This window comes from Embiotoca jacksoni, unplaced genomic scaffold, assembly GCF_022577435.1.
Source record: "Embiotoca jacksoni isolate LCO1_2020_lvr unplaced genomic scaffold, fEmbJac1.0.p SCAF_4, whole genome shotgun sequence".
NCBI classification, from domain to species: Eukaryota; Metazoa; Chordata; class Actinopteri; family Embiotocidae; genus Embiotoca; species Embiotoca jacksoni.
The window spans coordinates 14,412,706-14,484,794 of NW_027185392.1; positions in this window are offsets into that span (position 1 = coordinate 14,412,706).

Sequence of the window (72,089 nt, forward strand, 5' to 3'; positions counted from 1 at the left end):
CGAGAGTTTGTGCAGCATGCAGGTTGTTTACCTGAGTATCGCGTCTGGAGGCCTAACCACCATTTATCCCTCTCTCAAATGTGGGATTTGAGCTTTATGTAAAATAAAAAAGAAGAAAAAGAAAGAAAACGTGCCTTCAGCCTTTCTACTGTAGCAATTTAACGTTTAACAAAAAGACACACGGGTTAGGTGTGAGATGATTTACATTAAGCAGTAAAATAAACAAAGATTAAATCTAGTTTCTTTTAGAGCGGTTCAGTAGCTGCCTGCTATATGGATGGGAGATTAAACAAGTGGACGTGATGGTGGAACAGAATAAAGACAGAAACAGGGAGACACACATACAGTAACAAGCTGCATGTTTGAGCTAATGTTAAGTACAACTGTCCTAAACAACCGTAATATACAGGACAGCATTGTGCAAACGTTTTAGGCACTTTTGATGTTTACCAGCAGGGACATATTTGATCTGTCCCAAATCTATTCTGCAGCAGGACAATAATGCCAGTCATAAAGAACCATCTTCAGTGTCAAGAACAACAAGAAATCCTGCTACAGATGGTACGGCCTCCAGAGCCCTGATCGCAGCATCATGGAGTCAGTCAGAAGATACTGAGATGGATAAAGTCCACAGAAGAACTGTGGCAGGTTATCTAAGAAGCTGAACAGCCTTCCTGCTGTGTGAAAATGTACCTGGGACTGGAATTGGGGCTTTTTTTTTTTTAATTTTTTTTTTTTATATATATAAAAGCAGACAACAGGGAATTTTAACTCAAAATCAAAACACAAATTATTTCAGGGCACTTAACATGGTAAAGTCATAACAACAGAACTTTACAACAACATAATACAAAGGAGCCCAACAATTCAACAATTCCCACATCAGCGGCTAGGAGGAAAAACCTCTAATAGTGAGAAGGAGAAACTCCCTTTTAACAGGAAGAAACCTCTGACAGAACCAGACTCAGAGGGGGGCGTCCGGCCTCAACCGGTTGGGTGAAGGCAGAGCAGCACATATTTACATTTTTTCTGATAACCACAATTTGGTAATTGATGAATTAAAAACAATTATGACATTATTTTTAAACACATCTTCACATTACTTTTAGTGCCTTTACATCGTACTGTACAGTGACATGATGCTAACTACCAGTGTATTCCTGTGTCAGATTGTCTTGAGCTGCACACATAAAAGATCTCATGCAGATGGAAGGTTCACAAAATAGTGAGTGCATTTAGAGTGAAATTTAATTTGTTAAAACATGCGTAGCATTTCAGCAAAAAGGTGTCATGTGTTATTCTGGATTAAATAAAAGGTTCATTTAGCGCTATTTGTACTTTTGTTTTAATAAAGGCACATCAGTAATGTTCATATATCTTCACAGGGACCGTCATGACAGAGTGCTGTGTTGTTTGTGCAAACATGTAATGTCCATAATGTCCATTGTATTCTAATCAATTGCATTTTTTTGAATAATAATTTATAATCATATAAAAAGATGATAGATGGATTGAGCTTAGTTTCATTCAAGCTTTCTTGTGATCAAACTGCACACAAATACACACACACACACACACACACACACACACACACACACACACACACACACACACACACACACACACACACACACACACACACACACAGAGCACATGCATCAGCTGAATTGTTTTCAGACATGTAATAACAGCATGTGTACAGTACCCAATTAAAATAAAACTCCACACAAACAGATAAATGTTACCACACACAACAAACCGGCGTATTGCTTTCTGTTCAAATGTACATACTGAATAAGATATGGGGGAAAATGAACCCATTTCCCCTCGTGTTACTTTTAAATGCAAATTGGGTCCTTCATTAAAATGTGTGGCTAAACTTCATTAGCAGCAGATATTGATTTTCAGGCTGCGACGATCTGATAGGCCCTATAGGCAAGTGAAGGTACAAAGGTTTGTCTAAATGCTAACTGGTAGTATGTGGCTCGGGGCTCGTTGGAGTTCTGGCTCTGAGAGCTATAGAACATCTGGAGAGGTAACATTTACATAAGCTTCTCTTTGTACATGGGAACCTTCATTAACATCACGCTGCTTTGAACTCAGGATGAGATGGTAATACAGATGAAACTGAAGTTAGGGATGGAGGCACTGTATTGGATGTGCTGTTTTCTCTGACGGCATTTCCTTTTTCCTATTTATTTTTTTCGCTATTTCTAGAAATCTGATCTAATTATCAGGATTGTAAATATCAAACTGTTGGGGCCAGCCAAAATAACTGAAATGTAAAACTATATTGAGTGCAGTCTTTGGAGGGAGATTTTGTTAAAGATTCTGCAGGTGACTGGTAACATACAGTATGAAAATGACTGAAAACTGAATGACAAAAACAGACTTATTTAACTTATTTAATATTGTAAAAATAGTTTTGTTTTGAAACGTGTTCCAGTATGATAAAACATTTGTTGACCCAGTGTAATATCTGAGGTTTGTCAAAATTGTGTCTCTTGTATTGCCTCTTGTTTGTGTTGGTGAAATGAGTGATGACAGTAAATGCAAAGCTGGCATCATGAGAAAAAAAGTCATAAGCTGCATGCTGTACCTACTACCAGAATAATGACGATCAGTACAGTTTAATAAAACTTCACTGAGATCCTTCTGACTCCAGATACCCAAATTGTTAGCAGAGGTAATCTAAGGAAGGGGTCTCAACTGGTGGGTCGTATCCCAAAAGTGAGTTGCAGGGCCATTTTTTGTGGCATGCGGACGTGTGCAAGAAAAAAAAAGTTGAGGTGTGAAGAAAAGTCACTTTCATTTTTAACTCTACTGCTGCACTTTTTTTTTTTCGTTTTTCAAAGGACACACATTTCCCATGAAGCAGCGCAAGTTTCCGTTTCCAACCGGCGTTGTTGTGAAAAACTAATGTTGTTACACCAGTACTTAGCTCTTAGCTGAGCATACAGGTTTAGGATTAGAGAAGTTTGCCTTTTTTAGTTCAAGAATAGTCTGCCTGTTTTTATTTCATACTTAATTAAGATTCCTAAAACTTCATGAGCATCACCACTTTAAATTTGTTTGAAAAGCAGATGTGCCTGTGGTTCAAGGTGAGTCTGCTTTTTTATTTCTTGAGATTTTTGTCTATAATTCTTTAAAAAAAAAAAGAAAAATTGTTTTTGTTTTCAACATTGCATAAAGGCATTTTACATTACTGATACAATATTTATGAAATAAATTTCAGTGGCTGAAAAATTTGGGTTGTGACTCAATGACTAATGAAAAATGTGGGTCCTGAGGCTGGACCAGTTGAGAACCACTGAACCACAGTATACTAACAATGCTAACTTAATTGACAATAAGCATGTTATTAAAACGTATCCCATTCTTGAACAGGATTTTCATGAATCTTTTATGTATAACTATTTGCATGGGGCAAATATTTCAACAACAGCTCAGCATGATGAGAGGTTCCCACTGCTTTCACTCAGCACCTCTGACCACCTCTCACTATCCAATTTCTGCCGCTTACCCTCTCTTTAATTTTTCCACCACTCCTCCTCCTCTTTCTGATACCCAGGTCTCCACCATAGACTCTCTGTTAATTCAATCTCATTATTTTTCCAAACATAGCCATACCGTGTGGCTCCCCCTCAATCAGTGGCCGGCCTAACCCCCTGATCTCTGGCAAATGGGGGCCGGGTCGTGTGCCACTCCTCTCACCGTGAGGAGCACACAAAAGGCCACGACCCAAATTGCGGAGGATTTAGGCCCTAATCTGTCTTTACTCTGCAGAAAAATGGATGGCTTGGATAGAGACCCGAGGAAAAATAGGAGAAGGAGGGTGGGGGTGGTTTTATAGGATGAAGGGAGGGGGGGGGTGTATATAGAAGCATTAGGAGCTTTCCCAGTTGGGAAAACATCTGCTCTTCATCATCTGGGTGCTCGTCTGGTCCAGAGCCATGTTATGCTTGTGTGTGTGTGTGTGTGTCTCTCTGTGTGTGTACTTGTGCTTGGAGGTGGTGGTCGGTAGGCAGGGACTAACATGGCCTGCTTTACATTTTTAAAAAGCAACACATGAGGCATCTCCGACAATCACATCGAGTGTAAATTATTGAAATGATCCCCAGTGTCAGTGGTCTAAGACAGCACAACATCATGCACAGAGACATGTGGCTCTACCTGCCAGGCCCCTCAACACTCTTGTAAACAACTATAATTCTCTGCAAAGCAAGCTCAAGTACAGTATGTCTGTGGGTAATTTATTTATCATTTATTTATTTGCGTCCCAACAGGCGGTTGGAGGTGAGATACTCCATGTTTACCCCCCCGTGAACATACACACCCAGGCCACATGTGTGCATAGACAAACACACACACACACACACACACACACACACACACACACACACACACACACACACACACACACACACACACATACTCTCTCCAACACAACTGTTACAGATCACTCTAAATTGTTCTCTGACGAAGAGGAAAAAAGTAAAGGCAAGAGCATGGTCCTGTTTTTTCTGATAACGCCGTAACTTATATGAGGTATGGTCACATTGTGTTCGCCAAAGCCATTGCTGAGATCTGGGAACACAAAATCCAGCAGGGCATGAATCATGAGCAATCAGATGATCAGACAGTTGTAAACATGACAACATTTAATCCTCACAATTGAGCCTTCATTTAGAAGAAAGTTAGCGCACACAAAACAAGCAATAGTTCGTCTTTACACAACAACTGTGTGCACAACAGCAGTAGGTACAGTAAGTCAAAGTTTAACCCGACGGTCTGTAAACAGTGATTGTTCCAATAAACTGTTTGAGCCAGATTTGAGTAGCTTGCCTCTTTTCTTCCTTTCAAATATTTGGTCAAAATTCCTGTCAAACAAATGTTCAGGCAAAAACAAATAATTTCACTGACATTGCTGCACTCAGTGGATTTGCTGAAATCCGGACAAATCGTTTCCATCAAATTCAGCTTTACCGACAAACGAGGTGTCTTCAAAGTTGTGACCTCTGAGGAAACAGAGAACGGGAGAGCCTCAAAAGGAAGGAGCTATCTCGTGAGCACTCTCCTATCAGGTGGCCTTTTATGAGCAACATTGCACCATCCACTTTTGTTAAACTTCCCCCCCTTCCTGTTAAAAGACAAGACACTACAGTAAAAAACCCATTGTTTTTTGTTCTGTTATTGACTGAGCTAACAATTTTCCTAAAAGACAGTAAGTAAGCTAGCTAGTGCTGGGAGCTTCTCCACATCTTTGGTACCTCCACTGAATTATGTACAATCTCAAGAAGAAAATGTCAGAGGGAGTCAACAACCCAGAACAATGAAAACAGAAAGAAACTGAGAGCTATTGGGACTCATCAGCATTTGTGTGCTCCGGCTCTCCGGTTACACTGGTTCACCAACCAACTCTAGTCGACCCTCGAGCCAAACATCTAGAACCGTCTATTGTACAAGGATTCATGGACACACTTTCCTGTGATACCTTCCTGTGTGACGTCACCCTGATCAGGGGGGCTGTTTAAAGTCACGCAAACTGTTTTTATTACTGAGACTCGACTGATGTCCGAAACTACATCAATTAGATCCAAGTCGAGAAAAAAAGCTAATTCCCCTTAAATAGATGGTCTATTTCTATTTGATATTCTCCAGTTTACTTGACCTCCATCTGATCAAGTTGGATTTAGCGCAGCGTTGCTCTCAGATGAACAGTGTGTTTAAGTGTCTGAATATGAAGTATTTTTTAAGAAAAGACGGAAGTGGCTCAGTGATATTTTAGATAAAGCGGCTCCTATGAGTGTGTTTTATTCCTGTAAACTCACACACTGGACACTCCACTGTCCTGAGTCGTGCTAAACCAGCCCCAGGGAGCGGGATTATGAAGAACAACTATCTGATTTCTTCTTCCTCCTCCGACCCCCTGCTTTGTCCCCAAAAACCTCCCATCTCATCACCGCCTCTCTCTCGCCCCAGCCTCCTCCTCTCACTCGTATGATTAAGGGTCAAGCGTGCCACCTCGTCTCCAGGCCATCATTAAAAAGGCCGACAGAAAAGAGAACGAGAGTGAGGCAGAAAGACACCCTGGCACACAGGGCTAATGAAAGCCATGAATCACAGTGTGGTCTTTAAAGAACATATTAGTGGCATCATTAACTCTGCACAAAGGCCAGAGCCGGGGTGAACAGACAGGTCGCTCCACCAGCCTGCTGCCCCACCCCCTGCCACCCGCCCCTGCCGCTCCGCCTTTCATATCCCCTAGAGCCGCCTCTCATTAGGGAGGCACCCATACTGCCACCTACGGCTCCCAGTCCTTCAGTATTTGAGGTGTAACATAAAATGACTTGTAGAACTAGGCATTATCAGCCAGGAAGTATCAATCAGTGGCAAACTGTGCTTTCAGAGTGTCCTCAACAAACCCCAAAACAAAAGCTCCTACTTTTGTAGAAGCAAACAGCGGACATACCTTTAATGGACATGCTTCTCTTAACCTGCCACTTCCTGTTTGAACAAAAACAACTCTCCCTCCAGACGCCCTGCAGCATGGGCCTGTGGGTACTCCTCACGGGCAGTGACCTTTTCACACAGCCTCAGGACAAAGTGGGTCTTCCAGCTCACCCTGGAGCAACACCCACCTCCACCTCCACCTCCTCCACCATCACCACTTCCCCTCCTAGCCTTCTTCAGATACCCAGGACCTGATGGTGTTTGTTGGTAGAGGCTGGAGCCCCCTCAGTACGCTCCATCAGAGGTGCGTCTGGAGCCCCCGTGCTCAGGGAATTGGCCCAGGCCTCATTAGGAGCTCCATGATGAAATGAGCTGAAAGGCCCCAGCCTCAGCCAGCATCAGCCGGCAATCACAGCAGCCTGAACTGGAAAGGCTCATCTCACGGCCCCATAGGCGTTAAATCATGGATAACCTTCTTGTTTCTCTCGTTATCTAACTATCTGCACCCCCTAACTTGCTCTGTCTCACTCAAACTATGTATGGCTCGCCTCTACTCTCTCTTACTTCTACAATGCCCCACCACCACCACAGCTCCAACCCCACAGCTCATCCCCTCTGTCTGCCTGGATAGGTCCTCACTCTATTACTGCTACTCACAGACCACACTGTACTGTACTTTTACTGCTTCACTCACTGGAGGCATCAAAGTTTAACACCTACAACTTACAGCTCTCAGTCACATCTCATCTCTCACTTTCCATGTTTCTCTCCCGGATTGGTTCTCCAAGCTTTTCATCATGTGTTGTAATTGCAATTTATTTCCCTCCTTCTTTGTCCGCTGGCTTTGACGCACTCTGATGCTTTTCTTTCATTTTTTTCATCACTATCTATCAGTGAAATACATATTCTAATCTTTTTTTAAATTTTTTTTTTATTTTTTTTTTATAGTAAAGTAATATGAGGTGTTGGTAGAAAAAAATTAAGTCCAACTTTTAAATTTTTGTATTTCTTACACGCTTTGTTGGTATGTAAACTGTATTTAATGCTGTAGTGGGACAAGATGAAAATAATTTTAATGCTGTTATGTATTTTAATCAATAACATTGCATCATAGTAACTTTTACAACTATAATGCAAGTATTGTACCTACCTAAACATCGATCTAGCGATGACAAATTTGAATTATTTTAAGTATTCTGGTACAAGTAAAAGCATAAAATGTCGTAAAAAGTATTTTTCATGCAGTCAAACTGTCTCCCGTCATTGTTCTATTACAGATTATTTAATGGTATTATGATTACTGATGCGATGTTATAACTGCTTGATGTGTTTAATATATACCACGACATTACATTCAATCTTTCTTTCTATCTGGCCTTGACACTGATTTTAAGATCCTGTTCCCCCTTTGAAATTATAATCATAATTCCCTGAGATGAACTGCACTGGTGACACGCAGGTGCCTGCAGGTATGCAGGTTTGAAGCATAGTCTGCTCTGCATGCACCCCTGAAAGAATCAAAGTAACGGCTCACCGGGAACCAGAGTGTTTGAGTACCTATCAGAGTAAAAAGGGAATGATTTTGGAGGACGACAGCGGCCAGTGAGGCGGTATTAGTGCCTCGTTTATCCGCCCGCAGATGAAAATCTAAACATTTCATTAAGCTGTGACTGAGTTGTGAGCTGAGATATTGCTTGCAATCCAAAACAGAGGAGTGGAACACCAGTGAGTATTATGCAGCTTTTCTTGAATATAGGTTTGAATAATTGAAAGCCACTTAGTCCCATTTGAATGGTTGAGTGTTGTGGATCAACTACACCTAGCAGGGACAGGCATTTACGTTACAGCTTGTAATATATTCATGATATGTGAGCATATGAATTTTTTTTGAAGTCCTCACGTATGTCACAACACACAGAGCCATGGATAATTAAGGATTGTCGCAATGCTTTATTTCTGCAGGCAAAACATCTCTCCCTGCCCTCAACTCCACACCTTGTATTAAAAGCATAATTCTATGATAAAGCTAGTTTAGGGAAACCTAATGTTATATTAAAGCAGAGTTAATCTATGCAGAGGGAGCCTTCTTACCATACATTACTATGCGCTACAGAATGCTTTAATGTGCAAAAAAGACCTTTTTTTTTTGGCCAAGAGTAGACATTATATTACTACAGGTTAATAAAACTTTGGGTTTCTTAATTTTTCATAGTGGTTAGTGCATATGTAAATATTTAATGAGGTCTTTATGCTCCAGATATTCCAACAAAAAGGTTAATAAGCTCTAAGATGGAAGATAGGGTATATAATCGCCAGGCTGTCCTACAGAGAGTGGAGGAATGGTGGAGAAGTAATAAAAGAGCCAAAAGAAGGAATTGAGAAGGAAGCAGAACGGCACTTTAACTGCTTTATGAAGAAAGAAATATAAGGAAATAATATAGAAATTGTACCCATACATTCCATCCATTCTTTAATAAAAGTGTGCTTGTCTGTGTAGGGCTGAAACTAATGTTAAAACTATTGAAAAATAGCCCATCACACTTTCTGCGAGCTCGGTGTCACGTCTTCAAAATGTCTTTGTTGACCCACAAACAGTCCAAAACAAAGATATTCAGTGATTTTTGGGCTTGCTTAACTCACTGATTATTAAAACAGCCAGTAAATCAGTTTATCTATTAAATAGTCATTTCAGCCTCATAAAAAATAGTTCTCCATTAACAGTCAAATCTATCAAGATGTCCAAATCTGAATATTTGTTGTAATAATTCTTTAATTCTTATTTTGCACACCTGGACAGAGGCAACAGATACAATGAACCTTTTAAGGCTAAAACTGGCACAGTTACAGTTTTATATTCTCTTAAGGAGTACTGTCTCTGTTCGATTAAAATTAAAATAACCAAACAATAAACCATGATACTATTCAATCAGTTTCGGATAAAATATAACACCAGTGACATGAAATTGATGTTACCAGGAGCTCTCTGTGAGCTCTTGGATGCTCTCAGTGTCGAGATTGCCATTTAATTTCTCCTTTACTAGCATACAAGCACCCTTAAAAATAAAATCTACATATTGACATCAGCCTAGAGCTGGGAAACCCAAATGCCACTTCCATTTAACTCATCTTCCACCATTATGGTGCGCTGAAAGCCCCGTCCCATCTAAAGCATATAGCTCTTTCCTTAATTAACACACACCGTGGTGTGTTGCAATATCAAATTAATATTTCAGTGCCTGCTTCGTTTTATGGCTACCATTTGAATGGGCCTTAATAGAGTGACAAGACATTCCTAGCGACCACTGTCCCATGAAAAATGCACAAGCCACTTAAAACCAATGGCCAGTCACAAGGAGACACTTGGCCCCTCAAGACAAACCACGACTTCTTTCCTGATGAGGGGAAAGCAGGCATATTTTCAGCGCCCACTGTGGAAAGTAATGCCCTCTCTGCACACACATCTGTTATGAAGATTGGATGAAATGGTTTGATAGTGAAACATTAGCTTCTTTTAAATCTCACGCCTGGTGAGCATTCTTCAAATGTAACGCACAGTTAATAATTAAAGTGCCCTACTCGCCATTGTATTAATCGTCAAGGCCATCTGATAGTCGTCCTGGCAAAAAAAAAAGAAGAAAAAAAAGACATCTGAGCATGTGGCTGAAGATGAACTCACTCTCAATGGAAATACAATACAGAACAGTCAGGGCTGAAAAGGACTGCTCAGCGCAGTGTTTTCATAGAGATGTTAGAAGCTTCAAATAATCAATAGAACTGAAAGAATGCAGGATTAGAAGGTCAAAAGGCTTCATCGGGGGCGGCTCAGGGTCAGCCTATCACTCACTTATGTATGCTGAAAGCTATGTATGCTGTTGACCTCATTTGAGTCAAATGGGTCTCAAAGTGTCTTTTCATGATATTTCAAAAAACCCAAGACACACATGTAGGCTGCATTCAGAAAACATGTTTCCGACTTTGCACCTTTCCGACCACTTCTCTCTCCACACCTTTGTGTATCAGGCAGTGTGAACATCCGAGTAAATTCTCTCTTTCATTCTTTGATTATCCAGCATCACCCCTGTGTGATTATGAGATGTCAGTAAATAGGACTGTGTTTACAGGGACGTAACATTATTAAGGCGTGCAGAGAATCCAGCTCTTCTAACTGTGCAAGCTGCTGAAATATTAAAGCCAATAAGAGTCAATTAACATCTGGGGAGGTGTAGAGAGGAGAGAGAGAGAGTCAGAGGGAGCTAAGTTATTGACTGTACTGTACTGATCCGACAACAAAGCACCTGCAAGTGTCTTCCCTTTGGACATTGGTCTCAAAATAGACCAAAATATAGAAATATGTTTCACTTAATTATACCAATTTTATGTTAACAGCAGAGTAAAGAATTGCTACACAGTGACATGGTAAGTACAGTCAATAATTACACTCATGATCCTTTAGCCTGAGATCACACAAACTATCCACATACTTACGCAGACTATCAGGACATATCTCCTCCCTCAAACTATCATAACCTTTGTTTATTATCATTGAGTCAAGTAAATGTACAGATGAAATAAGTACAGGCTTGACTCTGGTCTATCTTTGTATCTCCTGATAACTTCTATATAAAACAAGACAATGTTCAAACACACAGTATTGTTTGGATTACTTATGACATTTCATCTTGGTTTCTTACTTAAAAACAAGGTTTTCCAGTTCCGTGTAAAATTCACGAAACTAAAGTCACTTTTAATTTACTGGCAAATGGAAATGAAACACGTGGAGATAACACTGTTATGAATGAACAAGTGCTCGAAAGAAATCATGGTTGAGTGATGAAGTCAAAGATTTTCTTAAACTGGAAATGTATTTAATGAAAAATCTGCTCTACTGTCTTGAGAACCAAATGCCAACATATTTCCTGCACCTTTAACTGCAGCTTTCTAAGATAGCATATCAAGGAAAAACTTGACAGAAAAGCAAACAAGTACCTTTCAGCCAATCCATCAGCAGTCAGCTACATCATATACTGTACCTTTTTATATTGCTCACGTGAACTGTTAGGTTAATATTAGAAATCAAATTGGTGGAATCTGTTGTTGATCTCTTTTTCTAGGAGTGACAGAAATTGAATTTTTTTTTTGTGAGTTTAGAATATATAGTGCATCTAAGATTATTAAGAAACATACATTTATGAAATTAAAATGTAAATAATGATAATAAACAGGTTCTAAACATTTCCATTCAAGGACTGGTTGTATTTATGTAGCACTGTATCAGTGTCTGGCATTCACTAGTTGACTATATACACTGTACATTGTGAATAAAAATAAATATTCTATATGTATATTATAATGAATTAATTCACAGGCAATACCTGAGGCACAAATATGTCTAGACACTATTTAATTGAACTAATTGTTCTTTATTTATGTTATTTATGACCAGGAGTGCATTAATATGTAACATGATTAAAATTAAAAAGAAAAAGAAAAAAACAGAAGCTTCATAGAAACATTTGAAATTTGTCATTTTAGCCGCAACATTTAACTTTTTGTCCACACAAATTCATCACAACGGTTTTATGCCAGTATGCAGATTTTAAGAGGATTCCATCACTAATGTCGTCGGATTGTGCAGCAGATGCCTGATATGAAGGAGAAATTGAGTGAGAAATGTTTCTCTGAGAATAACTGATGGTGATGATTGAAGGGTTGCGGGAGGAACAGAGGAAGAGATGAAAGGAATCTGGGATGACAGGACGAGACAGGAGAAGAACAGGACCCCACACGATGGGGGGCCTGAGAGGCCGTCTGCAGCGCTGCCTGATTGACACTCAATTGCAGCGCTGCTGCCAGGGCCCCACCCCAGAGTTTGGAGAACCAGAGCACCATAGGCACCCACTGTGAACAGACAAATACACCTGTTCATACGCCCAAAATGACAGGTAGAAATACACAGAAAGACATAAACACACAGGCATATGGTGAGGAAGAGAGGTGAGGTATTCTGTGGCTGTCATGTGAGAGCTATTTCTGAATCAAAGGCAGGTGGTATGTATCTATCGACCTGCAGCAGGAAAGAGGAGCTAAAGCCAACAGAAAAACAACATTAGTGCATAAAGGAATAATAAAAAAAAAATAATTCTGGAGCAGAAGATTAAAGTAGATGCTGGTATATAATTAGCCGCCTGGCCCTCAGCTAGGAATCACTAGTACATCTTTGCCACCGGTGATAGAGTGCGTGTGTCACTGGGCTGACTGGGTGGAAGGATCGAGCAAGCTGTCAGCCATAATTCACACATAAACTGCAGAGTGAAGCCGTGCGCAGGCTGCTGCAGTGATACACATATGCTATTGATTTCTCTCTTTCACACACATATTTTGGGGCAGACACAGATAACAGCAGTCTAAGCACTTTTTTTTGAACACATACTGTACATTGCACACACACTCGTGTGCTGAGAGGTGGTCTTAGTGTAACTTTTGTTTCTGAGTTACCTTCTGTAACTCGATCGAGTTTCTCATGCAGCATTGATTAAATTGGTCTATGTCCTAAAAAAAGTGAAATTTGTTCTCACCTTTACACTCTACAGTCTGATATAAATGAGTGTATCATGACCAGAATGAAGGATCCACCCAACAGGTATTTATGTGTTGTCTATGTCTATTGTCTGTGGCACACATGCATAACCAATCTTTGTCTAAATAGTCAAGCTTGATTATGCATCTGTGGCTGAGACTACTGATCTATTCCAAAAACTATGAATTCCAAACACATTACGTTACTATTTGCTTTCGGTTTCATATGTAAGGTTTGCTAAAAACTACAACTCCTACAAATTACTTAACTTGTTTTTAATTTTAAATGAAAAATATTTGTAACTGTTTTTTTTTTTTTTTAAAGATTTATTGCTTTAGTAGAAATGAACAAACTTGGGGCTTGGTCACATACAGGGTGGGGAATATAGAAAGTACTGAGAAACAGACTAACACATTGTTATCTTATTGTTCAATCAATGATTTATCTGTTTGCGTTAAACATTTTTTGCATAAAAGCTACTTTAAAGATTTAAAGCTACGGCAAAATGTGTACCTTAAGTGTATGTTTCAGTTTCTCTCTTATTCATGATTCATTCATGCTTAAATGCCATCATTCCACCTTTTTAAATCTAAATCCTGCTGTCTGAAAGTGCCTGCATTTCTGCACATTAATGCCCACTGACTGAGGGTTTTGTGTTGTACACACCCTTTTACTTTGCCTATTTGCATCTGTACATGCCGAACTAATTTGAGTTTTTCTTTGCTTTGTCGTCTTTGTATTGCTGTCTGGTCTGTTTCTTGTGCTGCTGTAACCCGATATTTCCACCCTGGAGGTCAACTATGTGCTGTTGTATTACTTTGTTCAAACAGCAATATTAAAAAACAAAACAATATCGCATTGTTTTTAAGCATTTTCTATCCTTCTGTCCTATATAAGAAAACTGCATAACATATTGTAGTTTATTGTATGATGATTAAGTGAGGTTTTTTTTACTTTCGAAAAAACAAATTGGATTCTCTGGTTTCATCTTTCCAGCTGAGATTTACGCAAACACAAACACAGTGACTCAAACACACCACACAACAAGTCAACAGGTTGCATCCTTTACATTAACAAGACAAAAGGTGGTGGAAAACAGTACCCGACATGGCAGCAGGAAGTCAGTGTCACACCCCAACTGCCACCCCTTGTTTTACTACTGTCAAGGGAGAAGCCCAATGTAATTATCTCTTAATTCAGACCTGATTATGAGCAGAACCTCTCGCTTTTCATTCATATCAGGTTGGCTACGTGTTCACACACACACACCGGCCTCCATTAAAATTCCCAAAGGTCCGCCACGACCTCTTTGTCTCCAATGGTAGGAGTCAACAAACAATCTATGAGCGCGGGAGTTCAGAAAATGCTGATGGAAATGCAAGAAAGCGGCGAGAGTGAGAAGAGGTAGAGAGAGGGAGATAGAAAGACAACAACTGACATCTCAGGGAATTTCACAGGGATGGCTAATCCAATGTGATCAGCGGAAGATTTTAATATTTAAATAGCCAGCAACGCACCAGAAGTTTCTAATTAAATTATAACTCATGCTTGAAAAGCAAAAGTGCATGTGTTGTGGGAGCCTAAATAATTCAGCCCGCCCTATATCTCGTCTTTCTGTTAACCCGGAGACAAATGGCACTTGCTAGGGCTTTTAGACAGGGGGCTGGCACTGTCAGAAACATGAACAACATCAGCTTGTAAAGGGCCTCACCCATCAGGGCCCAAATCCAAACTGACTGGCCTCACTACAGAACAATGTCTCTAACCTCCGAATTAATTTGGTTAATTAATTCATTATTAATTACATTAAAGGCCACACAACATTGGCACATTGTAAAAAGATGACAGGAAAAAGCCTCTTCCTAATGAACTGGGGGATGTTAATGAGGCACCAGACAACTATGTTCTGGCTCATCTCACTATATCATCCTACCTGCTTGCTCTTATTAGAAGTTTCCAGCAAAAAAAAAAAAAAAAAAAAAAAAAAAGTATCAGAAAAGAGTTTATTAATTAATACACTCTTGAAGGATATATGAGACGCTCACAATATCCATGAGAAGCGTAAAATATTTAGGGTGCTAACATTCATATTAATGGCAAAATTACACATACATCTCAGAAATTAAATTAGAATTCGACCCAACATTGATGGCAGAGTCATGTCAAGCATATAAATGTACTTATGGCTCGAGGTTAGAATATCTCTTTTCATTCATTATTTTTTTTTTTTTTCCACCACCAGGTATCTTCGCTTTTGGCTACTCTGCCCTTGCGGCGTAATTCCAGAAAAGAATTACATTTTTGATGGGAACTAATTAGACAGGCCTTTACCTGAAATTCTTCCAGACTGTTGCGTGTTCCTGAGTTGGGATGATGGTGGTATAACTTATTGAGGGGCACCAACTGTTCTAACTTCTGCTCGGGAACAGGCAGAGCTCAGAGGTCTGTTTCGCCGAGATTGTACTTTGCAGACGAGAACAGAGGAGAGTCTGAAAAACAAACTCCAAAAGAGACAAAAAGTCTATCAGTCTGCAAAGGCCTCACTCTTTTGACAAGACCTAAATCCTGGTGTCACGCTCTTCTGCTCTGCCCTGAGAGGGAGAACCGGCGTTCACAAGCACATGAGGCTGTCGCAGAATTACAACACAGATAGTGGTGAAAACGTCAAACAGAATAACACTTCCTTCTGTGATTACGGTGAGTACATCTCAGACATTTTGCTGAATACCCGCTATTTTTTTTTTACTTTACCTGGTCCTTTTTTTTTTTTTTTATCTTCTATTCCCATGTCAGCGTGTGCACACACACACAACTGGCAGAGGGTGGTAGAGTGGTGAAGAGACTGTCGGTGAAGTATCATGATCTGAGATGAAATAAAAAAAACCCTGGCTGCTCCCATCTCCTCTCTTACTGCCAGTTGTAGCAAAGCCGCAGAGGATTTCAGGTAGGAGGCAGACGCAGATGTGAGATTTATGTCAGCTCCGATACAGTTCAGCACCAAGGAGACCAGACACCGCAAACTACCGACACAAATTTGTGTCTTGTCCTCAACAACAAGAGCAGCAGTGATTCCAGACATGGCTGTGCGAAGGAGGGGTGGAGGGGTGAGCTAAACTTGGGGATGTTTATTTTACAACTTGCCGAGCACTTTGAGTTCATGGAACAAAGACATGTAGTTCTGTTCTTTTGTGCTCGCAGTTCACACAGCCTTTGGCCTCAGTCTTCTCAAGTTCCCAGTCATGACTGATGAGATCCAGTCAAGACATATAATTCACATGGCAACTACAAGAAAGACGTCCACCCCAAGGGCCGCTCGCTGTCTCTGACACACACATATAACTGTATATATATGAGTGCAGGACTTTGTGAGCGGCCCTTCATGATTGCTGCTAAGTTTCTAATTGTTCTGATCATAAAGAAATACCTTTCAAGAAGCTTCAGTTTTAGACCCGGAGCCTGATTAAAGAATGCATGATACTTCAGTGACAAGACTGTATTATTAATTCATTGCAAACAGTGGAATTTGGGTGTTACTTTGAAAAATGTTCAAAACTGGCGGCCTGTAATAAAAGCACTGCGAGAAATTCCAACTCATTAACATTTAATCACAAAATTCTCTCTCGTATGAAATACCCAATATAGGCTGTCAGAATCAATCAGGTGTCCAGAAAAAGGGAGATGACATGCCAAAAGGATGGGGAATATGTCAATTGTGGCACTTGCTGTTTCTTCTGGCTGTCATATTGCCAGTGCTGCCTTTAAGCCGACACTGTTCGGAAGTGTGGCTCCGTAGAGCTGTTTTTAAACACTCGGGGAGATATGGAAGAAAAAAAAAGTGGCTTGTGTTGCAGAACCTTTGCCTGACAGGAGTCAGCAACGCAGGCTGTGTCATCTTTTGGTGTGGGAGAAGTGTTCAAAGCCAAGGCTGCTGGGTAATGGGGTTCTTTGGGGCGATAAGGGATCGAGAGGAACTCTTCACTCATAATTTTATAATCGGCCTGCTGTCCCGGGGATCCATGCCAGCGATCTTGTCTACACCTTCAACTCAACTCTTTGAAAGCCCAATGTTGGCCCTCATGTAAAGACTGCTTGTAAAGATGCAGAACAGGCATCAGTGATGAGGATGATCCAGATTTCCCATGATGCTTTAGGAGCAGAGTGATACAGAGCAGGGAAAAAGGCACAAAGCTAAGCTCAAAGAACTAAGTTTAAAGTTGAGGACACAATGTTTAATTATGACAGTTATGTCAAAAGTTAATGAAAATAAAGTCACCCAGAGATGAACAAGCTTACTGTGCTACAGGGCAACGACCAAAAAAAAAAAAAAAAAAAAAAAAAAAAAAAAATCCCTTTTACAGTCGTATTTTAGCTCTTTATTTTAGATCTTTGGTTTTTCTGGTCAGTGTCGCACCAAATATTTGGTCCATCAAATGTATGGTAGACACTTTTGGATGTCAAATATCAGTGTCTAACAGGAAAACACATGTACAAAGCATAGAGAAAGACTTACACTAGAAGATTATATCTGCATCTATGTACATGATTTTAGGTAACATACAAAATATATTGTATAAATTTCTCACCATGTAGCAGAAGAAAAGGAAAGAAAATATTTCTGCTCCATTCTTTGCCTCAACTTTGAACTGTGAATGTTGTTCCTTTTTAAATTGTACACTTTGTAATGCATATTGTCGTCGTGCTGCCCATATAGGACAAAATCCCACATAACCTCCTTATTTGTTCACAAACACATAAAGCACTGGCGCAGCACTAAAGGTATTCTCTGTTACTCACAACACCGTTTTGAACCAGATGACCTCTGCTAGTTCCTAACTGACCCACAAAATATAAAAATGTCTCATTGAGTTTGAATCATCCAACTATTTCAGATTTTCAAGTAAAATGTGTGTTTGTGCACCTTACATGGTGTTTTAAAAAGCACACACTCACATTGACTTTGTTGTCTTTTGTTGTTAACATCTCAAGATTTAACAGCATTGTGTGAAAAGCATATGTTAAAAAAAATTAATTCCAATTAATTTCTTTTAACTATAATCTCAAAATCTCCTAAAACAAAAAGGAGGTTGACTGTTAACAAATGGTAAACAGGCTATTTAGGGACATTTTGTTTGTTGATATGCTAAAATATGTTTTTCTTGGCGGGAAACACAATGTATTTGCTTAATATACTTAAGGTTTTATAGGAATATGCTTTATTTGTATTTACTTGTTAAATGTGGTTCTTTCTTGTGCAAACGTAGAGCTGCATTGTGATTCTTCTCCTCTGCCAGAAACCTCTAACACAAGTTAATTAAACCAGACCCACGAGCTTCAACATTAGAAGTAGAGTGTGTAGGCTCAGCAGCATTTGTGCTTGTGTCATTACTTTCTCACTTTTCCAAACCGTCTTGGAAATACTGTGGCATGTTGGCCCAGATAATATTCTGAGAGGCAGTATAACACATAGTTTATATGTTTATCCATACACAGAGATGGCAAACAGTAAAATATGTCTGTTAATATTGTACACAGAAAATTAAATGAGCGAAACAGTAAACAGATTCACACTGCCCTGCTGAACCAAAAGATCATATCATAAATTTACTGGAAGTCTTGTGATGGCTGATGATCAATAAAACTTAGGTGGAGGGACTCATGCTTTCAAAACATGCTTTGTACTTTACACCCTTGTTTTGTACATTGATTTTCTAAAGTCCACATCGAAGGGACAAAGCTACGAGCAAGCGACCTGTGACATATCTTATTCTCAAGCGAGAAATACAAGTGTCACAGTAATATCCTGATGTACACATCTGGCTGCTTTCAGCTCTTATTTTCAGGATTACCAGCCTTTTTAATGAAAGTATGCTTTTAGTTTTTGAAAAAGTTAAAGGTCAATTTTACTACAAAGGTGAGGAGAGGGCTGTGCCAAAAATATTGTCAGATTCTAGTAAGAAAGCAATAGAAGTTGGCCAGAGGTCATACTAAATTTGATCATTTACAACAAGTTGAAGATTTCTGAAAAAGAAGCTGAATTCATCAGTTTTTTTGCCAAGTTATTCAAACTGCAAACAGCAAATACGATGACTGATAATGAAATATGTGCTGCCTTCTGGATCTCTTTCCATGAGAGGCACCACCTTCAGCAAGTTTTTTTTTTTTTTTTTTTTACTTCATTGCCTGCGTGTCATCCTGACAGAAACGACACTGTCTCTGGAGGCCACCGTAAGTACTCTGTCTGTGACGCTATGAAAAAGTGAGATTCAAACTGGAGGGTCCACAGGGACGGGGGAGAAAAAAAATGTCCTTCTTGTCTAGTACCAGTTTATGTCTTCCTATCTTACTGCAGATCTGTTCTAGTTGAAAATCTCATCCTGTCTTGATTCTGTCATTTTGACTCCCAATCCTGTGCCAATCCAGAGAAGCAGCTTTTTCCCAAAGCATTATGATACCTCTGAATACAGTTGGAGACTAGTTGAGAGTTTTTGGAGCCTTCAACGCCTGTGGCGACTAGACTTTAAAACAGGCCTTTATACGTATAACAAATATTTAAAATGAGGTTATGAGTCATAAATCTGTGGCTGAAATGAATGACGCATACAATACAAAATTAATCGGATTTAAAGCTGTATTAACTTCAATTTTGGTCTGAAAGAGCACAGTGTCTCCAAAACACTTACAGCAACTGTGAAGCTTTAGGTCTTTTTGTAGTTGGGGTGGGAGATGTTTTACAGCCTCTCTTGACTTGTTAAGGCCATGAAGTGAAAATCACACTATGTTCGGGCACTACTAACAAATTAGGCAACTTCCAAAGCAACCGATTTGACTGTTCAAAATGCATAATGTGAGCATTTAAAAAAAAAAAAAAAAAAAAAAAAAAATCGGAATCCTCAGTAGTTAATGTTTGGTTAAATTGAAGTGACTAAATCTACTTGATTAAGGTTAGTAAAAAAAACTGCCATCATTTTAAGGTTGAAACAAACAAACACTGACTGCTGGAGGGAGACAAGATGCAAATATTCACAACACCACGATACTTCTGCATTTATTCCTGACAGAAAAGAGCAACAATTTACACAAACACCTTGCAGTCGTTGTAAAAAAAATACAAACGTGAGTACCGCCAAAAAGAAATGCTTGCGTGCAGTTCACCGATGCAATGCCGATGCACTGCCGAGCGAGTTGCCTCAGCCTGCAATCAGCCCGAGAGCTGCAACTTGTATTATTACGTTAACTGAGCGAGCATCAGAATGACTCAACCATATGAACCTTAAAATCAAAACAATTAGGTGAGAGTGTCTAAAAGCTGCATTAAGCTGCAGACTTGGTGCTGATTCTCAGTGGGTTTAGCTGTACTAGTAACCCTTTCACACATGGAGCCATTGGATTCAGTGTACTTAAAAAAAACAAAAAACCTGCCTAGTCATGCTGTAAATTCCTCCCAACTGCTGTCTACTTTTAGCCATGGTATTCCATCTTGTACTAATCAACACAATATAAGAATTAAAAGATTAAAAAAAAAAAAAAAAAAAAAAAAAAAAATCACAGCAGCACTGGATTGTTGTGTAGGTGACTTCACACTTTCAACTCCCCTTGACAGAGTAAACAATTTCCCCATGGGGATCAATAAAGCATCACATTATCATTATTATTTAATTAGAGCCTGGAAAACATTGTGAACATGGATGTAACAGACTGTAGTCCTGAAACCCAACCTCAATACCTACTTGACCTTAGTGAGAACTTCAGCAGCAGGATCATACAGCACACAGCGAGGCTATAGGTTAGTAGACCCTAGAGCTATGTGAGGGTGCTATTACAACTGTATGGGCTGTTGATCTCTAATGGCTGTGTGCTGGGCCGTAATGGTGCTTGGAGAGAGAAGAAAAGAGAAAATAAGAAGTAGTAATCTTAGAAAATGCTGACCTCCGAGCCACAAAAAGTAGGTGAGAAGTGTTAACGGCTCCTTGGCACTACTCAAGAGGTTTTTTTTTTTTGAATAACCTTTGGCCTTATCTTTCTGTACGCTCCAGGGAGCCGACCTCTTCTTATCTACCTCTTGCAGTTGCAGAAGCCTTTTCACTGGCCTTATTTCAGGGTCAAATGAAACCAAAGATAAAGTGTTTTAGACACTTTCTCTGTGTGACACAGTCCGAAGAGAGTACAGAAATATTAGCAGACAGACTACAAAGACAAGTTTATATTTTAGATGTCCTTATAGAAACTTGCACAAAAACAGACTGATGTGGGTTTATAAACAAAAACAGCCTGACAATAAATTTCTCTTTTAAAGTGAATTATTTTATTAAATATTTTATTAAGTATTTGCAAAAACATGGATTTTAATGTTAAAAGTTAAGTGAGCATTATTTTACTGTGGTTCAAATCAATACTGTCGGGTAATTTAATCAACAAAATCCATAGAATTTTATGAGTTTTTCATATGCTTCACCTATGAAATCGTAATATTCAAATCAGCTGTCTACAACCTAGAAATTGTACCGAAAGCACTTCACTAAATACACATTGTTGGTAGTGTACTGTCTGCTGAATTGAACGTAGAAACAGAACACAAAAAAACGAAATAAAGCGCATAAGTATGAATGTGATGCTGCCACTAAATATCTGGGCAACCAAAATAAAAAAGGGTTAAAAAGTCTATATAAAAGGTTGGCTGAAGAGGACAAATGACATATGTCAGCTCAAAGGGTGGTGTTACCTTGTCACCAATATGTCATCACCCATCCCCACCCTTCCACGCCTCCATCACACCCCTCCAGCCATTAATGCAGTTAGGGCGCAGCCAGGGGAATAAGCCTGCATTAGTACAGACCAGCGTGCTTGTGTGATGTGGATGCTTGTGACTGCCACTGGTTGTTTGGAACATGACAGGAGAGTCCCACAGGAGCAGAGCAGTGGAAGCACCTGACTCTACTTTACTATAGTATATGATCTGATTGATCATATTTGACTTTATTAAATGCAAACTTTTCTTCAATGGCAATAAAGCGAAGACAAAATGAAGATATCCTGGCGCACATTACAAAATCAATCAAGACCCCACACACACACACACACACACACACACACTCTCTCACAGATCTCCTGATTAAGACTGACTCGGTGCTTGCTCACCTCATCAACCCTCAGCGACAACTCCCCAGAGAAAACTGGCCTCATTATGCCAGAACAAAAACAATGACACTCAGTGCTAGTCGTGACTCTTTTGCTAATGGACGAGCCGAGCCGGGAAGAAGGAGGCAGATCTGGATCTATGGGTAAAGGCTCGTACCGGGAGCACATGAAACCTGATGTGATAGCGTGCCTCGTGGGCAAGTATTATTCCAACTGTATATCATTAGCAGGGTGCATTTTCTAATTAGCAATAGGGCAGAATAATGAATACAGCTCCATTAATCAAAAGGTAATATATGTAAAAGTACTGTTTTATGGCCTCAGGGAAGAACGTGAAAGGTATGAGAGAAAACATAAAAATGAGATGGAATGTGAAAACAGCTATCGTTGGCTTACTGAGGAGAACATTGCTTTTCATATTCATTTACACACATTCTTTTATGCAATTTATAGTGCCTGCTATTTAGAGCCCAAATAGGGTGGATTTGAAGTAGGGAGAGTCAAACGAGCAGGAACAAGATTTGAGTCAGCAGAAGTCCCGCTCCTCTGTTCAAATTATAGCACAAATTGTTGTATTACATTATCATTCAGGAGGTAAAGCCTCCTGAATTTATAAGTAGGCTCTGTGTCTTTGCCTTTAAAAGTGGCCAAACTATGAGAGGATAAAAGATTCTGATAGAGCTGGAGAGTGGTGTCAGTGCGGTCAGAGTGGTGAGGCCCTGATCACATATGAACCACATATTTTATCCCGCTGTGCAGTGCACACTACGTTAACAGTCACAAAGGCAGGAAACATGGTCAGGGTTTCAAACCAAAATCTCTCTTTATCGGACATCAGGCTTAGCTGTATGCCTTACATGTGAAAGCTGGTGATAATCTATAAAATAATCTACACATGTTTTTCATTTAAAACAAATCATGAAAATACTAAAATCAATGAAACCAGTTCGTTGTTCAAAACTTTCTGACATCCCCATCTGTGGCACTCAGCCCAGAGCGCTTTGTTTATACTGAAGACCTCAATCCCACACATTTCAGTGACCAGTTTATTTGGAAAGCAGCTAAAATAAATGCAGTCCAGTACACAAACCCAGCAACGAATCCCTCCTTCATGAAGGTTATAGTGCTCATTTAAAACATGTTTTAGAGAGCTGTTGAATTTTTTTTTTTCTGTTATTTAGCCTATGCTAAATGCTAGGGGGACAAACAAATACAGTCAGTATAAAACAATACACTTAAACATCACAGCAGGCTCCAAAATGGCCATACAGTTGGATCAACATCTCTCTGAGTTAGTTTCAGCAAAAAGCTTCATTAAGGAAGGATTTATTGCAGGTCTGTTATGTCGGACTGACCCAACTGTAGCTCTGTGTGGCGAATAAACTGGAGACTGAGAGCATAGACTTTCATCTTGAAAATATTTCACAAAATTAAGGCACTGCTGTTCATAACAAAAGTTTATCCAACAGGAACAGGAAGGTTTTTGCCCATAGAAGACAGGACAGGATGGTCTATATGTAATTTGACATGTCATAGAGGGAAAATGAACAGTTGTACCCATGATGGCTGCTCTTAACTTAAGACAGGTCTTGTTATTGTGCTCGCTGGTTCACTGTCATGAGACACTTGATGGAACTGAGTCATCATCAGTGTTTTTAATTGCTCCAGTACTTTTCCAGCTGTGACCAATCAAAATGTCGGCTTTGAAAAAGGTCTATTGACTAAAAAATAAACGACAGTGCCCGTGTTGATCACGATTTGGAAACCTGTGCACCAGGGTGGCTCACTGATGATGTGTTTCTTCATCTTCTGCACACCAGTGGAGGTCTGTGTCACAGAGGAATAACCTATTGTGAGACAATACTTGTTAGATAAATTGTTGGGATTTGTTCATGAGACAAAATATAAAGTATATGGCCACATGTTTCGTTTAGAAATTATATTTAAGTGTCAGAGTAGCATGTTACTAAGAAAAGAATTATACTAACGATCAGTCGAGTATTTCTTATCCATGGGCTTCTCAGAGTGCAGAGGGAGATGTGCTCCTCTGTATGGATACACTGTAGGTGAAGTGTTGCATTTTTTTTTTGAGGGGGGCAGAAAGGGAGAGAGAGAGAGAGAGAGAGAGAGAGAGAGAGAGAGAGAGAGAGAATTGGGAGACAGATAAAAGAGAAAAGAATATGGAGAGAAAAATAGATCAGAATAGTTAAAAGATGATTTTGGTGCCTCTTCAAGAAATGTTTGAGAAAGCATTTAAGTGATCTAATATTTCTGCTGCCACAACACTCCCGGCTACTTTGCGCTGAATCTCCAGCTCAAGCCTTTTTTCATACATTTGCACCTCGCAATCCAAAGTGAGCAAAGCCATCTCCTTGTGACAGCAGCCCGGGCTTTTAAATGCATCCTAAGATATAAATAAACTTTGCTGAGCGAAAGCTGCAAATGCATTTATCCACCCCAACAAAAAAATATAAAGATGAATCCTGAAGTCTTTCCGTGCAGAGAAAATAGAAATGTCATGAAATTCCTCTGAAATATAGATTACTTTTCACAGGAAAAGACACTTGGCACACTGGAAGTCAAATTTATTCCTCTGAACTTGGTGCTGATATAATTTTATGTTTTTTTTTTTTTTTAAATATAGATGCTTAATTACTTACTGAGGTTTAAGCATAATTAAGACTAATATGTCAGGAAAAAAAAAAATTGCTTTCTATTTGAACAACTTTCCAATACAACCAAATAAAAGGTGTTAATACATAATAATAGACACCCAAATATTACATTTTATATATATATATATTGCAGATTATATTTGTCTTGCAGCTAATTTACCTGCCAAAACAGCCCTAAAGGCACAAGAAAATATATTTACAAGACCTACAGCTACATTATTGCTGAAATGCTGTAAATAGCTCAAATAAACCAGAAACAGAAATATGAAAGTGAAATTATTACGAGGATAAAATGCTGTAAAATAATCAAACTTTGCCTACATTTGTTCGCTTCAATGAAAGGATTGCGAGTTCAAAATTCGGAAACTAAAACCGAGAGCTTGTTTCTGACGTGCATAAGATTCCCTGTGATTTGACATGTTGTCTCAACCATGATTTGTTGCCACTCCCCGGAGAGAGGAGTTAAAAGACTCGGAGTGACTTGAGGAAGACATACACTTTAATCACGTTAGCGAAGTTTCATGAAAATTTCAGATCAAGATGCCAACATCTGCTTTCCATTATTAATCACTGTTGTCACCACAAAGAAGATCCTGGCAACATGATACACTTGACTTCTGAAGTTACTTACTTTCGACTGCAACACAGGTATCACTGTCACACACACACACACACACACACACACACACACACACACACACACACACACACACACACACACACACACACACACACACACACAAACTGTACACGCACACACTTTCTTGAACGCACACACAAACGTATAGAAGCACAGTTGGGAAAGAACAAAACACACAAGCACAAAAACACTCCAACTAATTAAAAGTTGGATAAAAAAAAAGTTGAATAGAAATGTAAATAGGATATATTAAATAAGTAAATTAGACAATGAGAGACTGAAGAGTTAGTGAGAGACACAGGATAAAAGGGAATAAAATAAACTGTCTGTTTGCATTCCACTCTTCACTTAAACATCACGCTCCTCCCTGCACTTTAAAGCAGGCCTTCCATGTCTATTTTCCCATCCCATCTTATCAGTGGCATTTACCTCCTAACGAGGGTAATGATATCAGCAATATCAAAGTAGCACTTTTGTCATGTTGCATTAGAGTCCCTCCCCCTCTACCTGCTTACACACCTCTGATCAGCGATTGTTTGCCGAGATACAGAGTGAAAGACAACTATTTATGTATAAAAGAGCGCAGCCTGTCGTCTACTTGGCACTTGATCATTCTTAAGCAGCTCACCACCTCTTTAACAACCTGCACATCTTTTCATTCTGCCTTTTGCTTCATCCTTTATTATTTGATTTTTTTTTTTAACTTCACTCTGGCTGTCTTTCACTCCTCTCTTCATGTGGACTGGGTTATCCGATCAGACTGTGAAACAAGCCAGCGAAGGGATGCCTGACAGCGCCAATTAGAGAGGACAGAGCAGTGAGCCCTTTCTACATGCATTACTCCAAATAAGTCTTTTATGTACAAAGAATTACAGTGAAAAGCGTGGACAAGCTACACCGGCTATTTTGCAAACAAATGAATATCAGCGCTTGCTGTGGTGCCAAAACATGACAGATATAGTTTGCACGAGCACTGCATTCTGGAGATAATTCAGGTTTAATCAGAAGCACATTCAGCACATAATATAGGTGCAAATAAATGAATTAGAATTGATGTGACTTGAAAAAAAAAAATAAAGAGATGTAAATCAGAGGATTTAATTAGTTTCTTGGTATTGTGCAGCCAAAATTCCACTGTATGACTTAACGTTTGCAAATTTACAAACTTGATCTGAACGACCATCTAAGACAAGGCACTAAACAGTATTTCTTTTTTTGCAATATTTTAAACAACAAGCAACAAAGCATAAATCTATTTACTCTCCTCTGACCTAAAATCCCCCTTAAAGACAATTGTCTCTGGAAAATCTGTGGCTGCAGCTCTCTGCCATGAAACAACTGAACAAATGTATGGAACAAATATGCTGCATTTAACAATAAAACTTTAAAGTTTAAGGAGCAGTTTTTAACCTTTTAGTGTAAACTTTAATACTATCTCTTTGCCGTTATGTTTTAATCTGATGTTGAAGACTCATCAGATAGACACTCACTTCCAGTAAAAAGCATAGTGTTACATTTCCACCAGATGGCGCTTTAGCCCTTTAGATCTCTCCTACTTTCTAATGCAAAAACACACATGCAGCCTGTATGAATGAACAGATTAGACCCCATGTAAACAGGCTGCATCTAGACTAACATTTATGTGAGCAACTCTGGCATGATGTTACTGGACTGCCATTCTATTAATTTATAAGGATGCCCGTAGTGTCTAATTAATGCATAGTCAAATTATTAAGATTCTGTCAAATATTTAGCACTACACTTTATTTACTGTGTTTGGTGAATACTTCTCTGCATAGTTATGTTTTTTGTAAAAATATATACACTTCTGCTTTAATGTTGTCCATGCAGCAGCGTTAACAAATTAGATTCTTAGTCAAAATCTGAATTTACTATGTTCCTTGTTTAGGACTATTATAATATCAGCTTATTTCTAAAATGATTTAGTACAGATGAAATTATAAAATGCTCTAAAAATGGTGATGGTATTTGAAAGAAGATTTGTCTTAGCCTTGGTGTATAAAGATAAATTCAAAACAAGCCTCAAGTACATATATGTGAGAGCACACGCATAAACACACACGAGAATTCCTCACTTGCCGCTTTTCATGACAGCACATTAGACGTCAGCGGACTAAGAAGCAGTGCAGTGAGAGCACAAAGCACGTCGAGGCAGTTGGGTTCAAGGAAACAATATGAGATCGATATGCACGCACCTCTCTGCCATTCCAAAGGTGTGAGGGGCCTGAATGCCCGGCGGTGCTGCTCTTCTAACATGGGCTTCATTACCACACCGCAACACGGAGACTCTTATCAGATACAATAAGAGAGGGAATGAAGTGAGACAACAAGGAGAAACACTGGGGAAGGCCACTGAAAGGCAAGGTTGATCCCTCTCAACGTCCACACACAGAACGATGTTTTATCTTAATTGAAATTATGTCAGAGCAGCAAGGCTCACACTGAGGCAGGCAAAAAAAACCCACAAAAAAACAAAACTACCACACACATAAAAGAGACATCAACTTAAAGAGAAGGACTAGAATGCCTTAATAGGTAAAAGATGACTTAAATAAATATAAGAACAGACTCAAAAAGGGCAGTATTCTTATATAAGAAGCTGTATGATTACAGTTTGTGCTGCAGCATTGCAACACTGACTGACTGAAAGACTGATATTCTGTGGGAAAGACCTGCCTCAGCCCTTCACGCTCCCCTGCTCATCGCTCAGCCACCCAGGGAGCCGTGTCCTTCATGGGACCTCCACCTCGCGCTGCCCTGATCGCGCCTCTCTACCTTTCTCTGCCTCTCCACGCTTCCACCTCTGCATCTGCACATGGAAAGGGACCGGCCTTGCTAATTGGTGATCAGGGGATGAGTGTCGCACCAGGAGGTGGCCTCTTGATGATGGGGGGGGGGGGGGGGGGGGGGGGGGGGGCAAAGGGTTGGAATTAAATGTGAGTGGGGCAGGCAGTAGCTGAAAGGTTGAACTTAAATGTGAGCGATAAGTCAGAAAGAGGAGGTTTAGACCCAGCACTTGCGCCACAGTGCGGTCATGCGTGATTTCACGTGGGTGCACACGTCTTTAGATGGCTGCAGACTCTGAATAATACTGAAAATGTTTAGCTGATTCTTTTACAGGCTTGATCCTGACACTGATTGATGCACACTGTCTAATTGCTGCAGTCTTTCAGAATAACTGATCAAAAACATAAACATTACTGATCCCCTACACCTCCTTGGGCATTTAGTTTGTCTTTGACTGTAGTGCAGGCAGAATAAACATTTGCATAGTGCAGGACAGCAGAGAAATGAAAACCCTTCTGTGTCCACGCTTCAAATGAACAAACAGCTGTGTTGCTGCTGTAGCTGAGCAGAGGCATCGAGCCGTGTGGCCAGCCCCCTGCCCTTTCCCTGTTGCCTTAGCTGGCTGTAAACAGACTGAGAGGCAGGGAGGTCGAGGCACGCTGCTTGGGAGCCCGGGCTCCACCGAGGCACGCTAATTACAACAATAATGGGGCCTGATCGCAGGTCCACACAGGCCATGTCTCCCAGTAAACTACCTGTATACCCACTACCGATGTTGCTTTTGCCTGTTGTTTGGGATTAGCACGTAGCTGTTCTCTGTACCCCACTATGGGGATGCCTGGGCTGGTTAGAGCATGTTAAAAAAGCCCCCCAGCTCCAGCTCAGGCAGCAGGCCCTGGCCTAGCATAGTTAGGCCTAATGAGCAGGCGTTAGCGTAAACACACGTTAATGCTGTGGGGAAGCAGGCAGGGTCGGGTCAGGGAAGTGATGTTACCGGTAGGGTGGCTAGCACACCAGAGCCGGGGTCCTGATTAGTGCTCATAAATAATGCAGCGAGCGAGGCTGGTTGCAGAACGGGATTGGCTGTAGTGAGGTGAAGCTGCATAACGATGACAGGGGACTGGTGTGAGGTCGCTGTGAGTCAGGCACTGCTGGTAAAGCTTATGATTGAATCAAAATCATGACAGCTATACAGGTAGTCCTCGTTTACTTTGTGTCATCGTTCAGATTTTGCTCATGTTTTGTTTTTAAGCAGTGATGGTAAACTGTACATGTGATGACATATGCCACATCAGAGCTGATCATTAACCCTTGTGTGGCAGGTATGTGGAGTGTAATGTGGTGGACACGGCTGCAGGCTACAGCCAGCAGGGCTTCACACTTGGATATGTGTCAGTTTGAGAGGCAGTGGGGGACAGAGTTCAAAGGTCAAATCCATTACGGAGGATTGAGAGGGAGTTTCTGTTTGAGGTTGACATGTCATATGTTGCTATGGGAACATGGGGTATGAACTCTGCCCTCTGTGAACTTCAGCTGAGACCAGAGGAGAGAGTGCGACTCAGGGGCGACGGCACAAGTCCATTAAGCCACTAAATCAATCAAGATGCAAGGAGGAGTGAAAGCCTTGTTCAAATGGAGGAAGTGGCTCATTATTCAACTACAGGACAAAAATGTAAGTGATTAAATCAACCAGAAATTATGAAAAGATACTTTCTAATTTTATTATTATCTCAAACAACGCTCAGGAAACCCCAAATCTCCTCAAAGCTCAGTGTTAAAGTATTTAAAGACCGAGAAATTCACATTATCAACATTTCAACAGTGAAGAGGAAGGACCAACTGGGCTTTGGGGCCACTTTTGGCACTAACACATTCAAAGCATGTATTGTAGATTGGTAGTTTTGATCTGCTTCTATTTGAACTTTATCAACACACATTAAACAGTAATAAATATAGTTGAACATGTTGATTTGAATATATAAATAAGAATTAAGCAGACAGGGATACAACAATAATAAAACTATTATTCATTTATTCTATTACACAATTAAGATATGTTGTATTTAATAGTTTATTTATCTTTTGCATCAGTTCCATTATTATGCATTGTGACATACTGTCCTGACATCATGGATTTGTTGCCTTTCTTTTGTGATGTGCGTCACCTGCGTGAGCATTATACTGTACATGATATTACAATCTGAAAATGAACTTTAAAGCATTACCTACTTCAGGTTTATTAAGGACAGCAGTTATTTCAGTGCTCATAGTCTCATAAAAAACAATTTAGGTCTGACTTTTTTTGTTGTTGTTGTTGTTATAAGTCAGGCAGCAGAATCAGAAGTTATCTTTAATTAGGAATTATGCAGTGTAAAGCTGGACAAATATGTAAATCAGCAAGGGCTGATGGAAACACATGAACACACACATACACAAAAAACATTTTCTATAATGTCAGTGTGTGAACCGCATACCTGAACCAAACTATAATGTATAAATCAAGACTTATCTCTCTAAAAGTATTGAAGACCAGGACATAATCTTAGTTTTTTTTTTTTTAATCGCTTTTTAAGATCGTTAATGTAATACTTAAAAAGACTTAACACTAACTGCCAGAAACAACACCTCATAACAGACATGCAACAGAGCATTTCATTTTAGATGGTCTGTTTCTGCCAGGATTTTTTTTCACATCTCTTGTTGTAAAGCCACAATTATAAATCAATACCCTCATCTTGTTGAGCACAGTTGACCCGTGTGCTCACATCTCAAGTACTTTTCCACATATTTTCCACATTAGTCTGGATGTTCTACACCTTTCCTACACTGAAATTATTTTAAATGGCAAAGGCACACACGATCCTTGCCTGTTATCAACTCTTAGCCAGATTGACCCGCTATGTTGAAAAACTGACTCCAAACATGTATCCTCGCCTCCCTCATGAACTTAGTGGCATGGGAATATTACATATGATAAAAGAAACATTTTATAGCTCATACAAGCAGTAGTTCACAACATTAAGAAAGTCAAACTCATCACCAGGGAATATACAAAAACAAGATGTTCTCAAATGAACCTTGACTGAAATCGGGGAAAGCAGCAAGGAGACACCAAACAAACACCCCAGGACTTGAATATCTGATCAATTAGTCCCCAGGAATCCACAAAGGCAGAAGTTAACCCACTGTGCTTCCGTTTATCTAAAAGGTCTGTGTGCGCACAGGAACCAAAAAGTGAAAAAACAAAACAACAACTGGTGATCTGACCAAAACCTAAACCTGTAATTAACAGTCAAAACATGAACCAAACTTGAGCTGGAGAACACAAAGTCTGACTATCATATTTTTGTCCGTAACAACTACATTACACACACAGTCATATGCACACACTCTTACATGCAGACACACACGCTCACATACACATATGCCATTCCCTCTCTGTTCCTGCTCCACACACAATGACGGCTCAGAGTTGAGTCCAGACGAGGGCATGTATCTGAAACCAAGAGTGAATCCATATTACATGTGTAGTGTGCTGTCTGTCTGGGTCCCGGTCATCAATTATGAATAGAAATATACAGCCTCCACAGCCCAGGCCCTGGTGTCTCACCACTTGTAAAGGATTTCTTAAAAGGGGGACAGACACACAGGTTTGTCATTCAGATGCATGCCCAGGACTTAAGAGACCAACACCGTGAAGGTTTCCTGTTCTCTTACACTTCCCGCCTGGGGAACTTTCTTTTGCTTTCATTTAGGCTAGTCCCCGTTGTGCTGATCTTAAGTGAAACATCAGAAACTTGTACCGTAAAATACCAACAGCTACAATCCTGAGAGTTAAGCCAAACATATGTAACGATGTCATGATATGGACCTGAATGGTTTAAAGGCCTCGGCCCCCGTCTGGTTACATTGTCCTCTGCCTAAACGATGACAGTGAAATCATGACCCTCCTCTGTGTATAATATCTGATCCAAAAACCTGTTACACGTGTTCATGTTGTTCTGCAGCTGTTCACAGGGAAAAAAAACAACAACAAAATGGTACAACATATCTTCTGTCGGCATAAAGTTTTCTCCTGTGGAGGAGTCATTAATCACAACTAAACATCCCAAATCTTCAAAGAATTAAGCAAAACATCCCACCTTTGTTCGTGTTTATGTAAAATCTAACAACACTTCTACGGCTACAATGCAGCAGGCACAGAATTACAGAGCACATGTAGCTGGCAAAACAAATTTGCAATTCTCCTTGTCTATTCTCAAACCCCTAGTGTGCGGCACATGCCCTCTAGAGACAGAACAAACAGCGGTTAAGATGTTTAAAAGGCTTTGCTTTCTTAGATACCTGTGCAGCTGAATACCAATAGACTGCTCTTACATTAGGGGTGGGTGGGTGGGTGGGTGGGGGGGTACTACGTTCAGAGCTAGCGGGAGAAATGCTAACTCCTCCGGTTTCCTCAAGGGCAAAAAAACTGCTTAATGCCTTCACGTGATGTTGTATGAAGGTGTGTCTCATGCATGTGTTGCTTATTCTGTCAGCCTGTTTAAGGTGTGAACTCGGGTAAAGACTGAGGCCCCACAAGTGCACCGCACCATTTCCACTAGTGGAACATATCCCACTGATTTCTAAAAGGTCACTGTCATTATTGTTGCTTAGCAACCTTGTATGTGGTGCCATAGGTGCACACTGTACAGTATTTCTGGATGTGTGCACCGAAATGCAGAAGATCACGGGGAAATATTATGAGCATATGGTGAAGCACACAGATGACAATGATCTATTTTGTTATTCACGGTTAACATGTGCTGCAGATTATGTGTATAAAAAATTGGAACAAAAACAGTACCGACAATGTTGGAGCTATGGAGGCAAAAATTGAAAAGAAGAAAGTTGAGATAGAGTGAGAGATACAGTTTTTTCAAATGTGTAATGATGTTGTGGAACCTGGTTCTGCAAAACAGAAAATCAAAATGGCATGAAAAAAACACGAGGTGGACAGAGGAAACATACTATATATATATATATATATATATATATATATATATATATATATATATATATATATAAACATAAAATCATAATTCCCATACGAGATGGAAGCAGCATTGAGATGCCCTAATTCAATTGCAGAAAAGTTTTTTAAAGTTCATATTTTCTTCATCTGACAAAAACATTTTTCATACAGTTTCTGGTCTGTATTTCTGCATCAGTAGTTTACTGAATTAGCATTCTGTAATTACTTATGTCAACTTTTTTATGCTGTTCTTTCCTTAAATGTTTTTAATGTATTATGTAAAGCATTTTGAAATGTGCTCTACAAATAAACTTGACTTACCTGTTGTGTTGTCTGTCCACTATGTAAGCATCTGGAAGGTAAAGGTGTGGAGGTTGAGGTGATGGTGGATGAGTTTTTGTCCAATCACTCAGCGGCTATTAAGACTCACCTTTTTATTAAAGTAATTACAATTTTTTCCTAATTTTAGCCAAAGGCTATAGCTACCTCTTCCTGAACTTACTTCTGTCATCGTGTTGGTCGTCCTGGTTTTGCAAAATCTTCCAACATTAGCAGCCTTGTCTGGCAATTTTTCTGGGATGGGATGCAAAAGACAAAAGCTAGGCCATGTGCACGGTCCCTGTAATGTGGACAATATTTGATAATGAGTTCAGTGTCACTGTGTCAAACAACAATGGTGTCTGTCGGCTTCTTTAAATGAAACAACATGATGAAGTGAACCCTCTCCAGCCGGGGAAATCTGTTGCATCTTTCTCCTCATGCTGGTCTGTTATCTCTTCTACTGTTGTAATCTAATGTTGTTGTTTTTTTTTTTAAATAAATTATTACTTCCACTTGGGCAGGAAACATCAACAATGATCCAAGTATATACAATATAAATTCCATTTTATCCTATGCACTGTAACAGACTTGATATTTTGCATGTTGTGCGACGCTGTTTGTCCGAGCCTGGATGGAAGTTGGTCTGAGTCATAATACAATGTTAAAGCCAGTGCAAGGTATGTACAGAGGCCAGTATAAAGGCAGAGTGATCTCTGAGTCATGTCCCATTTGTGGAGGTTGATGGATTTCCCCTTGCTCTGCTCCCTCAGCTCAGTGGGGAGAAGGCAGGGCTGATAAGGTGATTTATCTGCACCTTTCCACCTCCTGTAATGGATGGCACATCCACCTTTCCCTGAAACTTCATCATCTCACAGCCGCACCCCCTCTTACACGAAGAGGTGTGAGGGAGAAATGAAACAGACATGCTACACAAGAAAAAAAATGAAAACAGACGAACCAGATAGTGACTTCTTTTCCACACTTTCTCATTAAGGGTGAGAGAGTGTGGGAACATGACACTTAGCACTCTAAAACCACTAAATCACTCTCCAGTGTCAAGCAGAACCCAAATATTGGACAGATCTCAGCTTTAGTTCATTTCTACCAGAGCTTTGATTGATTCCTCAATTCCTTCATCTGGCCTCAGTCCTTAGGGTTCCTGCTCTGTTTCCATTGCACTGTTACAAGGGCTGGACAAAATGATGGGGGCATCTAACAAAACATGGATATGATGCACAAATAACGGGACTGTAAGCATGTTGTTTTGCTGTGCTTCATAATTACTGTGCACGTGGGCCACAAAGAGTTTTGAATAATACATCTAAAACCACAAAAGGAGTGTATTTATTCAAATTTACAAAAAAAAAGACCCCACAAGAAATGTGAGTATTTTCTGATCTTTTACATGATTGAGGTTAAATCGGTATATCTTCATATACTCACTACATGTCCGCTTTTAAGTGTGTTTTTTTGGTTAGCATTAACATTGAAAATACACACGGGACAATAGAGCTTAACAGAAGTAGCTCCTGATTTTTGGGCGAAACAGTGTATGTTGTGACAACAAAGACTACTGTTGTCATTTTGCTGGACAGCATTCGTTACTCAAAATACCAGAAGAGTTTCCTACTCATTTTAGGCATTGAAACAAGCTATGTGTCCACCATAATGATGTATCCCCTCTTTGTTGATGCATTTTATTCCCAGTATGTTTAGTGAATGTTGTGACATTCGCACGTAAAAAAAGGAAAAAGTGTAAATTCGAGTTCTGAGTATTTGTCGTCAGCAGCAGGGGCAAAAGCCACGAATTCCCTTCCTCATAACCAAACTCATTTCATCTCTGCTACAGCGTAGACTTTCTTGAATCATTAAAACGTTATTGAAACAATTATTAAACCCTTTTTGTGATTTTGACTTGGTCGGTTGATAATTCTTATGCACCCGCATATTAACAATGTCCTGTTTCATGATGCCTTTAAAAATACCCAATGACTGCCACATTTTCTTCTAAAAGCTCACACCTTCTGCTGATCGGCTCACCAACAGAGGACTCACCAGCACTTTGTCCTGGCCATGCCCTGTGCATTGAGGCACGCTCTGTACCTCAATGTAATATTCGAATACATGTTCAATGGGAGTCATTTTGTGGATTGAAGCTGTATCTGTAGTCTCCTCTGTATACAGCTCCTCAGCTTTCCTTAAACATAATTATAATTTTTACACCACAGAGAGGATATCAATTAACCTCAGTGGTCAGCTTCAGACACACAGCCGCGTGCCTGCTGGTTTCTGCTTCACTGCCTCAGGCCGCTGGCTGACTCACCTATGTTTTAACAGCAGCGAGGAAAGAGGGCGGAGGGATAAGGAGAAGGAGGGAGACAATCAATAGCAGATCAAAGTGTTTTAGCTTACCTTGGGCTGCAGAGAGCGAGGCGTTGTAATCAGCAAAGACACTGTTTACTCGCCAAGCCTTCCCAAGGCGGAGGGGAGAACTCCAGGCGCTGGGTAGACTCGCTGTGATATTCTCAACAACCTATCTGGAATAAGAGGGGGGGGAGGGAGAGAGAAGAGAATGATGTAAAACAATAGGCGGATTTAGAGTGTTGCTTTTTACTGAACAGAAAAGAATATCTCTGTATGTTTATATATTTTTATACATAGTAAATATCAACAGATATATTGATATCAGAATCTTTTAATCCCTAATATTGTTATCAGCACCGGCCCGAAAACCACAATAATCATACTTGTGAAATTAATTCACCAAATATAATGGAATAACATTAAATGTATCACATTAACATCAGTTAGTGATCAGGGCAAACAGTCAATTATAGTTAGTGTAGCTTAGCTTCGTCTCCATTACTGTAAAATAACCTATCGTTAAAATAATTTCACCCTTAGCCTATTAGACTTTGTTTTATTGTATCAAACTACTTAATTATGTTCAGCAAGACATCTGAAAGTAAAATATGTCAGAAAAATTTGCTCACTTTAAAAAAAAAAAAATCCACCACAGTCTTCATGTCTGGGCTAACATCTTCATTGCTAACTTCCCGTCAGGAAGCTCACTGAAAAGGTACACCATTTAAAGACACAGTGACGCAGTGAGTCAAGACATTTTTGTTCTCAATGTAGCTGCAGTGGTGGTAAAGTTTCAGTGCATATGGTGTTCAATACTGATTGGTTTAAGGCTGCTCCAATAGTTTCAATATTAACTCGAGGTCTACGTGTAGTAAAATGCAACAACTGGAAACAATTCCCTCTGTAGGGTGGCCAGAGCCGTATATTTACACAGTGAATTTGGGTCTCCTAACACCAGGCTAACATTAAGTCAGGGGATCACCAAAGTGGTGACGATACATCCTGACAGATATGCAAAACCGAGCGAAATTTCATGGCAATCCATCAAATATTGATTGACATTGTATTCATTGACAGTGTCCAGTCCATTGATATACTTTGATGTGTAAAGCTTCACATTCCTGTCTCAATTCATGTAAAACTACATCGGATCATGTTGTTGCACACGCAGAATCCTGATTAAAGGGCTACATCCCAATTCAAAGAGCAAATTTAGACAAGACCAACTTAAAACAGTTGTTCTTATGTAAAAGTTCAGTGGTATATCGTTCTATGGTGAAGTATTTGTGGCTCTGTATTTTAATGAATTTGTCTTCAGGAGGTCTTCAGTCACAGGTAAATACATAACATGAACTATTCCAATAGGCCACAAGAAGAAGAAAGGGGGAAAAAAAACAACTTTGTTCTTGATTGTAGCCCAAACGTTTACAAAACATCTGTTTGCAGATTAACAACATTTAAATCTGATACACGTTACATTAACAAAGTAACTTGAACCGGTTAAACTGTAAGGCAGTTGCCTATAATTTGTAGATTTGAGAAAAACACAGATAAAAAAAAATTCTAAAAGTTTTCTCCACAAGTTCACTGAGACCACCTCTATGTAGCATGAGTGAATTATTTTGGGTCTCTTGGGTCTGAAGGAGGAGCATGTTCAGTGTAGCCTTCAGGTTCTTTGAAGGACATGAGGTGTGTCCTCTGGAGGATGTGGCCCAGTCCACCCTGAGCCTTAAGCAGTAAATGAACCTTGATAGACTTTAATTAACATCACCTGTGTGCTCAATGAAAACAGGGACAGCAGAATGGTTGAGGGTCTCCAAATGTTTTATCAGAGAGGGAACTGCACTAACCTGTGACACATGTTTGTCACTCATTTTCTGCAGAGATTATTAACCTACAAGTCAATAGTCATGCAGATGAGCTTAAAACAAATCATCCTTTCATGTTTAAATTCTTGTTTGAATCTCTAAAACCAGGGAGAATCATCAAACTGACCTGTGCTCCTACTAACTGTGTAAGTACAACTGAAAAGTATTTTCCTCTTACAAGGCTACTCAGCTCTTTTCATCATTAACATACAGCCTGGAGAGAGTGACAGGATGTAACACTGGGAGGTCTCATCTCAGTGTTCCACATACGTCAAGTAGACGCCCTGACTGAGTGACATTGACCCATGACACCAGCCTCCCTCCACTGCCACATCCTCCAAGCTGTAAAAAGCATGTCTGAACCAAGGAGGGTGGAGGGGGTGGGGGGGGCAGCGATGGAGCAGAGGAGGAGGAGGAAGAGGAGGGGTGTTATGTTCAGTGTCCATGGAGGAAAGACTAAAGTACCAAGATTTGTGAATGAATTGAGGGACCGTTGGTGAGTTTCATCACAGTAAAAACTGGTTTCCATCTCCTGTTTTTATGCTCGCCTTTGACTTAATGTTTCCTTTTTCGTCACCAGGGCTGCACCACCTGACCTGCTGCTTTTTCTCTTCTCTCTGCGAGATGAAGTGACCACACACCACATGTGTCACAGGCCTACCAGACAGGGGAAACCAGCAGTGATTTAGCAAACAAGCGCTCAATCAATGGTGCAGTGAAGCGTGTAACACATGCCAGTCAAAACCTATTACGTTCAAACAGCCCTCTTCAACTTCCACTCCACTGGTCTGACCCTTGGGCTGCCAGTCAAAGAAACTGGCCAGAGGACAGCCACAGTGTTGTGAAGTCATATACTTAGCAAAATAAATGCTTACCTCTTTGCCAATTTTAGTATTTTTAGTAAAGGCATTTTTAATTAGAAAAAAAAAGTGGATAATTTATGCAGCATATTTTAAAGATTGAAAGAGAATTATGTCATTAATCCAAACACTACAATTCTTTTTGTATTTACGAGGAGCGATCAGCAGCTTCTGGTTTTAACCTTACTCATTATTATTAGAAACTTACTATGATATACAGTGATCTGCATCGGCTGTAGAAACAACAACAAAAAAAGATTGAATGGAAAGATTTCGTTTTTAATGGATGAAAATAAACCAAATCTGAACATCCAATCCTGTCTCCTGGAAAAATTATGTTCACGTACTTTAATTTGCAACATCAGGCATGTTTGTTTGGAAAGAAATATGAAGAGATCATGGATTAGTTTAAATATTTCAAAAGTTAGTGTCTGACCTAAATTATTCAAACCAAACCAACAATCTTTCTCTGATATGTTCTAGTAACCAAACCTGACAACACGCAGGGAAAAGATTTAAACCCGGGTCTCCAGTGTCAAACACTTGCACTCTGTTCACCCACCACCGACCCTGACCAGCTTGAGGGCTTACAAAGTTATTGACTTGTGACCCTAAAATGTGATGCAATGATTCGTTTTTAAAAGAGTGAAAATACAAAACTTCCCAAAAACCAAACAATTGAAAAAAGCAGTGGATCGCAATGTGGGGGCTCAGGATTCCCCATTCTGCTTTATACAGATGAAGATGAGTAAACACTGTCAGGACACTGAGAGACTTTTTAACTGTCATATAATTATTAATATATTATAGTGAAAACAAGCTGTTTCTTCAGTAAAAAGGCCTCAGTTTGCCTGATGCTAATAGCACTCAGATGTGATGACGGACTCGGTCCTCCGGTCTCTTTCCGTGTTCCTGTCACTGTTGCTTTGTGGACGTCAGTGCAAGAGTGAGGATCCCGGCATCACCTTGTCATAAACACATATGTGCGTGCACTTGCACTTGTGCGAAAGCCACACACGCCCACGAGAACACACAAGAAGAATTTGAAACACACACCCATGCAGACGCACACACAGCCAGACAGATGAGTTTACATAGACATAGACACAGTCACACACACGCGCGCACGCACACACACACACGCACACGCACACGCACACACACACACACACACACACACACACACACACACACAAAAGGCAGGCTGTGAGCAAGCCGGGTTTTTGTGTAGCACCACATGCGAATGAGGCTAAAAGAAGTGAAATGAACCCTTTGAGTCAAAGAGGAGCTTGGGGCGTGCTGCAGGCAGAGAGCTCAGTCAGAGAGGGAGCTTGGCAGGCAAATGTGCCTTCTGTTGACAGCTTCCACTGAACATCTAATGGCAAGAGATGGGGGCCCACAACCGCTTTCTTCCATGCCATTGGTTTCCCATTTTATCACATTTAGTAGGGCGCCTCTCAGCGCATTTGTAAATATGTCAAGTCACCATTCATATTTTACAGTTATTAGCATTGTCTCTCAATTTTATTTTTTTATTTTTTTTTGCGATGTTGTTTTTCTTCTTTTCTTTCTAAGGAAAGTTCTTTGTTTCAGCTCTTTCTGTTCAGAGTTAGAGAACAGGGCTAAGCACTGATGCCTTGGAGACTGGGTAGGTTTTTTTTTGGAGAAGGGGTTTATGTATTCTTTATGATGTGATATACAGCCCGGGAGAGGGAACATTGGGTAAGAACATACCAATGCCAGGCTACGTTCTCAGCATGATATGGGGATGAAAATGATATGAGAATATCTGAGCGCTTGCTCTCTTTCTGTCAATACCTGAGACTGCTTTTGTAACTCAATGGCCAATCAAGATCTTCAAGATCCTTACAATTTCCATTTTGCCTATTGAGGAAATAGTAAAACAAACCAAAACAGCTAAAACAGAAATGACAGCAATGTTTCGGGTCATTTGATGTATTTATTCAGAGGGACAATGAGGAATTGATTTTTGGGCCTGCGTCTTTACTGTTTTGATTCAGTCTCAATTGTTTATGCCAGGGTCTCAGCAGGCGGCTGTTTTCAGTAACAAAACAAACAAACAAACATACACACAACAACAACAAAACAAAACAAACCCAGCAGCCCTCAGCAGGTGGCGGTTTTCAGAAAAAGAAAAAAAAAAGCTCAACAATCCAGGACTAAGTGGTAGATGGACAAAGTTATCAGCTAACTGGCAAAAACACTGGAGCATTTTGCAATTTACTGGTTAAGTAGCCCAATTTTTTTCCTCAGGAGTCAGTGGACATTAAAAAAAAGAGCAAAATTACTGGTAAATATTCATTTCAATGGCCTGAAACATGACTAAACAAATGTTGAAATTGTTCAGTGTCTGCTGGATGTGTAAATAGGCAAATTTTACACCAGAACTTTGTAGGACAATAATTTTTTGTTTACTGCCTCTAGCCATAGAGTTAACAACTTGAAAAAAGAAGTGGGTACCTAAGGCAGAGAAAAACAAAAGAGCAACACAAATTTAAAAATGAGGGTGAATATTGGTTCAGAAGCTTTTGCAAGGTGAAAACAATTAGCCGAAAAACACAAGGAATTCAAAGACAATGGCAAAAGTTTAAAAAAAAACAAAAAACATCTCACTGTTTAGACAACTGATTCTTTTATTGCTGTGAACACCTTTAGTCATGTAAATCTTTTTTTTACTATTTATGTCGTGTTGGTGTCATGTGTGCTCACTACCTCACATTGCCTGACAACAAATGTATTAATGTGAGGTGACAATACAGAAGCTGTACTTTGGCCTTGTGGATACAGTTCTATAAACTGTAACCACTGAAACTGCCTTCAGATGAAACTTTGAAGATCACAATTACGACATGGGAAGTAGTGTACACGGTATGCTAGATGTGTGCTATGTGTTTAAGATGTGAGAATAACGCTGCGAGTAAACAGAAACATGAATCACCAAAAAGGCTAACCATTTAGCAAGCTATCAGGTGATTAATGCAATCCCGGAATGCAAAGGCATTATGACAGCGGGAAAAGATGAGGTCGTGGGAACGTCCACATTGTCCTCAGACGTATTTAATTACAAAGAAAAAAACTCTACAAAAGTAAAATGACATAACATTAACTTACCAAAAATGAACTTCCACGGCCTTCACCATTTCTGACATTGTCAACATAAACGTCACAACTCGTGAACTCTGAGCTATTAGAACATTTTGAACTCTGATGTCATGAGTACCACAAGTGGGGGGCGTTCATATGGACCTTTCTAGTATGGACGACCACATTTTAAGGCAGCAAACATCATGAACACAGATGTGGACAATCAGACATCTTTGTTGTAGTTCAAACAAAATTACCTCTTCATATTGTATGTGATCAAGAAGACAGCGCTCAAAAGCGTACAGTATTGAGGTTTAGAGGACTTCAGCAGAGGCTTAATGACAAATCTACAAATTCAAAGTCAGTTTCTCTGAGAGTACAGTAAAGAATGACATCATTACTTGGAGGTACCTTCCCCTCAGCTTTCGTCCTCTGTCTAACAACCTTTAGAAGAAAGGCCACATCTCTGCCTATATTCCAATTAATATTTTCCCCTCTGTGCTGCACATGCATACATCACCTTGATGTGGCCACTGCTTTGAATGCACTGACGGAGCCGAAGCTAGAGAGTACTTTTCTTAATGCTTGAAAATGATAAACATGTTGTTCCTCGGCTATCTAATTTGCTGTGATGGCATTAATCAGTGTTGCACGGCGGGCGATGGCGAAGCGGAAAGGACAAAATGAACCAGAACATTAGTCAATGAGAAGAATGATGCATTACCTGTTCACTCATAAAGTCATTGAGTGGGGAAATTAGAGAAAGACTTACTGTTCTCACGTCTTAGACTCCCTGAGTTAAACTGCTGCACAAAAAGAGGTGCAGAGACACACAATTTAGATGGTTTGACTCCAGCTGTTACTGGTAATGATAATGGTGTTCTTTAAAAGTGGGGAGGATTTTGGATAATATTCCACAAAAAGGAATGGGAATATTCCCCGAATAACAACAAATATAATAACTGTAATATTAATACACAACAACTGTAGTAGAAAAGTAATAATACTTGTAAATGCTAATGCCACCATATATTATCTATTTGCTATCAATGTCAACATTAGTCAGATTAGACTGACTTGCAATTTATCATTTTCATTATCAAGCCTTACCACTATTTTGTGGATTTAAAAATGTACACAGATTTGTCAGATAAGATGCTGATAATAATACTTTCCTACAAAGGATGAAAACACAGACTTACCTCTACACACAGGCGAATCCCTCAGTCCGGTCACCAGGTGAGCTGGACCTTATGACCTCCTCGTGATGTCAGAAGATGTGGTGCCCTCTTCATGGTCTCCTCCCTCCGTCACTGTGTACAGACTGTGAAATGTGAGGTCAGCAAGTGTTTTCCCACCTTAAGAACACATTTCCACGAGGAAAGTTCCAACTCCAATCTTATTTTTTTTATTTATTATGAAAGTAAAGGGAAAACAATTAAATTAAAGCAGCATAACATTATAGTAGAATATACCTTCTACATACAAATTGTAAATATTCTGATTCCAACATGAGGCACCATCAAAATTTCAATAAAACTGGCGATTAAAAACATTCACCCACAGCTGCCTTGAAATCATGATCACACTGAGCCAAGGAAGTACATTTTCAGAGTAAACTCAATTTTTTTTCAATGAAATTCTTTACTATCGGATGCATATTATTTGATTAAAAAAAAACCACAAGTATTTAACAATATATTATTATTTTACTTATGTGGAATACAGAGGCCACTTCTGTGTATATCATATTTGTGAAGTATTCGAGTTTACTAAACACGTGTCAGAGAATTGATCCTTAAATTCAGTGCTGAATTATTGTGTCTTTTACCAAGTGCATTTTGAAATGCTCTTTTTTTCATGTCTATGAGGTTTGACCTATGAATATTGTATTTCTCCAGCCAGTTTCAATAAAGTTGCTTTTTGGCACACATTTTGCCACAAATAATAGGATTGACTATACTCTTCTTTTTAAGTTGACAGTTTGAACCGAACACCGCTCACCAGTACAGTCTTTCTAATTGTAAATCACTAAATCAATCTTTTGTCAGATTTCTATGATGTCCAACCCCATGTGGATAATGCATATGTTACTGCAACAGTTACCTTTCAGATCTGACTACTGGGACCAGATATTCCCTGTACTATATAAACTGTAACTTCCAAAGTGTATTTAGAGATTAAGAAGCAAGTTGGAATTAATGAAACAGAAAGTTACAGACAATCAGAGATAGAAGAGGCATGGAAAGACAAAGGAGGAAGAACAGCAGACACACAGGAAGGAGTCATGGGGTAAACAGAGAAAGAGGTACTGTACAGACTGGTGGATGGACAGAACAGTCGGGGGGGAGGAGTGAGGAGGTTCCTGAGAGGAGAGGAGAGTGGGGAGAGGGGAGAGGGGGGACACAGCCAGACCTCTAACAAGTGATTATACTGAACCCCCCCCCCCCCCCCTCCCCTCTCCCTCTTCTCCCCCTCAGGGCATGGGGACAAGAGAGCAGCAGGCTGGCAGTGTCTGCATGTGTGTGTGCATGCATGTGTATGTGTTTATGTGTATATATATACGAGTGTGTGTGTGTGTGTGTGTGTGTGTGTGTGTGTGTGTGTGTGTGTGTGTGTGTGTGTGTGTGTGTGTTTGCACCCTGCCTGTTTCAGCATATTGTGCCCTCAAACACAAAAAGATGATTAGTGGGATTTTCTGTTGGCTGAACAGCATGCCTTTAAGACTGAGACAGCTGGTAAAGGATGTTCAAGATGAAATGGTCCTGGGGTCTCCTCGCAGCCATTCCACTTGAAGAAAAGACAGAAAATAAAAACTGTTTCGGGCCAACGTACGGTGCAAGGGCTCTTTTCATGCGCTGAGTTAAATATTACAATGAAGCCAGCTCATCCAGGTAGCTGTGTGTGATGGACAGGTTAGCATAAACACATCTCCACCTCCCTCGCTCTTTCCATCACAAACGCGCACACACACGCACGCACACACACACACACACACACACACACACACACACACACACACACACTCTAAGGTGTCCCTTTTGCCCAAAGGTTAAACAAATATATTGACTTTAATCAAACTAAACACTTGAAGTCTGTCTCATATTAAAACAAGGGGCGAATCTCTGCATTCCCTCAAAGCTCATATAAATCCGACCAACAATATCTATTTATTCCTTTATGCAATATTCCTTTAATAAACATAGTGTCAGAGGGAAACCAAATCATCCACGGCTGAGAGCATGTAAGAAAATCAATTAAAATGAAGTCACGGAGCTGGCTGCCCAATTGTCTGTGGCAGTTATTTGATATAATAGGGTTAATACTACTGGCTGGGTAAATTAACACAATTTTGCCATGGTATACTGTGTGTGCGTTTGTATGTGTGTGTGTGTCAGTGTGTGTAAGGGGAAGGGGGAGGTTTGACGGAGGGCACTTGGCTCCCAGGGGACCTCTGGGAGTCAGAGTAATACAACAGTTGAAGTAAACAATAGCAGCGGCTGACCAGAGAGGAACCTCAGATGCTCACAGAATCTGCTCGGCTATAATTAAAGCTCTGACAAATTTGCAATTGCTCTACACATGCACAACAACTGAACGATTAATCATTTTCAAAGAGCCACAGTTTTAATGGTAAACTTCCACAATTAGCAGTGTTTTAACAAGCAGTAAGAGGTGAAAGATTTCGCTAGTGGCTGAGCTACAGCTGTTGTTGTTGAATTTACTGGTTTGTTGTTGTGAGAAGAAATACACTAGTTCACTTTCTGGTAGAGCGTTAGATAAGAATATTGATACTACTTTCATATCTTATCAATAAATATACAGATACTACGACTGGCCTTTTGGTGTAGATTTGCTAACCATAAATTGATTTGAGTTCACAATCACTTCACTGTCAGAATTTGATCCATTCAGTCCATTCACATTTGGAAAGTTTAGATTAGAAGCATAATATAATCATTTTATCCCCATTCAAGTTATTATAGGATTAACACAGTAGTTAGTTAGTAAGTTTGAATTGTGCATGCTCTACCCATAGAGCATGGCCAGTAGGCCCTCATCCTGCCAACTCGGGAATGTCTCACCAGACACCAGGTTTAAAGGTTCTACGAAACACAGAGATTTAGCTTCTGGTGATAATCATTACTGTGTGAGACCTCATTTGATAAGGTAAAATAGGTAATGTCTGACACAACTTAGTTTAATTGTAGTTTATACAAAACAAAATCTAGATGATTTAAGAGCTTGACTTTTCACTCACTGTAGTTTGAACTCTGAATGACCTCAACAACAAAGATCTGTATAATCTTATATGATTGTATATTAATATATTAACTACATAAGTTGGTGCTTATACTTGATATTGACATGTAAAACAATGCATCCCACAGTTCTGGATCTGGTATCGGATGTGTTGGGAATAATTGCAATTTTATTCACAATTGGAAAAACTGGTTAGAAAAATGACATCAAAATATTCTGAACAAACTCAGTGGGGACATGTCACAGTGTTTCTATTTCAGTTTTCACTCTCCTTCTTGCTACCATATCTCTCTTCTTTTTTGTCCTTTGTTTCAGTTTCATATTTACCCGTAAGAACTCTCCATCTTCCTCTGGCTCCTTCCCTCTCACTCCTGAACCACACGGCCGGTCATTGTTGGTGGTGCACTGTATTGTGATGCATGGACTTCAGTGGATCGTTTGTATGGTGTCGCAGAGCGATTGATTCTGGTGGTGTTGGAGGGGGGAGGCGGGGAGCGGGGAGGCAGGCAGAGGGGCGGCGGCCAGGCCCCCCACGGCCTGCTGGGAGAAGGAGTTGAAGCCAGGCGCTGAGCTGGAGGGCGGTACTGAGGGTCACAACACATTGTTCTCCCCTCTCAACCCGTCTGGAACCTGTCACACTTGTAATGGATGGTGAAAGAAAGACTGTGAAGAAAAGAAAGGGGGAGGAAGTGAAAAAAAACAAAAAACGGTTTGAAGAACTCTTGGATTTTTGTCTGTGATTGTGACAAATGAAGGATCAATCAGGCCTTGGGACATTCAAAAAAGATGATAGCTGTGCATCTGTTTTCAAAAATGGCTCAGAAAAGTGTGAAGCAGAAATATTTTTATGGAACCTTTTTTTTTGTTGAATTTGCTTTTTGTAGTAGTTGGCCTTTTAATCAAACTTTTCTAAAACAAATTAGAGATAATTTTTAGCCTATTACAAAATAATATATACTTTATTGATATCAAATTATTAATTTATTAATACTTATCATTGCATTTTATGAGAAGTCTCTAGACTACTGCTGTTGATTTCTTTTTGTGTGGTCAGTAGAAAAATCCCCTTTTGGGGGCATGAAATCTGCTTGAAAGACAACATCTATCCTTGCAAACATCAAATTCACTCTTTTTTTTAAATAGAAAAATGCAGTTTAGAAATGTTTTGATTTGCTCTGCTGTGAGACATGAGCTGGTTGTTAACCATCTTATAGCATTGACTTTCCAAGAAAATGCTTGATTTGTGACAGATAAATCCCAAATATTAGTTGTTTGAGATTTCTCGGACAAACAAAAACCAAACCCTCTTGAAGAATGTAAAACTCACATTGCTACACAGAAATATTGAGCAATTCTGCAAGACTCTGGATTAAATTTGATAACAACATGTTTAACAAACCCATCAGTCCATAAGAGGATATTGTGTCACTGTTAGATTTTGCTTTGCCTAGGCGTGAAAGGTACATGCATGTATGACCAGCCCAGTCACATGAATAGAAGAAGGTCATGTGTGGTTGGAAAAAGATGTCTGAGTCCATGAGAAAGCAAGCCATCGTAGATTTGTATGTATGGTATGTTTTGGCTTTGGCGTAATACCTGATTGATTTACGAAAATTAGTAGCCAGAAGGAAACCTACCTATAAAAATGGTATATTCAGTGTTTCTGCAAATCTGGACTTGTTATGAGTCAGTTAAGACAACAACAGTTCAGTCCTTTTCCTGTGGATCAAATGATGACGACAGCTGAACAACTGCTGACAGATCTGAAGGTCCTGAGAGTATAACTCATCTCATCAGCAGCACCAGAATGAAGACATGGAACAGGACACTGGATGACAGAGCCTCCCTTGGTATCTGTGTGTGTGTGTGTGTGTGTGTGTGTGTGTGTGTGTGTGTGTGTGTGTGTGTGTGTGTGTGTGTGTGTGTGTGTGTGTGTGTGTGTGTGTGGAGGGTGGGGTAACTTTGTCACTCTGTACCTTACATGTGTGGCACATAGCGGAGCCATGGGTGTGTTCAACATGCAAATGATGGCAGATCAGTGAGTGCAATTGCTGCCTGCTCTCTCCTGTGAGACACTGAACAAAAACAAAATCCCTACAGCACAACAACAACAATATACTGTATGTCAGAGTGTGTGTATATTCAGTGTTTCTGCAAATCTGGACTTGTTATGAGTCAGTTAAGACAACAACAGTTCAGTCCTTTTCCTGTGGATCAAATGATGACGACAGCTGAACAACTGCTGACAGATCTGAAGGTCCTGAGAGTATAACTCATCTCATCAGCAGCACCAGAATGAAGACATGGAACAGGACACTGGATGACAGAGCCTCCCTTGGTATCTGTGTGTGTGTGTGTGTGTGTGTGTGTGTGTGTGTGTGTGTGTGTGTGTGTGTGTGTGTGTGTGTGTGTGTGTGTGTGTGTGTGTGTGTGTGTGTGTGGAGGGTGGGGTAACTTTGTCACTCTGTACCTTACATGTGTGGCACATAGCGGAGCCATGGGTGTGTTCAACATGCAAATGATGGCAGATCAGTGAGTGCAATTGCTGCCTGCTCTCTCCTGTGAGACACTGAACAAAAACAAAATCCCTACAGCACAACAACAACAATATACTGTATGTCAGAGTGTGTGACACCACTCGCTGAGATGTATCACATGGGTCAGTGTGTAAATATCAAGTCCAGATCTCACTTCCCTTCCTCTCAACATTTTGCTCGCCTGCCAGTGTTCTCTGGGCGTTTCTGAGATCCATTTGAAAGGGGGCATTAAACACAAAGGCAATGAGGCTTAATTAAGACACTTTAGCGAGCGATCACAGTGGGCAGATGGCTTTCTGTAGTGGATCCAAGCTCAACCACGGGACACTGTGAAGTTGAAAAGAATTGCCAAAGGGGGCACTGCAAGTGGGCTTCCCTTCTCACCAGCCAGACGGGTGGAGGGTCAGCGGATGGATGGATGGAAAAAGATGTGAGGGTGAGATGGGTGAGGTATGAAAAGGAGACCTCCCTGCTTTTTTTTTTTTATAAAGTAAAAAGTGTCCTTTAATAAAAGGACTATGCGTTGAGGATTGATGACAGTTATTAAAAGAAGCAGTGCAGTGACAAAGGACAGGTTTGATCCTGTTTTGTCTAAATTTCTGACCAGGGACCTCATGATGCTGTGGGATTTTTGTTTAGAACAAGCACCCATGTAGACAGTGTTACCACTCACAATGGCTGTCGTCACTGCTCTCTCTCTCTCTAAGACAGCACGGCGTGTCTCATTTCTAGCTCAGAGTGTTTGTCAATCCTCAGCTGGCCCTGCTCCAGCAGCAGACAGATCAGAGGATTATGTAAGCTGGAGGGGCCTTGAGCTAAGTGTGCTGAGAGTTACTCAGAGGTGTGATTTGACAATCTACGTGCCAAACCATCGCCCAGCCCTCAATACATGCAATAGATGTTAGTGATCACATATCCAGAGGGGTAGAGCGAGCAGAAAGAAAGCAAACCAATATTTTTGTTCTGTTTACTCTCACCGCTCTTCTTCTTCTTCTTCTTCTCCTTCGTTGCTGTTTCATTTATGTGAGTTGAAGGGAGGCGGGATGAATGGAAGATGGATAGAAACAGGTAAAAACCAGAAATTCATCTTCAAGGAAACTGAACTGTGCTAGTAATGGATGTTTTTTTGTTGTAATAGTGGAAGTGTGTCACAGATAAAGTGGCCTTGATGGTGAATCTGTATTATCACGCTACCATTTAGATTAAGTTAAGATTAAATTGTCACAGCAAAGATCAAAGAGATGAATCAAAATCTGTTTTTGAAAATATGGAAAAGAATAAAAAACTTTGCATACATATGTTTATGGTAGCAATCCAATAGCCTGGTATTACCAGACCCAAATTCACTGCATGAATAGTGTATATGGGTCTGGCTACACTCCATTGGGGATGTTTCCCAATTGTTGCATCATACTGAGCGCAGACTTCAGGTTAATTAATTGAAACCATTGGAGCAGCCTCTAACTAATCCACATTGACCTCCTGTTACTACCACACCATCGATAAAACTTTTTAAACGCCATCATATTTAGTCACCCCCACTGGTCCCTGATTGGTCCATCCTTCACAGGGGCTGAATAAACCTTCACGTGAACAGGATTTCCAGACTATAATCACAGCAAAGACCGAAGCTGTGAGGAATAGGTGGTCGAAGCCAGGCTGCTTACACCACACTGGTTCTGAAAGCTGAGCCAGCTTGATACAGACTTCCCTAAAGGTCCACAATTCCACCTGACAAAGCCTGAAATACACAACATTTGTACAACATGAACATATTTCCACATTAACTCACATAAAACTAAACAATAATTGAGGAGGAGGCTGGGGCCTCGTAACAACCCAAACAAAAGAAACACTTAAGAAATTATCAGATAGAAATTTTTTTTTAAATGAAATTTAAATCTTATTTTAATTTCTTTACGCTGCTACTTACAGTATATATTTCTTTCCCCTTAAAACAGATGGATTTAAAGATATATCAAACAAACAAAGGTCAGGACCAGCCTTAAAAAGCCCAACATGGATAATATGTGTGTAGAAGTAGAAAGAAGTCATCATTTATTGTACTGTCTCCAAAGTTATTCCCAGGAATATTATTGGGTACTTGAACTCTGTATGGTAACTACATGTAGGACACTGGATGGACATATCGGAAGATATTGGAATATATGGACCATGTGAATATTAAATAACTTTTGTGCCTGCCTGAACTACTTATTCTCACATATTGTATTTAATTAAAGAGCCTGACTCATTGGTGAGAAATTAACAAAAGACAACCAACAGGCTTTTAGGGAAATTCTTGAGTGTTAGTCATTGTAAATATCAATCAATTAATAATGTAACTATTTGATGAATGAAAAATGTATCAACTTTGCAATAATTTTCTTACTCTGCTCTCTTAAACGGGAGCTTTTCTTCGTCCAATAATTAAATGTTGTTGAATGTTTGTTGACCTTGAAAAAAAGGAATATTTAACCTGAGGAACAGTAAAATAAATTACTGTTGAACCCCAGAAAATATGAATACATTTGGCCCTAATGTAGAAAAAAACTAACTTAAAAATATGAAGAACTTTTATTAATAAAATCTGTCAAAAAGTTTGAAGTGAAAATTACTTTTTTTGTTGAGTAAATATTTTGTTTACATTTAGATAATATTTTACCTTTAATGCTATTACGTGGCAAGCAGCGTACTGTGCAGCATCATTACATTCTCCACTTTTGAATGTTGGCGAGCCTCTGAGCGACCAATACACAACATTTGTCCGAAACGTGTGCATATATGTACGTTAGTGCATTGTTTGTTGATGCAGATGACTGTTGTGACTTGAAACTCTCCTTTGAAGTTTCTGCCGTGACAAGCCCCTGAGCTGTGGATGAATGGATGAACATGGGCATCGGCAGCCCTGCCAGCGTGGTGCCCGTTTCTTTTGAAACAGTCAAGGTAAACGTATGCAGCATGCTATTTTCATCCCTCCGCGGCTGTCAACCTGAATCTGCCTCTCCGTCTGGTCATTTTTATCACTTGCCAAAACTGCCAACCGGTGATAAACTTTTAAGTTCATTTTTAAATTTCATTTCCCTAGAGTCAAACAGAGCAGGAGTCAGCCAGAATTTGCAATGAATTGCCCAGGGGCAAAAATGTTTTGTTTTTCCCCCCCGCACGCACTCGCACAGAAAAGAAACAAATAAAGTGGAGAAAAGAATAGAGGAAGAATCGCACACAGACAGCAAGGCCAAAGTACAGACAACCAAACACACACATACTAACACAATCTTCTTCTGCATAAAAAAAGAGATGCTCAAATCTATCTTTCTATCACTCTATCACTCTATCGATCGATCGATCGATCACTCTATCTATCTATCTATCTATCTATCTATCTATCTATCTATCTATCTATCTATCTATCTATCTATCTATCTATCTATCTATCTATCTATCTATCTATCTATCTATCTATCTATCTATCTATGAAGAGTCAGGCAGTCGTAACAGCAAGGCAGCACTTGTTAGAGAGGTAATATCAGGGTATAAATAAATCCTCTGTATCACAGATGGGGGAAAGAAAGAGAGTGAGCATAAAGAGAGCCATCCATCAGTCTCCCGGGGGAGCGGGACAAATTAAAGCCCATAAAAGGGCCTCATTACTGGGGGCAGCTCTCCTGTCTCAGCCTCCCTCATCCTTCCACATCACCTCTCTTACTCTCTCATTCTCTCACTTGTTCTCCTTCTTTTTCTCTCTCTTTTACACGTATACACAGACACACGCACACACAGACACACACACAAAACAGTAACCACTACCACTATCAGGGGGAAATTATACACATAAAACACTAAGGAATCCAGTGCTGCTGCTAATATGTCCATATGACAATGTCCACGGGCACTCGCTGATTCATTCCACACCATTGTGTTGAATGAGCACGCACACCAGCACACTAACACACGCGCACACACACACACACACACACACACACACACACACACACACACACACACACACACACACACACACACACACACACACACACACACACACACACACGTTCTTTGCATATTGTATTTTAATTGATTGTTATAGCAGGTGATGAAACCACTTTATGACTGTTTTCGTGCTTGGTTAGAGTACCTTTTGATCACTCGGACTTATGAGGGCTCACACATTTGCATTTTAATTATTTTACTTAGTATTGTGGAAAGGTGCAAAACACAGAGCACTTGAACCTTTATACCTACAGCAAGACTTAATGAAAGGGTGATTTTCACATATTATGCACATGTATAACATCTCATTGAGGACTGTGGCCAGCTGATGAGGAAATAAATGCTGTCACATAAAGAATCACATTATCCTCAATCAGATAAAGAAAACCTCACTGAAAAACATCCAATGTTGTGGAAAGTTCAAGCTATGTTAGAGGTGCCTTGTGGTGTTTTCTTGTTAACAAGACATTCGTCTCTCCAAAATGATATATGTAAAAACTGCTCGCCCTAAAAATGCTTTGAATGCATTTCCTTTTCATAAAAATGTCACAAACCTAAGTAAAAAAAAAAAAAAAAAAAAAAAAAAAAAAAAAGTTTATATCAATGTTTACATCAGCTTCCTTTTTTAAAAAAAATTTTATTTAATTTTTTTTAATGTCTTTTCCTCGCCCTTGTTGACACATTGCTGTGTGAAACCATCGGCTGTAATGTGTGTACCATCATCAAATGCTCCTGTAAGTGTGCACTTGTCAAAATGCACGTGATACGAGCATGTGTCAGCTTATTAAAGCACTGGTCTGTAAGACCAAAAAATAAAACCAAATTATTAGAAAATAATTAAGTGTAGCCTAAATCTTAAATATGAACACGGGTTGCTTGCATTGTACATCCAATTATTGAGCTGACTTCCTTCATATATGACTTCTCGGCAATATAGAAATGCTACAATACCAGAAAACCTTTACCAGCGAATATCCCACTTCAACATGTATAAGGCAAAGAATAATATCAGTATATAAGCAGTATTTGTGGGAGACAAGGCTGCAAAAATACGCCTGTATGTAGAGAGAGCCAAAGTAGGTGTAGTTTTCTTTTTAACCAGGCTGACAACAAAAAAAGATCGGATTACAAACCTCAAGTGCCTGTCAAAGACGCAGAAATAGGGACAAGGGTGAAGAAGAAAAGCACAACATTTAATGAGTGAAAGGCAGGGAGGCTCAGGAAGGCAGCTCTGGGACCCTTAGTACAACCAAAGCCCCACCGGCTTCACAATACCACCACCAATCCTCCTGTTTTCTTTCTCTGAAATTAGCCTACAGACTAAGTACAGAGTTATGTGAGTCTTCTTATTTCATTATAGGCCCCGTGTAAATAAAAGAAATTTGCCATCAATACGGGCAAAAGTATCTGCTGAATCCCAAGAAATCTCTGACATGAATTATTGACAGTCTAATGGGACTGAAAGAATGATGCTGGAGCTGAAGCCTGAGAGCAACCGTGGAGAGGAGAAGCTTTAATATAATATCTATTTCTGTGTCTATGCGACGTGTAACAACAACCCCAACCTCCAAACAACCTCCACACAATAGCCAGCATCACAACTATCACCTCTCAATGCACAACATCAAGCACGTACACACCAGCGGCAGCTAATCCAGTGAGCCTGCTCACCGTAAATATAAATCACCCCAGGTTGAGTTAACAGCTGGCCAGGGGGATTTTAAGGGCACAATTAAAACGTGGAGTGAAACTCGTTGCCTGTTTACTCTGAGAAACCTTGTCAAATTACACTTTGACATCTCGTATTACGGCAGCGTGAAATGAGAGCGGCTGATAGGATCTAAATCAGAGAAAGCTAGATGAGATGGTACAGCTCTTGAGGGGATTCATTCCAGCATTCGCCCCGCGGAGACGCTGGAAAGAGGCCTGTGTAACATCTCACTTTATTTTCCTCAACGCAATGTGAGGCCCCACTTTCTACTTTTGTCTTTCAGCTCAAATTCACACACAAACTGCATACTCAATGATTATTTGCATTAAATTATTAATATGCCAATGGTAACTGTGCTGGGCTTTGGAGTCGGTGCAACCAGCGCACATTCTTTCAAGATGAACATGGCAAGAAGGAACTTCAGAGCTGGTAGCCCTCATTTAAATCAAGTAAGAAAAGAAGACACTATTGATTCCATGCTCTCTGCCGCACATTGGTTTGGCTTGCCTTCCAAAACATTATTTTTTTGCAGGGGGGGGGGTAATCCCCATAGAGCTCAAAACAAAGAGGACAGACTTGTTTGAGGGTAATACTCTTGTGCACAGCGTGAGGCATGCACTAACAAGAAGGAGCAGACTGAAAAAAGATGTTCCAAACTTCATCCATAGTTGTGAAGCTTCTACCTATGTGGCCACACAGTCAGGGACAAAATATAAACAATTCAAACAATGACAGGACAGCAATATTTCAAAATATTCCAAACACCCGATTGCCAGCAGGATGGGAACAAACTTCAGGTAGAAAAAAAAAAAAAAATCTGGCACAATTTCCACCCATCAACATGGCAGCATTTGTAATTTAACCCCTTCAGGTTTCAACACTTTTCAAAAACAAGCCGCATTCATTTCTCCGTCATCTTCACGATAATGTAAACAGCCGAGTTTGAAGGTGCCGTACAAGACACAGCCGAGTCTGACTCGCTCATCTCGCGATCAATAGGGAGGAAAAAGACACAAACGCTGGAGTCTAATTGATGGTGCGGCTGTGACTGCTGCCCTTCAGAGAACAAGAGCTTATTATTTGCCCGTTGATGATTTGACACAGTTTGATCTGCACATACCCAATTGTAGGGCTTCTGTATCAGGGTTTGTTTACGGCTTGATTGATCAAAGGGCTCCCACATGTCACGGTTTGTTTCATGTATGCATACTGAGGGACAGTTTGGCTTTTATTACTGTGGTGTGAAAATTGTAATTTTTGAGTCCATTTGATAAACACTAAATAGATTTATGAATACACCTACTGGAGCTTTGTGAGAGGCCCGACCTCGACTTACTGCAGCGTTTTCAAACGAGAATGTTAACATTGTGAACTGAGGAATCACGGACGCTTTAGTCCAAATTTGCATCCGTGTTTTGACCATGAAATTTCAAATTAAGAGGGGTTTTTTTGTTTGAAGAAAAGATGAAACATTTGATGATAATAGCATGAGTTACACAGGGCTTAAGGCAATTAATTAAACACAATAAACACACAAAAACTCCCATTTAAAGATAATTTCAGTGTATTGAAATTTGGCTGATATCTTTATACGTTTGGCCCTCACATCAGTTATAGAAACTCTGTACTCACCAAGTCAAATGCTGAGACCTGGGAAAGCAGTTACATCATTACAAACAAGTTCGACAGCACAAAACTCATCAGCAATCAGACCCTCAGACAGAATTTACTCCGTTAGCCAAATGTGAAAGAGAAAATTAAAGCAAAAAGTAAAATGATGATCCAAGGCTTCCAGTGTAAAGTTTACTGACTGACTCCTTAGTTCACCACTGATGTACCGTACTTACACTTTTACTTTGCAATCGATATCATACCATAGCGTGTAATACACCCGCCACTCCCCTAGATGATACTGTGTCGGTGTCACGTTTTGCCTGACCTCGGCCTGAATAGTGAAAGTGACATAGGTTCAGGCAGCAAAACTCCCTGGTTGGGTTTAGAAAAAAAAAAAAAAAAATCATGATTTGGGTTAAAATAAGTAATTTTACACAAGCAACGTTACGTTTGTCACGTAATTTAAATACGTTACATTATGTATTTCAATTGTGGTACTTTTAGGAAATCCCTGTTGACTTTTGTTTTCTCAGACTCAAACACGGTAAAAGTTCTGTGTTCGTTCCATCCAACCACTTATGACCTCCTTACCTGTAAGGATTTTATCACACTTTGTATGTCATCATATGAACTCTGTCACATGACCGCCTTCTTTGACCCTCGTCATACATGCGCGTACTTTTTACACTAAGGTGAGGCAAAACACTTTAGTGAACTGCGGGGTGTATTATACGCTTTAAGGTGATACTGGGCTGTGTAAACACCATGTCATTCTCTATAAAATTTTCATTTTAATTAATTCTAAACTAGATTTTATTTAAGAATCACTATAATTGAGATAAAAGTAGATATCGTTACAAAAATACTGCATGCAAGACACAATTATCCTGGAATCCTTTGTCAGGTTTAGGACCCTTTTTTTATACAAGACAAGTTAACTGTAAAAGTTGTCAACTACTGTGTTATTCAGTACTTTTAGCAAAACAAATAATATTTCTTTGGTGTGCAGATGGTATATCTGACTGAGGTCAATGGGAGGAGTTTCCTGTGCAGCCACCCTGTAGTAGCTATAGCTTATTGATTATTCTGACAGTAAATATACTAAAATCAGCTTTCCACATTTGTAATCTTATTTGTGGGTTTAATTTACTCCCTGGAGTACACATAACCCTGGGTGAGAATCGCTAGGTAGCATAATCTTTCTGAGTGACTTTGCCTCATCAAATTTATCTCCGGATCTCTAGATTGTAGCAGTTAGGTTGGTGAATACTATGTTAACATTAGTGATAGAAACGATGGCGCAAACTTGACCCCAGTTAAAGTAAACCAGACTTATCATGTATGCTCACAAGGCGAAGTGAAAAATATTTTAGCATGGCCACCTTTAGAAATCTACAGTCAAAGAAAAGACATGCTTTCAAACAGAAACATTCAAACTCTATCTCTGTCATTTTCTGTCTGAGACTTACTCACAGACATGCTGGACATGCATAATTTTTAAGCAGACAGTTGCACTGGTGCACCATGAATACTGCATGTACAGTATGTTTAAAAACACATACAGTTTACAGAGGATCACAACCTACAGTTGCTTCCCGCTGGCAGGGCTTTGGGGAACTGCAGTGGCACGATTTGTACAACTGGCACTTCATAAAGCATTTACCAGTCAACATTTGTGTGTGCGGCTGACAGACAGGGAAAAGGGTTAGAGGATGATGGAGAAGCAGAGGGCAAATCATTCTGGTTCAGTGTCTGCATATAGGTAGTTAATGTGTGTCTGTGTCTCTGTGTGTGTGTGTGTGTGTGTGTGTGTGTGTGTGTGTGTGTGTGTGTGTGTGTGTGTGTGTGTGTGTGTGTGTGTGTGTGCATTTATTCATATATACTGTGTGCATTTTGTGGATTGCAGGTCGCAATGTGTGTGTGTGTGTGTGTGTGTGTGTGTGTGTGTGTGTGTGTGTGAGTGTGTGTGTGCGTGCGCGTGCGCGTGTGTGTGTGTGAGTGTGTGTCTGTGTGAGTTGTGGTCCAGGTCATTAGAGGCAGCTTGCTGTGTCCTGATTTGTGCATTCACAGTATGTGAACACAGCAAGACATCGATTAGTACTTTGTGTGGCATTTCACACAGGTCTCATCTCTGTACCTTCATTTCCTAGTGCCACTGGATCAAATCTACAATATATGGTGCTTGTGTGTGTGTGTGTGTGTGGTGCAAAGAGAGGAAAAATAGCAAAGCAGTGACCTTTTCTGTGTTAGAGTGTTAAAACCAGTTGAGAAACCAACTAGCCAGGGTGAGTGGTTAAAAGGAACTTGTGTGTTATGCTGTCAACAAGGTCGTCTGTGTGGTTAAGAGACAAAAATACAAGCATTGATTACTGTAAAAATGTCATCATTTTATGGCTCCATCCATTTATCTTCTATAATTTGACCCTGTTGCACACAGTTCTGAACGAAATTTTCTATTGTGTTTACACAAACCCAGTTTAGGGAAATATCAATGCAACAAGTGGTATGCACATGAATAAATAATATTATTGTTAATTTCTAATAATTGTTAGCAACTTCTACACAACAGATTTAATCAACGAATCACTGTACTTTGCACCAAATCTTCTGACAGGAGATGTTGACAAAAATAAGTGCTTTTCTGCCCCACCGTTGTGGTTTAAGTAATCCATCATGGTCCAATCTAAGATTTGTGAAATACCTTCATTTGCTTGATTGAAGAATTTTGCAAATCAACGAGGCCACTGAGTAAAGAGAGTACCGTACAATGATTATGTCTGCTCAGGGTTTAACTTTCACACTATCTATCAAATCAAAGACCAAAAAGCCAACATACCCTCATGTCCACAAACAAAATCTTGACAAAAAGCATGGTCTGATCTGCCACCTCTGTGTTTAAGACATTATTAACTGTAGGAAACTAAAACTATTTGATTAAGCTTAGAAAACAATCATAGTCACGGCTAAATGAAAACCATGTTGATACGTTGAGGTGCCAGTGCTACGCCATCAGAAGTGCTAGTTAGGTTAGGTTAGGTTAGGTAGCTACTTTATTAATCCCCAAGGGGAATTTTTTTTTTTCGCTACGGCAGCATACAGGAAGCAATAGATAATAATAGAATAATAGAAAGCAATAAAATAGCAGTAAAATAGCAGTAAAAATATAAAATATAAAATGCACAGTATATACAGTACAGTATATATCTATATATATTATATACAAACAACCAAGAAACACAGACAACAGTGTTATTGTTGTGTGATGGATTTTGCCAGAGGTGAGTTATTGTACAGTCTTATTGCAGTGGGCAGGAATGATCTCCTGTATCTGTCCTTGTGACAGCGGAGCTGGAGGAATCTTTTAGAGAAAGTGCTCCGCTGTCCTGCAGCAGGTGGTGGAGAGGGTGGACAGGATTATCCAATATGGATAATAGTTTGTTCAGCGTCCTCCTCTCCACCACCTTTTCCAGGCTGTCCAGTTTGTAGCCGATGATGGAGCCGGCCTTCTTAACCAGTTTGTTAAGTCTGTTGGTGTCACCGGCCCCAATGCTGCTCCCCCAGCAGACCACAGCGATAGTTGGATGAATAGCTGTGATTGGTCAGCTGTGTGACGGTGTAAAAGGAGCTGTGTGTTTGCAACTCCTGAACTTCCTTAACTGTATTTTGTTATCCTTCTCACATCTATTTATGGAACTTTTCACAAGTACAACTGTGTTGAATGCTATGATGCTATGCTTTTTAGTTCTTCTTCCAGCACGGACTAAAGATGTGCACCATTATGTCCATCAGTAATAATATCATATCTCCTCTCTTTATGTGATGGCCAGCTTTAAACTCTGCCTCTTGAGTGTTTGTGACAAGTGACAAAATTGGCAAACACATCCTACAAATTAGCAAAACCAACAATTTGGTTGAGCGACACAAAATTAGTTGAGGTTTCCGGTGTTTTCGCCAGAAAACTGGGACACAAAACCCAGTTTCTGGTGTCTAAGTTAAATACTGTGCCATCAACAGACCCAAACTTCCTTCAGTTTTTATAGAGAAAAGTTATCACACGCACATGCGTCATTAAGTTTAGCATTTGGCGTAAGCAATCTAACAAATTACTTTTTCAAATTAAATAACACAATTACTGAAATTTAAGTGGACTTGTAATCTGTTACTTTCGTTTTGCACATTCATAATGGACAACTGCAAGCAGACCGCCTTTTCCTTTTCCCCCAATTTCCTCCATGCTCCGGAGGAGGGAGGACAGTTGGCTAGCAGAGTCACGCAGAGAGCGGCCAGAGTAAAACCTCTCTAATGTGGTGAAGTTCAGGTTCTGTGTGGCTGTCTCGGACTGGGTTTCACCAGGTGGGGCCCCCGCCCCCGCCTTCGCATGAACCTCACCGAGAAGTACGGCGTAAGCCTTCAAAGCAGGCTGCTGGCAGTGCGTCGCTTAGGTGGAGGTGTTGAGGGAAACAGAGTAGTCCAGTTGGGATCGAGGCCCAGACTACAGAAGTCCTGTCTAGTAAAGAAAACCATTGGTCCCCGCCAACCGCAACCTAGATCAGGGGAGGTCTGTTGTGGGGAATGGAGGGGGCAACAAGTGCATATCGGGAGACCTGCACAGGATTCACAGAGGGCCAAGCCCCACCTGATCCAGATGAAGAAGGGTAAGCCGGCAACCAACCGACACCTCCGCCGCTCCTTACTGAAAGTGGACTGGGTGAGAAAGCCTCAGTGATCAGCGGCATGAAGGCGGGAAACACTAAAATAATCTAGCTCTGTGTGTAATAATAATAAGAATTGTGTGCTATTACAGAAATTAAAAAATATAAGAAAAGTTACTTTCCAGTAACTAATTAATTTGATTATGCATTAATTGGTAAATTAATTCAATTCCTTTAGAAAGAAGTAATTATTAACAGTAACTAATAACACATTTTCACTACCTTGCACAATGCTGCGGATCAGCGTGTACGAAATGACAATAGCTGGCAGACACAGATGATGTTGAGCACAGGGAGCAAAGGGGCAAGAGGAAATCAAGTGTGTCTGCTCAATTAACATTCACTGGTCTATTTACATACACGCATCCAAAGTGAGTGGCCCTCAACACGGTAAGGTGCTCAGGAGGCTAAGGGAAGCACCGAGGGTGGAAAGCTGAAATCAGCAGCACATGCACAAAAAGAAAATCTGGCTGAAACTACACAAGAAACAGAACATGTCTTTTAATGAAGCAACCGTGGTCCTCGGTCATAATTTTCAAAGAAGCAGCCAAGATTAAAGTCAAAGGAGTCTCCCAATGGCTTCAAGTCTGCAATGCTTTGAAAAATACCCCCAGTGTACAAAGCACCCCCTCCTTCCCACCACCGCCTCCCCCTTTTTTCACCCACCCCATCTTTCTCTCTTTCACACTTCTTGCTCTATGTTTCTCTTTCTTTTCTCCTTTTTTCAAATAACTGGAGCTGCACTTTAGCCACCAATTCTCGCCCCTGATCCCATCATTAAAAAGGCTCAGGCAGAACAAGGGCTTTTTACGTGTGTGTGTGTGTGTGTGTGTGTGTGTGTGTGTGTGTGTGTGTAAGAAAGAGAGGGAGACAGACAGAGACAGGCTGACAGACCTGGGCCTGCCAAGCGACGTGGCACTCACTCTTTAAGTGCAACAGACACCTCCTCTCCGACTACAGAACTAACACTATGCCACGCGCACGCACAATAGGATGAATAATTGATCGGCCTGGGGCTTCACGTGTTAAGAACAGAGGAGGCGTGCCAGCAGCGTTTTCACTTCAAATTTGTATTGTCTTTAGTCTCCGCCAGCCATCTACATTTCTAACACCTGCCTCAGTCAGATGTGCGCTGGTGCACTAGCCCCGGAACTATCTTTCATCTCGCACACACTGTTACTGGAAGAAGAAGAAGAAGAAGAAAAAACACACACTTTCAAGAGATCATTATCTAGTAGGGAAACCAGGACACAAGTTCGATAGCTTCCCTCTCTCCTCCCGCCTCCACCGGCAGTAACCTTTGTTAGATAATTTCAACACCTGCAACATTTTTCAAAACAGAAAAGAGGCTTTGCACTTGCAAATGGTTTGCATCTCAAGTGTAAAAAAAAAAAAAAAAAAAAAAAAAAAAAAAAAAAAAAAGGACATTTCAAGTCAAAACATCAGGTCTTAAATGTGTTATTGCATGAAAAAGCAACCCTTTACCGAAAAATAAACACACATCGAAAAGGTCCATAATGCCTAAACTGTCAATGCATGTGCACTTTTGAAATTGCTAGCAGTAATTATTATATATATTGCTATTATTAACGCAGTTTGTATTTTAAAGATGGTCCACCTCCAAAACACGACTCCAGAGGTCTGACCGGTGGTGACAGTTCAGATGATGTCTATAAAATGTGAATTTTTTTCATGCAGGAGACGGCTCTTTAGGGCTTTACTTCCCAAACACGAGTTGGGACAGCATTTTGGAAACTTACTGTTGTCGAGACGGTTGCATTTACTGTTGCAATGAAGGTTGCAAAACTTTAAGTAGCAACTCGCAACACGATTCAAGGAATAACTTTAAAACAAACCTCTACCTTTCCTAACCATGTTTTTTTTTTTTTTTTTTTTTTTGTGCCTGACCCTAACAAGGCTAGGAACAAACGACCTGTATGGTCGTACGGGCTGGAGGACTTGTTGGCAGTGATGTTTGTTTGGCTCTTTTCAGAAGAAAATGTTGCACTTCAATTTGTCAAATCAAAGTTTGTGTCTTAATTCTAAATAATGGAACAGTAAACCTTGTAAAAAATATTGTCTGTATGTTCCCTTGAGTTCATAGATATATCATATCTGGTGGTGTGAAGTAGGGAAAAACATATTCTGACTAAAATCTGGATCGGATTACAAAGAGCCAGAGCAAATGAGCATCCCCAAGTGTTCAACATTTGAACACATTGACATGTTTACTACCTTTTTCAGAACCGCAGAAAGTCAGTTTAAAAAAAAGAAGAGCCAACAACACAAACGTTTGACTTCAATGCATTTCCTCCATCAAAAGATAAAATCTTTAAGTAAGCAATAAGTCATTCTCCTCAGTCCGTATGCATTATACATAAGGCAATTAAAAGCTCTAAATCTTTAGTGTGTAAAGCCAACCAGGGGTCATTTGGTGGTTGAGGAAGTTGTCCGTCCTCTTCTCATCTCCTAAATAACCAAACCACCTACGTTTCACGAGTGACCTGATTGAACTCTTTTCTTGTCTTTTTGCAACACATTTGAATCTTGTCAAGATGAATTTAAATGGCATCTGATCAAAGAGTTTAGCCTGAAAAACTGCTTTCTTTGAGTTCATTTTTTTATGGTATGAAAGGCACGCTCACAGTATGCAGTTTAGCAATATGTTTGAGCTTCTAATATGATACTTGTATCCCGCAAAAGATCAGACTTTAACCCCTAACCCCACCTAAAAAGAGATATATTTGCAATGGTTTGTCAGGTTGCTAAATATACCGATTTGCTTTTTTTGTGAGAAATAGATGAGTAGATAGATAGTGTTAACTTAGCGAAAACAGTATTAATCTTCTCATCTAACTCTCAGCAAGAAATCTAGAATACTTCTTTACCAAAACATAGAACTATTCCTTTAAGCCTAAGGTACATTGAAGAACATGAAGTTGTTTTTGAAAGTGTGTAACAAGTTCCATCGCTGCCTTGACTTGCCTGCCAAGCTGTTCATAACTATGTAATGTCCTCATGCATTATAAAGCCCTGGCCACGATTGAAAACAGCAGTCAAAAACAACAAGTGATCAAAGATCCTGGAGTTGACTGAAGAGGAACTGAGATGGCTTGACCTTAAACATACTCGGGATCCCTGGTGGACATGCGAGAACCAACTCCCTCCTCGGTAAACAGTCCTGTAATATTAAACACAGAGGACGTCAAAGGGCTCTAATGTTTGCTCCTCTCTGCTGTGGATTGGGATGTTTTGCCCAGGGTCGGTGTCCCACCATTATGACATCACTCAGGATCCGATCAGGAGACTATCAAAGGCGCTGCCGTGGCGTATCGTATTCATCAATGGAAAATATTCATATGCATATACACCCTTGCCACCTTAGGAGGGAATCATTTCCTTTTTAACGGCACCGATCCACTGGCAACACATGAAAAGTTACAAAACATCAAATAAGGCACTGGGAAAAGAAAATTAAAAATACAAAACGCTGGGGTGAGAAGGAAGACGTGTCAAAAGAAGAAGAAATTCTTTAAAAGACTAATGATTGAGCAGCAGCTGATTAATCAACGATGGCTTTCTTGGGTAACTGTCCAACATTACTTTTGATTTAGCATACTGGACGATCAATGGAAAGAGCTCGGGGTGTTGTTTCTAATTAAGGTAATTCATGGTCTGGCTGATATGGGTAAATTACAAATTGCTTTGCATGTGTAGATACACATTATGTGCAGCTCTCATCAAGTAAGAAGAATTTGTCTGTTTTATATTTCCTGTATCTGAAACCAATGTTTTCTCCAGTCAGTTCATTTCGGCAGTGTGTCCGGATTGTTGAACTATAAAGCACAAGTGAATGATTACGATTTAACAGACTTCACGCTGGCACAGATTAAACCAAGAGTAGAAGAGACAGCACAAAGTCTCTATACTTGTTTCCTTAAGCACATGAGGACAAGTCAGACTAGCTGTTTCCCTCACTTTCAGTCTTTGTGCTAAGCTAAGCTAACCAGCTGCTCTCTGCAGCTTCATATTTTGTGTAAGCATTTGTAATGTGTAAGCATTCTTCCCAAACTGAGAAAACCGTGCAGAAACCTAGTGTAAATGTCATTGTCAGGTAAAAGAGGAGGCATTAGTGTTTCAGGGTGTTAAGGTGCCCATCTTGTAGGTCTGGGACATCCCTCCAGAAAAGCCTGTCTTTATTGGCAGCTCTTCCAAAAGCAAGATTTAATGGAAACTGCGAATGCTGAACCTACTGAGGATCAAAGAGGCTTGACAGCAGGTGGATCATTCTTCACCGGAGAAACAAAACCTCATGACTCCATTGGTCAGGGGGCGAGGGGCGGGGGGGAGGGGTCTGGCTGGAGGTGCTTTGTCTGTTATTTCTGCTTACAACACACTTTGGAAAATGTCTCCTGTAATTTCAACTAATTTCCACTCAACTCAACTACAGATGGACAATCATCTCACCCATTTAAACACTACAGGAGACCTATGGTTATCCAGAAAACATATTTACTCTATAAAGGAAATAGCTTCATAAATGCCAGCAAGCAGCTAATTGATGAGAAATACTCTTCACCAAATTCTGTGTCAGGTCCTTTTTTTCTGGTTTTCATTAGAAAAACAAGATTAATTTAATAATTTCATGAGTCAAGCACATCGTTTAACAAGGTTTTTAAACTAACGTGTTAAAATATAGCTGTCTGAGTTCAGGTTGAGCAGGCTGGTTTGTGTGTGATGCATGTTCTTTATTGTTAGAGTGCGAAGAAAGCTGCATTCAACATCTGTAAGATAACACAGTTCAACACTGCAACAGCAACTCACTAATTCAAAGCAGTTGTGTTGGTTCACTGCCACTCCACAACAAAACTGTGTGTCAATGAATAACTGCACATCTTGCTGTTTAGTGTATAATAGCGAGGCATTTTGTGTTACCACAGGCCTCCGAGCCACTATTAAACCCGGAGACTTTACTATGATGGGGCCGCGATGCAGAGCAAGGCATCAAAAACAAGGTGCATCGCTCTCAAACACAGAGGTAGGTTAAGTGGCAAAGAGTGGCAGAAAAACGACATCTCAGAAAACAAGCGGCTGTGCTGCATGCTTATGCCAGCAGAAATGGCTAAAATACACCCCCATGAATATGCGATTCCAGTATGAAGAGTTTGACAACAAAGGGCCCACCGCATCGTTTTTGATGAGGCTAGATTGTGTGTGTTTGTGTGTGCATGCAGGTGTGTGTATAGATCAGCAGGTTTGCACCGTTCTGTCCTACTTACATCTCTGATTATGTCCAATTACGGACGTGGAGGAAAATGAATGGTCCTTCCAACAGCTGATTTGTTTTGTTTACATGATGTCACTTTCAGAAAGCATGATTAAGAAAAATAAATAAGTGATAAAACTACAAAACAATGACGTTGTTTCAGTATGTTTACAACAGTGGATCTCCAAACAGAAAACCTACATGCAGAAACTACTAAATTATCATCCTTTAGTGGCGTTTATAAGTAATCTTAAACGTCATATAAAAGATGTATCTACTTATTTATATATAATGTATACATGATGATGTCATTTTGCAGGTCAAAACAGAAGTCACCACTATCTGCTACATGGCCAAGAAAAACTGATGAGAAGGTTAGGACACATTTTTGTCAATCAAGTTGAACACTACGGTATCACTCCCTGAACACACCCTTTCAAAAGGGTTTATAAGTCTTGACTGAAGGCCTTATTCATGGTTTAAATAATACTTTATTAATGCGTTAAGGATCATTTAAAGACCATTAATAAAAACAGTAATGGGGTTGACAGATTGTGGCAGGTGTTTATTGTCCTGTGCTGCACAGCATCTAAACAAAAATCCATTTATACTGAGTAACATTTATAACTGCAGACTTGTAACCCTTTATAAATGCCTTAATAACCTTTTATTTTAGTTTGTTTAAAAGTGAGAAACTTGTGACCCTTTCTTAATTACTTTATCAATGATGTAACTATTAATGACTCAGAGGCTGGCAAAAGCTTCACCAAAAGTTGTTTTTACAGTGGAAATATTGACACTTCACATAATTTAGGAACATACTTCTTATATGAGGCTGTTTGTGCTGTTTCTGCCCTCAGATCTGGGTTTGACTGCATTATCATTGTATTATTACTTATTTTAGTAGGTGTTTTCTATTTATTTTGTATAATGTTTTCTATTGTATTCTATATATTATCTCTACTGTATATGGGCCAAGTATTTTCTCTCTGGTGACTAAGTCCCTGCTACCTGTAAATCCTCTGACTTGTGAGCATTTGATCAGATTTTAAATTTTACAAATAATGTGCCATTCAAGCAGAATTGCCTTTGTGCCGCTCCCTTGTCTAAAATAGTTGAAACAGCCAATGAGTGATGACATGTTAGGCCACAGTGACGGATGCTGGTAATGTGACTGAAGCAGTGACATGATGAAGGATGAGGGTGACCCATGAGAATTAGAAAGAAACCGATGTCATGAATTTTCTCCCTCAGCCCAAGGTAGATCTACAGGAATACGACCATAATGTGCTTCATACTGTCAAAGGAAATGTTTTAAGACAATCACATTTCAAACCATTATGCAGACAATGGTGACATTCTGGAGAAATTAAAGAACATTATATAAACTTAAGCAATTTTATCGTACAAAGGTTGTATCAAGTTTCATAAAGTTGATTGATTATATCACTCTTTAGTATTATTTAAAAAGAAAAAAACATGTTTTTCACATTATCTAACCCAAATGGCTCCACAGAATCTCCCTGAGCTTCTCCTTGAACTTTATTTCTCCATTCCTACTCCACTTTTACTTTTATTTTACAGTTCACTTCCTCTCCAAAGCCCTGGTAAAATAGCTCTCCTTATGACTTAAGCAGAATTGACAATTAGCCTGCTAGCTGGAGCAGAGGTCTCTGCAGTGGGTCCCTGATGGTACTGTACCACGAAGAGATGAAGAGATTGAACCACCACCATCAATGGTTGCCTGGCTCAGATTGGCTGCTGTAATTGGTACCCACTCTGTAACACTCACATTCCATCACACTTTATTAACGCCCGTCATCCAGTCAAAAGCTAATCTTTTATTCTGTTTTCCAATTATTGTAAAGTGGCGGGCTTTAAATGAGGAGGAGGAGATAATGAAATTAACTTCCTAACTTAGAGCAATTCTCTATGGCACAATGATCAGATATTCTCTTGGTCTGGGAAATGTATGCTAATTTTATGCATCCATCATTAGTTATTACCATTGCAGCAACATAAAACACAGTTTTCTTCAACAATTAGACTTAAAATGGTGCATTTTAATCAGTCAGGGGAGGTGTGTGTGTGCATATTAAAACTGCTGTAATTGAAAAGTCTGAACTTTTGACACTTCTTGAAGCAAGTGTTTGACAGCAGTGACAGTTTGTTTACATCCTGCTGCATCTGCGTTCAGTTTCAAAGATGCTTTCGTAATACCTGAGAGCAACCACGGGGAATACTCCAGGACTTTTTTTTTTCTTCTGCTTGTCTATTGCTAGTTCATCAACATTATTTTCCCTTGTCATGAGTAAAATATCACATTTTGTTTGTTTGATTTTTTTTTATTTTTTTTTAGGAAAATGATTGTCTAGCCATTGTTAATGTAACAATGTTGAAACCTTGTGTAAGGCTAGAAATCATTGATACAGTCACAAATGACTCAACAGTAATTAAGACATAGAAAAACATTTAGCTCTGAGAGAGACATTCAAGAATCTGGATCAGGGAAGATGAACAAACTGGGATTTTAAATGATACAATTAAGCACTTCATGTAAATCATTTATATTTCTACATTTCTGGTAATCCTGCTGCCAAAGTATGATAAACCTATGTACGGGATCTCTCTATTCACCAGAGATTTAAAATCAGACAACAGCAGCGGATGAAGTATTCAATTTAAAGCTGAAACATTTTGTCGATTAATTGAATAGTTGATTGAAATAAAATGTGCAACTATCTAGATAAACAAAACAAAAGGCCAAACAGTCGCTGTTGCAGCTCATCCAGTGTGACGATTTGCTGTTTTTCTGTTTCAGTTTTGTCCTTATATGCTGGAAATTTGTGGTTTTTGACTGCAAGTCAGACATATAAAGAAATCTGAAGCTATCAACTTGGGATTTAGATTATTTTTATGGCCATTTTTCCACATTTTGAGACTTTGTAGACAAAAAACTTGATATACTAGTCAAGAAAATAAATGAAAAGAAGTGTTAGTTGCAGCCCACTCTGTCTCAGATCTTCCTCACATAAATGATGAGTACGTTTGGAGAACTCCATAGTAAAATATATAACACAGTTTTTCCTACCAGACAGGATACAAAGTGTAGCAGCAACAGCTCTGCTACACAACAAATTATTTTGGCTTTCCTTAACTAATGAACCTCACACTCAATAAGCACCCCCTCCTCTCTCTTCTCTGCTGCAGGCCCAGAGCTCCAAGACCCCCAGACGAGCTCCCATCCCCACCTGCCTCATCAGTCACCCTGGGCAGTCTCTCCCCAAACGGGACCCCCTGATGCCCAGTAATGGCTGTTTGATGACCCTCATAAAAGGAGTCAATGTATTGACGGAGCCCTTTTGAGGACAGACCTAATTCATACAAGGATCAATTCAGCCAATTCATAAGGAAAGCACCAGTGGACGGATGGGAGGCGTGTGTGGGTTTGTGTGTGTGGGAGGAACCAGACTTCAAAATGTAACATTACACCTGTGACCTCGCAGCTCCGCGTGCTCATGTTGACATACACAATTTGTTTTAATGATAGTCTGTCGTGTTGTTATTAAATAATTGAATCGCTAACAGATCAGATTACCATGTAAGGGACTGCACATTGTATTATGCGTGTCGCTGCTGTCTGTCATGCACCACGCTGTGTCATCAATTTTTATGAGTGGGCTACATGCATATGTGGGTGATCTACTTACGAAGCTCCAAAAATCCCTATAAAATGATTCGTTCTGTAATAAAAAATTAATTCAACTAAATAGCAGATAATTACATCACCAGACAAAAGATGCTGGGATCCATGAAGACATGTGATTACAAGGGGAAAGAAGAGGAAAATTAAATGCTTTTCCTTGCTATAGAAATACAAAAAAAAAAAATCTATTCAGGCACTACTTAAATGAGGCAAAAATATTTATTTTACATTTAAATACAGTAATTTATAATTCTAAAACTCAATCCCACTCAACAGAAAAGATGAATTCATTTTCTCGAGTCAAAGAGGGCTGTGAACTATAAGAGACAGTAGCTCTAATCAGGTGTGTAGCTGAGGTGATTCTCTAGATATTGCTCTCAGAATAATCAGTGTCTGGGTGAAGCCCTGCTGCCCTGGCCTCTGCTTACCTAATGAGACCCCATGCCCGTGATTTGTCAGCGTGCTTCGGCTCACCAGCCCACTTCTGCTCCACCCAGGGAAAAGAAGAAGAAGAAGACGAAGACGAAGAGGAGGAGCAGGAGGGGGCAATGAATCCAAAGGCAGCCCCCCCTCCCGCCCCCCATCCCTCCCTCCCATATCATTTGCATGTGCAGAATCAGGAATGATATCCACAGAGAGGCAGTCAGAAGGGAGAGCTGGAGAACAAAAAAAGAAAAGAACAAAAAAAAAGAGGTGCACTCTGACCACAAGTACCTCCAGAATCAGGTCAGTTTTTTCTCACTTCATCTTCAGGAAAAGTTGAAGAAGTGATAAATAAAATTAGCCACCAAAGAATTCCCGTCTTCTGAAAAGCAGTAGGGGTGAGGGCAGCACGTGACGTAATAGAAAAGACTAACAAAAAAGAAAACAGACAAGCAAAAGAGAAAAAGCTGAGGGGCGGAGGGACTTGGGGTTGATGGTAGTTTTTTGAATGAAATCCAATGGCAGGTCCTGATGGTGAGGAGAGGAGAGAGTGGAGAGCCCCAGTGTCTGCAGCTCCAAAAGAGGATGTGATGAGACTGCATGGCTAATGAAGCAGCGCTCCTCTCTGACTCCACAGAGAACCCAGCCTTTTCTTATTCCCATTCATCATTAATTCAACAACGTTGATAATTTCATTAGTTTTTTTTTTCCCCGCGCATTTTCTAGGGCCTTTATCAATAAATGATGGGCAATGGACCAGGGGCTGCCCCTGCTTAGCTAAACACACGCCTCTCTCTCCATTTCTTTTTTCTTTTTGCTCTGCTTTCATACCAGAAACTGTGTATTAGTATAATAAAAATAGTATGAAAAAAATAGGGGCGTGAGGCAGGGTGGGGGGGGTTTGGGGGTGCTGGCTCAATTTCAGGATGAGCGCCAGTTTCTGTCTTCACTCAAGTGCAGAGTTCGTAATTTGCTTTTTCACTTAGTTGTTTTTTCACAAAAGAGAGTTTGAGATAGCAGGAAAAGTACAAGTGTAAATTATCTAATTGAAGATGGCTGAATTGAATAATTGACTAAATTCCTAGGAAAGACCAAAAAGAGCTAAGCAGGCCTGCATTATTGCATGATCCAAATTTTGGTCAAAACTTTCTATTGTCATCGTGCAACTCGGAGGTTGTTGTTTCCCCGTTGAAATGAGGATTTTGAAATCCGAATGCAAAGATATCAGAAAAGGAGGAGAATACCAACTGAAACAGTCGGCTCGTGGCAGGTCTATACCCACATTTTACATGCGATGAGTCTGACTATGTTCATGTTAACCCACTGTCACAATGTCATGTGAATAACACATCGCCATCATTAATGTTCATAGTAAGACCTACACATGGCAAAAAAGGCTGACTGTTATCCACAGGCTGTTTGAAAAAAATAGAAACGACCAACCTTAACAGAAATCTATGAAATAAAGTTATGTCCTTCATGAAATGAAAATTTTCATATTGCTTATATATTATACAGTATATTACATCCATAATAGTAATCATTTTCTTCTAATGAGTCCTGTTGTGATTCTATAAAGAACAAGTCCGTATACTGAGACGGTCCCCAATGACTCCCAAAACAGCGCCCTCTATAGGACCAACACTTTCTCATAGCTAAAGGAGAATTATTACTTTGCCAAAACAACATTAAATTAATGAACAACAAAGAGCTAAAACAACATAATGTATATTACCATTGGAAAGTATCAGCGACACGCATAGCAGAGCTTCATGATCATAAAAATAATTATAAACCCATGGTTAATGCTCTAAACAGTCACAGTTTGTTTAGGTTTAGGCTCCAGGTTCAGGAAAAGATCATGGTTTGGGTTAAAATAAGTACACCACTTAATTAAGTAACGTTACCTAGATCACGTAAGTTACTTTACTTATGTTACGTTAGTTAAATATGTTACGTAAATGTTCTTGCATAAGTCCAAATTAACTTTTGCTTTCTCGCAGACTCAAACACCCATCTTCTGGGTGAAAGTCCTGTGTTTGAT